The 64,911-nt window shown below is 31.4% G+C and overlaps 8 protein-coding genes across 17 annotated transcripts in view; 6 read left to right on the top strand and 2 right to left on the bottom strand.

The window, feature by feature from the left end:
• Positions 1-5,541: 5,541 nt before the first annotated feature.
• Positions 5,542-15,352, top strand: LOC101267960 (kinesin-like protein KIN-14E). 3 transcript variants are annotated; one of them, XM_004233227.5, is made up of 24 exons: positions 5,542-5,843; positions 6,324-6,562; positions 6,705-6,777; positions 6,946-7,077; positions 7,163-7,401; positions 7,520-7,847; positions 9,047-9,146; positions 9,223-9,404; positions 9,515-9,630; positions 9,807-9,909; positions 10,442-10,594; positions 10,679-10,825; positions 10,934-11,134; positions 11,410-11,574; positions 11,649-11,753; positions 11,856-11,996; positions 12,087-12,281; positions 12,580-12,706; positions 12,801-13,003; positions 13,098-13,280; positions 13,665-13,760; positions 13,910-14,107; positions 14,394-14,665; positions 14,813-15,352. In XM_004233227.5, exons 2-24 carry the CDS (start codon positions 6,417-6,419, stop codon positions 15,003-15,005), a joined length of 3,798 nt encoding a protein of 1,265 aa, XP_004233275.1. In that variant the 5' UTR covers positions 5,542-5,843; positions 6,324-6,416; the 3' UTR covers positions 15,006-15,352. The 3 variants fall into 3 exon arrangements, with proteins under 3 accessions (XP_004233275.1, XP_010317054.1, XP_010317053.1); XM_010318752.4 differs by having other exon boundaries at positions 5,552-5,665; XM_010318751.4 differs by having other exon boundaries at positions 5,572-5,865.
• A 495-nt stretch (positions 15,353-15,847) lies between these two features.
• LOC101249330 (2-oxoglutarate-dependent dioxygenase DAO-like) lies at positions 15,848-17,408 on the top strand. The gene is made up of 3 exons (XM_004233867.5): positions 15,848-16,222; positions 16,464-16,779; positions 16,868-17,408. Exons 1-3 carry the CDS (start codon positions 16,017-16,019, stop codon positions 17,117-17,119), a joined length of 774 nt encoding a protein of 257 aa, XP_004233915.2. The 5' UTR covers positions 15,848-16,016; the 3' UTR covers positions 17,120-17,408.
• Positions 17,409-19,306: 1,898 nt separating this feature from the next.
• LOC101268251 (2-oxoglutarate-dependent dioxygenase DAO) lies at positions 19,307-21,845 on the top strand. The gene is made up of 3 exons (XM_004233228.5): positions 19,307-19,878; positions 20,795-21,110; positions 21,288-21,845. Exons 1-3 carry the CDS (start codon positions 19,538-19,540, stop codon positions 21,534-21,536), a joined length of 906 nt encoding a protein of 301 aa, XP_004233276.1. The 5' UTR covers positions 19,307-19,537; the 3' UTR covers positions 21,537-21,845.
• A 3,278-nt stretch (positions 21,846-25,123) lies between these two features.
• LOC101268833 (2-oxoglutarate-dependent dioxygenase DAO) lies at positions 25,124-28,112 on the top strand. The gene is made up of 3 exons (XM_004233230.5): positions 25,124-25,971; positions 27,054-27,369; positions 27,547-28,112. Exons 1-3 carry the CDS (start codon positions 25,631-25,633, stop codon positions 27,793-27,795), a joined length of 906 nt encoding a protein of 301 aa, XP_004233278.1. The 5' UTR covers positions 25,124-25,630; the 3' UTR covers positions 27,796-28,112.
• A 105-nt stretch (positions 28,113-28,217) lies between these two features.
• Positions 28,218-32,769, bottom strand: LOC101268542 (clade XVI lectin receptor kinase). The gene is made up of 2 exons (NM_001320612.1): positions 31,169-32,769; positions 28,218-29,221 (listed from the first exon to the last, which is right to left on the bottom strand). Exons 1-2 carry the CDS (start codon positions 32,412-32,414, stop codon positions 28,401-28,403), a joined length of 2,067 nt encoding a protein of 688 aa, NP_001307541.1. The 5' UTR covers positions 32,415-32,769; the 3' UTR covers positions 28,218-28,400.
• An 11,397-nt stretch (positions 32,770-44,166) lies between these two features.
• Positions 44,167-48,190, top strand: LOC101243857 (uncharacterized). 2 transcript variants are annotated; one of them, XM_004233232.5, is made up of 3 exons: positions 44,167-44,515; positions 46,177-46,218; positions 47,511-48,190. In XM_004233232.5, the coding sequence occupies exon 3, from the start codon at positions 47,526-47,528 to the stop codon at positions 47,967-47,969; it is 444 nt and encodes a 147-aa protein (XP_004233280.1). In that variant the 5' UTR covers positions 44,167-44,515; positions 46,177-46,218; positions 47,511-47,525; the 3' UTR covers positions 47,970-48,190. The 2 variants fall into 2 exon arrangements, with proteins under 2 accessions (XP_004233280.1, NP_001305149.1); NM_001318220.1 differs by lacking the exon at positions 46,177-46,218 and having other exon boundaries at positions 44,339-44,515; positions 47,511-48,112.
• On the bottom strand, positions 48,180-54,953 carry LOC101244548 (subtilisin-like protease SBT3.5). Of its 2 annotated transcripts, none has more exons than XM_004233234.5 (11): positions 52,364-54,953; positions 52,176-52,273; positions 51,982-52,079; positions 51,732-51,890; positions 51,063-51,174; positions 50,455-50,977; positions 50,280-50,374; positions 49,943-50,185; positions 49,740-49,854; positions 49,305-49,491; positions 48,180-49,095 (listed from the first exon to the last, which is right to left on the bottom strand). In XM_004233234.5, the coding sequence occupies exons 1-11, from the start codon at positions 52,442-52,444 to the stop codon at positions 48,533-48,535; spliced, it is 2,274 nt and encodes a 757-aa protein (XP_004233282.1). In that variant the 5' UTR covers positions 52,445-54,953; the 3' UTR covers positions 48,180-48,532. The 2 variants fall into 2 exon arrangements, with proteins under 2 accessions (XP_004233282.1, NP_001304905.1); NM_001317976.1 differs by having other exon boundaries at positions 48,203-49,095; positions 49,931-50,185; positions 52,364-52,714.
• An 8,013-nt stretch (positions 54,954-62,966) lies between these two features.
• Positions 62,967-64,911, top strand: part of LOC101244833 (uncharacterized) — a 5,150-nt gene continuing 3,205 nt past the window's right edge. For 3 of the 6 annotated variants that reach the window (XR_011215019.1, XR_003245244.2, XM_010318754.2), the window contains exons 1-3: positions 62,967-63,634; positions 63,734-63,850; positions 64,786-64,911. The exon at positions 64,786-64,911 is cut by the window's right edge. Coding sequence is in view for 4 of the 6 variants with exons in the window: in XM_010318754.2 (XP_010317056.1) it covers positions 63,281-63,634; positions 63,734-63,850; positions 64,786-64,863 (549 nt within the window). In the remaining 2 variants the exon portion in view is untranslated. The remainder of the gene's footprint in view (positions 63,635-63,733; positions 63,851-64,785) is intronic. The other 3 variants (XM_069294442.1, XM_069294443.1, XM_069294444.1) reach the window with 2 other exon arrangements.

The raw sequence follows: 64,911 nt of genomic DNA, 5'->3' as shown, positions 1-64,911 counted from the left end.
CTTTCCGTCTCAATTTATCTGATATATACTTTTTAAAATCAATTTTTAAAAAAATAACATATTTTATTTATTTGACAAATATTCAACATGCTACCAACAATTAGCTTAGGTTCCAATTTATATCCATTTATTTGGCAAAAATTTACAAAAGTATACTTTTTAAGATCATTTTAAAACATTGAAAATTTCCTAAAATTACTAGACAGGAAAAGAAAAGCAAGGACTTAAATATTTGGAAATGATAGAAATGAAGATTATTAAAAAGAAAATTGGAGTAAAAGTTAAATAATCTATTTTAAGGGTTAGTTAGATTATACTCCTATAATCATCTATAATGAATATTTTTCTCTTTTTTTTTTCCAACTGCCAGTCTAACAATGACCTTGCCTGCATAATAACGAAAATTTTGGTTTTGTTGCTCTTTATAAATTTATATTTTTAATTTTATGTTTTTTTCATATGAAAAATTTCATTTTTACACCTACATAAAAGATTTGGAGATTATTTTTTTTTCTATTTAATTTATATAAGGTCATAATAGATTATTTCCTACAAAAACAATCACTAGCAAATAAACACAATACCAATTCTCATTCATGGTTAAAAAATAGGTACCTCAAGAATATTCCTAATCCATATAAATAAATAAATAAATATGATGAACTATATTTACTCTAATTTCCACGTATACTAAATTGAGGATCTTTTTTTATACCAAGTACAAGATATATATATATATATATAATTTAATGAAATAATTCCTCAATTTTTTTTTCTAAAACAAATAATAAGTTATATTCATGGAGTTTAGGCATCCATTACTTGCGAACATGTCTCTATTTTTTGTTTATTTTGAGATTGAAAATTTCAAATTCCTCCAACTCACTAGGCCATGGCATTATTGGATTGTTTGTTGGACCTACCAATTTCAATTTTCAGAAATTAAACCTACTTTAATTTTCACATTTCATGTTTAAAATGATCGACAGAATATATTGATTGAATTGCTATATCAAGTTATAAGTAAATATTCCGTAAAAAAAGGCAAAATAATCATTTTTTCCTGTCAACGTCTTTCCAGTCAACCCAATCGCATCAAATTTGTCCAACAAGTTTAATTTACGTCTCTTGAATGATTAGCAAAATATTGTCTTCAATTCAAAATATATTTTTTATTCTTCTTGGTACTCATTTTCAATTAAGAAGTAGAAGTGATTTCCAAAATACCCCTTTTAATGCCACTTGAGGGTAAAAATGATCATTTACGTTGATGCTACGTAAAAAATATATATATATTCATAAAACTTCTTTGAACACAAATAATGTAGATGGTTCTTTGTAGCATTATCCAACTTACCTTTCTAACTCTTCGTCGTTTTTATTCATTTTCTGGTTAAATTTCATGATCTTGTTAAATTTTATGATCTCATCTCGATACAAAATATTTTTTTTATCTCTATGAGATAATAATATTAAGATTTGTGTATATAATGGCGGAGTCACATTGTTATTAGTGAGTTCGGATGAACCCCAATTCGGAGGAAAATTGTATTATTCTTATCCCCTTCGCCTACTTCATGTGCCTATTTTTAAAAAATTTCAACCTCTTACTAATAATTCTAACTCCGTCACTATGCGTATATATATATATATATATATATATTCTTCCCTCCTCAGACCGCCACACATACAATTACATTTAGATACAATTAAAGGTATATTTATGAGAAAGACAATTATATGATACTAGAATATAACTGTAATATGGTAGGGGACATTGGTCCTAGCTAAGTAATACATGTTGCCAATTAGGCCACACCTAGGTACCAACTAAAGTTGCAAAGTCTCAATCCAATATGTTTATATTATAACCAATAGGATAGGTAAATAATCTTTTTTTATTTTTATTTACATTTGCCCACATAGATAATTATTTTTGTACTTTACTCTCAATTTTTCTTAGATTCTTTCTGTCACATCCAAATGCATATTGTTCTTGTACCATATAATTGTGCCTCTATTTTTATAAAGAAAAAGAAATCATCAATTATTATGTATTATTTAATTTGTACATGCAATAAGAGATGATTGATGAAAGACTAAGAAGTTGTAGATTTAAACCATTTGTGAAGTTCACAAATATTTATTCAATAATTTTTGTTTTTTCTTTCAATTTTCACTTGCAACTTAAGTTTAGTTTGCACGTATAATCATGATTTATTCTTTTGTAACTGATAATTAAGTACATATGTATAATTTATTGTTCGATATTTATATTGAAGTCAAATAATATAAGGTCGTTTGGTTTGGAATAAATTATTTTGAGATATGATAGGATAAACAATCAAGTGTAGGATTTTAGGGTTTTTACTTTATCCGAAGATTATTATACCTTATACCTCACATCAGATGACTCCTCAAGACTCAAACCCGATACTTTGATTAAAAAAATAAAAGAATTTTCTGAACAATTGTCCCACCACAAACTATGTTGTTAAAAGATCAATTACATAACAGTCTTTCTTGATAAAATTTTGAGTTTTAGTCCTATCTAATTTAATTCAACAAGATTATCTAATATCCTAAATTAGATTTGTTTTGTATTTTCCAAACAAACACCAACTTATAGAGTATAGATGATATATTTAATAGGTTTAAGAGTGTTAAAAGTGTTCCACATTTATTGAAGATAGGTCTATGTAACTATTATTTTGCATTTATATACTTGCAAAATAATAGGAAAATTTTAACTATTAACATTAAAAATCTCTTATTTTTTTTAATACGTTACTCAGTGAAAATTTAATTTACGCGTAGTTATTAATCTGAACAAGTGACATATTTATTATTGTGAGATTTTACCACTTCTAGAAGTGATACATTTTAGTTTTCCATATCCTTAAGTAAAAATGATTTACCTCTAAAAATTGGTTGATTGATTAACATAATGATATGTAATATTATTGGAACTATATGTAGATATATAATAACATATGTATGCTGTATTGTTACATAAGAATTGTTTATTCTAGAGTTACCCATTAAAATAAAAAAGTTAATCCACTTTTTTTAGCAAAAAATACCAATTTCAGAAAAAATGTGAAAAAACAGACATTTCTAATATTTAATAGTCTTATTAAGAATAATTAGCCAAATTTGTCCCCTATATATGAGTAGGGGTTTATTTTAGTCCTTTAACATATGACTTCGATCAATCAATTCAACTTAAAAATTAATGACAATTATTAAGAAATACTATTAAATTTTATTTTATTTTATTTTTATAAAAAAAAAACAGTCAATTTTTTCCACTGTTTGAACTACCTATCGATTGGATTGGTTTGATCGAAAAATATTTATTTTTTAATAAAATCAATCGAACACGGTTAATTTTATTTGATAAAAAAATTAAGAAGATGAAACACTGATCGAACTCAATCGTTTAAATATTTCACAATTTCTTTGTTATAATAATCTAATTTATCATTTGCTCGAAAGATTTTTTTGTATGCATGTTTAGTAGTGCTTTTTCGATAGTAATAATTAGTTTTTAAGTTTATTTGGTTAATTATCCTAATAAAAGACGACTCTATACTTGGGGTGACTTAAACTCGATACCTTCAAAACCCCTGTTGGTTCATTCATTCGATTAGTTAGATCAAAGGTAAATGTTTCTCTTTAGTAAAATGAAGTAATTAAAAATATTATTAATAAAAGTTGTGATAAGTATTATTTCGTTTTCATGAGTATAAATTCATCTTTGTTAAAAAAATGATTTATCCTAAAATGAGACTTTTCAACGTGAATTTAGATTTAGTGGGACTCTAATATACTTACCGAATACCTGATGAAAACAAAACAAAAGTAATTTAAAATATTTATAATTATATTTAAACAAGATAAAATAATTAACTTAATTATAAACTAAGGACTTAAAACATACGATACTAATTTGGACAAAGTTAATTTAATAAGGCGTTAAGTAAAACCCAAGATCTTTTTGAGATGATTTTCAAATGTTTCGTAAAAATAAACTAATCATATAGAGATTTACAAAAAAACAACTCCAATTACAACTTACCAAACAATAATTTAGTAAAACGTTAAGTAAAATTAAAATTTTGGCGAAGATTCTCGAATGTATATAAAAATAAAAATCAACTAATTATATAAAACACATATAAAAAAATTGTATCACTTAAAAATATTGAAAATCGGTTAAAGTTACTTTAAAACGATTCGAAAAACATTTAGAATTTTATAAAGTTAACTATTTCAAGCTTGTTTGAAATTCAAGAAACCTGTGAATTAATTTCTATCGGGGAGGGTCAAAATTAAGTGTAAACAGTTGACGACAACAACAAAAAGAAAAAAAAACTGACTTTTGGCAAGCAATAATATTTTGCAGTAGATTTGGAGTGTAAATAATACTTGATATAATAAGAAGAAAACCATTGTATAAAGAAAGAAGTTGAGAATAAAAGGTCTCCCATTGCACTTAGCCAATTACATAATTATCTATTCTCCAAAAATACATGTAGAGCTTTACTCAAAACAAATCACAAATATAATAAATTAAAAAGTATAGTTAGGACCTCAATTATTGAACTCATAAAACTTAAATTCTAAATCGAAGACCTCTATTCACGATAGAATGACTTCTAGATCTTGGATAAATGACGTCATTAACGTCCGATTCGTTAAAATCACAAGGCTTGTTTTCATCAATTCTTCCTAATCTTCCTACCCCAGTGCTATAACTTCTCCAAGTAGATTGATTCTTCAACTCTGTGCTCTTGGGTAGTTGTTGAGGTTTTCTATGAGAAATTGTACATGACATGACACTTCCCCCTTGACCAACTTGTTGAGCACAATCAAACATTGTTTTCATGTAGAATTCTCTAGCTTTGCCTAACACCTTAAATGGTGCCACAATATATTTGACTAATTTTTTCGTGGTTTTAGTTCCCATTTTTACACTCCCAAAATGATGAATTGTGTAGAATTTGTAATATATTTGTAGCTAATCTTGAATTAGACGGCAAAAGACGGTTTCAAATATTAAAAGTATTATTTTAACCGCTTCATGAGAGTAATGACACACATATTATGCCAAAGAGTAGGAGACAAATTGTCACACCGAACACACGTCTACCTTCTTTTAATTGTTCTACCAATGTTTTTAAGATGTGGCAATGGAAAAAAAAACTTGTTGACAAACAGTTGCACAAGAGCATGTCGTTAGTGCTCACGGTGGCGGATCTAGGATTGGATTATAAGTTTCTCTTTAGTAAATTGAAGTAATTAAAAATATTATTAATAAGAGTTGTGATGAAGTGATAAAGTAACTTTTTCATTTTTATGAATGTAAAGTCATCTTTGTTAGGAAATGATTTACCCTAAAATGAGACTTCTCGATGTGAATTTAAATTTAGTGGGACTCTAATATTGTTACCGAATACCTGATGAAAGCAAAACAAAAGTAATTAAAAATATTAATAATTATATTTAAATTATCAAAATAAACCTATCCTATTTTCCTTTTATATTTTGTCACCCAAAAAAAGAGGTATGAAATTGAAATTATTTAAAAAACTCTCGTGACCTTCACACCATCTTCTTTCTCCCTCCTTCACTCCACCATTAACATCTCTTTCTCTCTCTGGTACCGATCTTTCTTCTAAGTAAAGCTCCATTTTCAGCAGAAATTCAAAATGGGTTTCATCATATCCTCTTCGTATTCTCATATATTCTGAGATTTCCTATTTCTAATTTCTGAGCTTATGAACACCATTTTTGCTTAGCTACACGAAGCCCCAAAACAAGAGAACACAAACCCAGAGGTTTTTAGGCGTTTTATTATGAGTTACACCTCATACCATGCTGTTTTGTTAAATGGGGTTTTGCGTTTTTTCTGTTTTGTTACTGTGGTTTCTCGATCTACTGCACTGGGTTACGACTTATTGTCTTTTTTACCAATGTGAACTACCAAGTTCGAATTTTTAAAGTATTTTATACTGTTCTGTGCTTGTGGGTACATGGATCTTGGTGGGTAATTTCTTTGGTGCTTGATTAGTAGAAAACATTGCTGGTAATTAGGGAGCTTGCTAAGTTATCTGATTTTCATGAGTTTTCTGTGAGCTTTGTAGCATATCGTGCAATGTTGATCGTATTTTTGTGATTCTGTTTGGATTTTTAGTGTTGATTTTGGTTTGGGACTTCTGTTGACTATTTGTTGAAATTGGCTTCTTCTTTAATGCGGGGGTTATATGTTTTTGGACTTCTTTGATTTTTAGTAATCATGGTGTTACTAAATTGGTTAGGTAACTGCTGAAGTTATTGAAGATTACCGTTTAATTGAGGAGTTGGATGGTCTTTTTGAGAGCTGTATAGAGCGGAGATTATAATTTTGGAAAATGACTTCTGATATGCCACCAGTTAGTATGAGGTCAAGCAGGTCATCTTTTGGCTCAAGCAATGGATATGAAACACCTTCACACTATTCCTTTCCAACCTCAAATGGGGATGATTATGATAGTGATGGTTCTAATTTCGCTCCACCGTAAGCTTTCTTTGACCATTAGATTTACTTCTTTGATCTTATTTCATACTTTGATGAAAATGGGTGGTGTTATCTAATGCTATATCTCCTACCTTACAATTTATTGTTACCAACTGCTTTTTTGCGTTTATGTAATGTGCAGCACTCCGAACACCCTCTCATCAGTCCTGTCACCTGAACTTGCTGGTGCAATACCATATATTGACAGATTCCAGGTAAGAGATGACTTTGCAGAAAAAGAGAATCATTTCAGTCTGTATGCACACAACAAAGATTGGAGTGGCTTTTTTTCTTTTCTGAATTTTGTTAAGAACGACATGGTGGATCTCAATTATGCTTTGCTGCTACTTCAGAGAGGTAATATAGATTCTTTGTGGTTATAGGTTGAAGGTTTCTTGAAGGCTATGCAAAAACAGATTCATTCTGCTAGCAAACGTGGGTTCTTCCTGAAAAAATCTGTTGGGCCGCAAGTTCGAGAAAAATTTACATTTGAGGATATGCTATGTTTTCAAAGGGTGAGATTAAGCTATTTAGCTCTTTACACTTTTGAAAATGTATCTCTCGACACTTGCAGACTAAAAACAACTTGCATCTTGACAGGAACCCATTCCAACATCAATTTTGAAAATAAATGGTGATCTCATTAGCAGGGCAGTTAAATTATTTCAGTCTATTCTGAAGTATATGGGTATTGATTCCTATGATAGAGTGGCTCCAATTAGCTTTGATGAACGGATTGAACTCGTTGGCAAGCTATTTAAGCAGGCCCTGAAGCGATCTGAGCTTCGAGATGAAATGTTTGCACAAATTTCAAAACAAACAAGGAATAATCCAGAGAGGTACTTTGACCATCAAGTATATTGATTGAGAAATGGGAAGCTGATATTCACTTCTTTCTGTTTATTCTGTTGCTTTTAACTTGACAGTGTTCCTCACATGCTTGTTTCATACATATAGGCATTCTTTGATTAAAGCATGGGAGCTGATGTACTTGTGCGCATCTTGCATGCCTCCGAGCAAGGAAATTGGTGGATACTTGTCAGAATATATTCATACTGTAGCACATGGGACTAATACTGATTCCGAAGTTCAAGTTTTTGCTATAAATACTCTAAATGCACTGAAACGTTCGATTAAGGCTGGACCTAGGCACACGATTCCTGGTCGTGAGGAGATCGAAGCTCATTTAACTGGGAAAAAGCTTACTACAATAGTGTTTTTCTTGGATGAAACCTTCGAGGAAATTACCTATGACATGGCAACCACCGTTGCTGATGCTATTGAGGTATTGTTGAATTTCCATATAGTTTATATACAACAAACTTTTTTTCATAAATTAGATGCTAATGTTTGAGTTATACAAACAAGAAATACACATGGGATTTATAATTTGGTAGAACAAAACATAATTTAGGATATCCTTGTTTTTATTTTCCACTTATCTATCCAAGAGCTAATGGCATGTTTGACTCAGTATGAACTTAACATGAAAGTTGGAAAATCTCTAATTTATATGTGGACTATGTTGGGCTTATTAGTTTTTCTTTGGTATTCAGGTTTTTTAATGATAATGAGAAAAGTTGCATGGTAAAAAGTAGGATAACTGTAATTCTTGGTTATTTTATATATGACATATCTTTCCTTCGTTCATGAAAGTGAACACTGCTCTGAAGATACTATAAGAGGGAGGCGACAATGTGTGCAGGAGGGAGTAAGATAATGCTGCATCTCCAAATGTTTTCTTGAATGAAACATCCTTGTAAAATGATTCTCATAAAAATATATATCCTTGAAAAATAAACCTAATTGATAGATGATATGTAGTTTAAGATGTAATAGCAAGCCTTCATTTACAACAGCTTAAATAGTTTGGACTTACACAACTCAACACCTTAAGGCTCTGTTGAGTGCCCTAGGCCATTATAAACCATTTTTGCACTTACATGGCGCATGTGGGACTTGATATTTAACACTAAAATTTCCATTGACAGTTTCAGTCTTTGATCTTTTCCTTTCTTCTTTGTTCTATTCCTTAGATGGTTTCTTTATCAATCTTTGCTTCCTTCCAACATAAATCTCATGTCTGTTCTAAATCTATTATTCACTTGGCTTAGCGTTTAGTGGTAATTGACTTCTGATCAGTCAATGGACAGCTTCTTGTAGTTTTTCTGGAACTTTAACTTTTGTGCTATCTGTCGTTACTTCCTTTTCTCTTCTCTTTTCTTTCTCTTTCTTAGACTCATTTTCTTAAGAGTCAAGAATTTTAATGTTTTGACTTATTATTAGTCATAGATGGCTTAGTCTCTCTAACTTGAATTTCAGAAAGGGCTTTGAGGTCATTTGACATGGTTTATTATCACCTTTTTAATTAAGAAGTCCTCTTTAAGCATTCTTGTTTTCTTGGGAAGCAGATATATTTAACGTTGGATATGATGATAATGTTTTTCCCTTTATAAATTTTGTGTGACATACCTTCTCTTTCAGGAGGTTGCAGGGATAATCAAATTGTCTGCTCATGCTAGCTTCAGTTTGTTCGAGTGCCGTAAGGTTGTTACTGGTTCTAAATCTCCAGACCTTGGAAATGGTACTATTTCCATTCCACATTATTAATTCTTTTAAGGTTGAATATTCTGCATTTTAAACGTGTATATTTTCTGTAGAGGAGTATATCGGTTTGGATGAAAATAAGTATATTGGAGATCTTCTGGCGGACTTTAAGGCATCGAAAGATAGAAGTAAAGGGGAGATTTTGCATTGTAAATTGATTTTCAAGAAAAAGCTGTTTCGGGAGTCAGATGAAGCTGTTACAGAGCCAATGTTCGTGCAATTATCGTATGTTCAAGTATGTTAGTTTGCTTATAATTAATCGAGCTATGCTAAATGTTCAAGTCATTGGTATACCTTCAAATCAAAGTTGATTCTACTATGTAATAATATTTGTTGTGTTCACAGTTACAACATGATTACATAATGGGCAATTATCCTGTTGGCAAGGAAGATGCTGCACAGATGTCTGCTTTGCAGATCCTGGTTGACATTGGATATGTGGATGGCCCTGAATCTTGCACGTCAGTAGTTCATTTTTTAACTTTTGTTCCTTTTAGATTATGCCTCATACTTCCTCCCATATTTGACTGGTCTCCAGTTCCTTGTTCCTTCTCACTATTACTTCTCTTTTCAAAGCCTGAACTTGTTGTAGTGTTTATGCCTTCTCTATATGCTAAGTTGTTTAGTTTTTTTCTAGTGACTGGACATCACTGCTGGAGCGATTTTTACCCAGACAAATTGCAATGACACGGGCAAAGAGGGAATGGGAATTGGACATCCTTTCTCGTTACAAAGTGATGGTAAGAGCTTTATCTAGGCCTTCTTGGTCAATGGATAATGTTCTAAGAAATTGAATAGAAGTTCTTTTATTGACTTTTCCCTTAATGATGCTTTTTATGCTTAACTACATGTGTTTTCATTAATAATAAAAGGTGTTCCTCCAATCAATACTACAAACAAGAACTATGCCTCAGTCCCAAACAAATTGGGGTCGGCTGGATGAATCATTGCCATTCCATTTAAGCCCATGTCATCACCACACAAGTGTTCTCCAATCAATATTAGATTATCTATGTTTCCTGCATTTCTCAAAGTCATTTTTGTGAGCAGGAAAAGAGAATTACCAGCAGTTCTCAGCTGTTGTCCCTGAATTACTTTTTAACTGTTCACTTTGTTCTATTTGTTTATTTTTTTCTTTTCATTGTGGCTAGTATCTCTTCATTTATTTGAAAATCTGCTAGCCAGCTATCCCATGATTGATGTTTAAATTACTTGGATTCTTGTGTTTGTGAACTGCTACCAACATATGGTTCATTCTTTTCTTCTCTTCAGGAAAATCTGACAAAGGATGATGCCAAACAACAATTTTTGCGGATCCTGAGGACGCTTCCTTATGGGAATTCAGTTTTCTTTGCTGTTCGAAAGATTGATGATCCTATTGGACTTTTACCTGGGAAAATTGTATTGGGCATTAATAAGCGTGGGGTATGATATAATGTACAGTGTCGCTTAACTGTTTTAAAAGTGAGATGTGTGTTTACTTTAGGCATGATTTCTGTTTCTCCACAGGTTCATTTTTTCCGTCCAGTTCCAAAGGAATATTTGCATTCAGCTGAGCTTAGGGACATAATGCAATTTGGTAGCAGCAACACTGCTGTGTTCTTTAAGATGAGAGTTGCTGGGGTCTTGCATATATTTCAGTTTGAAACGAAACAGGTTCGAAGTGTTTCTATTACCAATGAACATGCTTATGTTATGAGTTCTTAGATTGTCATTTAATCTGACTCACGATTTTGCATAGCTTGACATCTCCATTCTATGCAGGGAGAAGAAATTTGTGTTGCTCTGCAAACACATATTAATGATGTGATGTTACGCCGTTACTCTAAAGCCCGCTCTTCGGCTAATGGTTCTGTTAACGGAGATGTTCCAAATAATCTCAAAACTACAAACACTGATATTAATGAAAGACGCATTCAGGATTTGTCTAGAGCCCTTGAAGAATCTCAGAAGAAAGTCAATGATGTGAGTGGTATTTGTTGTTGTAGAAGAAACTTATTTGCTTTTTGCGAAGTTAGAATTGAAATGTTTAACTTACAAGGTTTATGCTGCTGGTAATATGAAAACAGAGTTGACTTGTATATTAGAATATATTTCTCATCTCCTTCTGTCAGTTATCTCTCTGGCAAAATGTACATGACACTTATTTGCTCTACCCATTATGCATTCATCCATCTTTTCAATTACTATAGTCATATGCACATTTGCTTTGAGCTCATGATCTTTGTACTGATAAGCAGTTGGTGGAAGATTTACATGAAAGGCAAAAACAAGAATCAGAGATGCAAGAAGAATTGGACAGCTTAAAAGATAACTTGAGTTCTGAGAAGCAAAATTTAGCAGCGGCTGCTTATGATTGTGATAAATTCAGATCTTTATGCGATGAAAAAGATGCTGAGCTTCAGGTGTTTGTTAAATGTGCTTGAATTTGATTTATTGAGGTGACAATCATCTCATTGTATTAGCCCATTCCTTACAGGCTGCCCTAACGGAGAAGCGAAACTTGGAAATGCGTCTTTCAAAGTTAAGTTCTCAAGGTTTGGAGAAAAATATTACGAAAGAGTTGGTTGAAGCAAATAACCAGGTAGAGTTATAAGTTTGTGTCTGACTTTAAATTTTTGTTGAAATAAGTTGGTGAGTTTAATAAACCTACAAAAAACAAAACTTATGTGGCTTTCACTTGCAGGTCTTACAGAAGATCCAAGAAGAGTTGAAAGCTCGTACTATGGATTTGCGTACTGCAGAAGAAACAAAGAGGAGGCTTTTGAGTGAAAAAGCATCACTTGAGGAAAAAGTCATAGGACTAGAAAAGAAGAAATCAAATGAGGTATGTTGCCTCAATGTCTTTGTATTTAGCGTGCATTCTATATTTATATTGATATTTTTATTCGACTGCACTGATTTTTTTGGAGTACAGATGGAAAGCCTTCAGAAAGATTTTGAAAAAGAATGCAAGGGGCTGAAACTCCAAGTCTCTGAACTTCAAAGGAAACTAGAAGAGGCCAAACATGACTTGATTGGTGCACAGTCTGGTCTTGAAGCTAAAGACAAGGAACTAGAAATGCTGCAGAATAATTTGAAGGAGCTTGAGGAGCTGAGAGAAATGAAAGAGGTGAACATCTTGTACTAATATTTACAACAACTATGGTTCTATCCCAAGTCAGTTGCTTTCGCTTATGTGATCCTCAGTACCCATTGGTTTTGAATTGCAAGGGTTCATGATTCAAAACTAATTTATACTGGCAGTGCACTTACTATACCTCTTCCTTTTGATATTTTGGAACTGGCAATGTTAGCAAGCTCACACAGCCAAAGTTTATGCTTAGATATTTGTGTTATAATATATGCCCTATTTGTTATGGCATATCAAGCATCATATTTTCATTTTTAATTTGACAATTATTTAACAGGATATTGATCGAAAAAATGCACAAACTGCTGCCATCTTGAAAATGCAAGGGGCTCAATTGGCAGAAATGGAAGCACTTTACCGGGAAGAACAAGTTCTAAGGAAAAAGTATTTCAACATAATAGAAGGTAAAGTTACCGGCCTTTTTTTTTGCGCCACTGAACAAAAATTATTTGCTATTTCTATTGAAGTGTAATGTTATGGACCTTACTCATGTCTCAGATATGAAAGGCAAGATCAGAGTCTACTGTAGATTAAGACCACTTTGTGAAAAGGAAATTATAGCAAAGGAAAGAAATGCCATCAGAAGTGTTGATGAGTTTACTGTTGAACATTTATGGAAAGATGATAAAGCAAAACAGCACATGTATGATCGTGTCTTTGATGGAAATGCCACCCAAGATGATGTGTTCGAAGATACTAAGGTAAGCAAGAAGTCAATTGATTTCGCTGAGAACTCTGTTAGGATCTAATCTATATTGCCTACCATTTTCTAAGTTTGACATGTTGGTGGTGCAGTACTTGGTTCAATCAGCTGTTGATGGATATAATGTTTGCATATTTGCATATGGACAGACTGGATCTGGCAAGACATTCACAATCTATGGAGCTGATAGTAATCCAGGACTGACACCAAGAGCTATGTCCGAACTCTTTCGAATTATGAAAAAAGACAGTAATAAGTTCTCTTTCTCTTTAAAGGTAGACTCTTCCCATTCTTAAAAGATTATGATAGGTTTTTATTCCGGCTTTAATTAATTTAGGTAGTACATCAATTATGCTTCAAATTACCTTACCTTATAAAGAAGCCACATTAATTATGCTGTGCTTCAAGTTTTTAAATTTCCACTTCTTCAGTGACATTTATTACAAAAGTTGTCAAGACTATGAGTGTTTGAATGTTTTCACCTTTTGAGAATGAGTAAATAAAAACAAATCATTTTTTTTTCAAAAAAATCTTTTCAACTTGTTTTGTTTTCATAAGATTTCTCTCCTTATTCGGTGCTTGTAAGTGATACAGTACCTGAATAGATGGATTTCCAGAAGGCTCATTGTAAACTCACGAGTGTTTATGAACTTGTTCAGGCGTACATGGTAGAGTTGTATCAGGATACGTTGGTGGATCTTTTATTGCCAAAGCAAGCAAAGCGCTTGAAATTGGATATAAAAAAGGACGCAAAGGTGATTGTTATTTGGAGCTTCTTAAATTATCAATACTTAATATGTCAATAAGTCCTTTGCAGTTCTCTTTTCATTTTACTAAGCTTGGATAAGCTTATGTTTATCTTTTAATTTTGGCTGTAACAATTAGCAAAATTTGGCTCAAACAGGGCATGGTTTCTGTGGAGAATGTGACAGTGGTGTCTATTTCAACGTACGAGGAGCTTAAGACAATAATCCAAAGAGGATCTGAACAGCGTCATACGACTGGAACCTTGATGAATGAGCAGAGTTCAAGATCTCATCTTATTGTTTCAGTTATTATCGAGAGTACCAATCTTCAAACTCAGGCGATTGCCAGAGGGAAGGTAGGTGTATCACACCCTTCTGCTTAATTGCCACAATTTGAACTAGTGCGACTTATATGATGTGCATTCTTGGGAATTTCAAAGTGCATCTAGATAGAAGATAGTGATATTGGTCCCTCACTTTTGCTTTAGTTTGAATATTAAACCTCTTCGCATCCTTATAGTTTGATGGAGTAGCTCAAGTTTTATTTCTTAGCATCTTTAGGTAGATTTTAGAGCTAGTATATCTAAAAAGTTTAGCTTTGTATCTTTTGCTTATGCTTTATTCTTTTCTCTGTGTCTGCAGCTGAGTTTTGTGGATCTTGCTGGCTCAGAAAGAGTTAAAAAGTCTGGCTCAGCTGGCAATCAATTAAAAGAAGCTCAAAGCATTAACAAGTCCCTGTCAGCACTTGGTGATGTTATAAGTGCATTATCTTCAGGAAATCAACACATTCCTTATCGAAATCACAAGCTAACCATGTTGATGAGCGACTCGTTAGGTGGAAATGCTAAAACCCTGATGTTTGTAAACATCTCTCCAGCAGAATCAAACTTGGATGAGACTCACAATTCCTTGACGTATGTTCTTTATTGTTTCACTTCTTTATCATGTTATTCATATTTACATGAGCGAATAACTTTCCTCCTTCAATTGGTCATGTCAATCATACGACTTGTATTCAATGGTTACAACTTATCTAGGAATTTGGTTTCCATGCTTCACAGGTATGCATCAAGAGTTCGTTCTATTGTAAATGATCCCAGCAAAAATGTTTCCTCTAAGGAAGTCGCTCGTTTAAAGAAGCTGGTCTCATATTGGAAGGAACAAGCTGGTAGAAAAGGAGATGATGAGGAATTGGAGGAAATCCAAGACGAACGACCATCTAAAGACAAGAATGATGGTCGTTATTCCATGTAAAACCTCTCGAATTGAACACGCGGAACGAAAATCAAGTTATCTTGTTTAGCTGCCTCAAAAGTGATGAGGAAAATAGTGAACAATTGAACAGCTTGTTCAAGCTGTGTTACTAAGTGGTTTGAGATTTTCCTTCCCAGAATTTTGTTGTCTGATTGGGTGGCTTAAAGAAGTTAGTTTAGGGAGTCCTCAATCCTCATGTTGTATAGAGTTATATGTGTATATTATATCAATCAATGGTTAACTACATTCTTTCTCCCCAAATTTTTTGTGCTTTGTTTTGGATTTGGAAATCCTAATTATTGTTGATAATTATAATACATAATTAGGCTAAGCAGCCCTACTTACCAGATTGATTTGTTATAATAGTTGGTAATTGTTCTTGACGACTTCATATACTTTATCTGTAGAGTGATGGCACATATTCAATAATGAAAAATTATATGTTAAGACATAAATAAAAATATAATTATCCAAATTATTATTTTTAAAGAAACATATAAAAGAAACATGACAAATAATTTGATGCAAGGAAAATATAATAAATTACACTTTTATTTGATTTTTGTTTTTCTGATGTATGTATCAAATGTGTTTGTATGTCCAAAAGAAATGAGAGAATCATGCGGAGAGACAGACGTTGTGTCCCTCTCTAATTCAAAGCATCTGAATTCTTCACGTTTTTAGTCACATATATATCTATCTTAATTCATGTGACACATTAAAATTTACGCATCCAAAGTCTTCACGTTTTTAGTCACATCTACATCTATCTCAATTCATGTGATTTTCGAAAAAAAGGAGTTTTTTCATTTGATATATAAGAACAAACTCCAAGTTCAAAAAACAAAAACAAAGGTAAGAGCCAAAAAAACAAAATGGAGAGTGAAAATTCAGTGCCAGTAATTTGATTTAGATGATTTTCCAAGGCAATCATCCAAGTTGATTTGGGCCTGTGAAGAATGGGGTTGCTTCAGAATTTTAAACCATGATAAAATCCTTCCAGTTTCACTCATGGCAGAGATGAAGCAAGTGGTGAGGACATTGTTTGATCTTCCAACTGAAATCAAGAAACGCAACAAAGATGTACTACCAGTATCTGGATACAGGGGTCCTAGCGAAAAAAACCCTCTTTATGAAGCTTTTGGTCTCTATGATATGTCTTGTGTTGAAGATGTAGATGAGTTTTGTACTCAGTTGGATGCATCTCCACACCAAAGGTTTGATTTTTACTATTTTAAGTTTCTTGAAAATGAAAAAGTTAAGAGTTCATTGCTGTTTTGCTATGTCTGTGTAGAATGTTGGAATTGGAAAATGAAAATTTACTAAAAATATAGAAAAAGAATCTCTTTTTTTTTGGGACAGACCGAAAAAAGGGAAGTAAGACACTTAAATTGGGATAGACGAGTACTTATTTAGTTTCTTGATGATTAAAAGCAGTTTGATTGCTACTGTGAACAGAGAGACAATCAAGAAGTATGCTGCAGCGATTAATGGACTAATGATGGACATTCTGCGAAAGATGAGTGAAGGATTGGGACTGCGAAATGTTTCGTTTGAGGATTGGCCTTGTCAGTTTAGGATTAACAAGTACCACTTCACCCCAGAAGCAGTAGGTTCCTCTGGGGTTCAGATACACACAGACTCAGGATTCCTTACTATACTACAGGATGATGAACGCGTTGGTGGTCTCGAGGTCATGAAGAAGTCTGGTGAATTTGTAGCAGTTGATCCTTGGCCAAACACCCTCCTTGTGAACCTTGGAGACATAGGCACGGTAATTAACTATGTTTGTTTAGATAAGATTGAGAGAGAAAAAAAAAAAGTACATAATAATACTTTGCGTTTTGATTTGCTATGTGAAGGTATGGAGCAACGGAAGATTATACTCTGTCAAGCATAGAGTGATATGCAAGGAAGCAAAACTACGAGTGTCCATCGCGTCATTCCTCTTGGGACCAAGGGACACACCAGTGGAACCACCACCTGAGCTTGTGGATGCTGAACACCCCCGTATCTTGGTTCCTTTCGCTTTCAATGATTATAGAGAGCTCCGTCTATCAACAAATTTGCAGGCGGGGGAAACTCTTGATCTTATGATGCGTACTAACTTGTAAAACTTGACAAAGCATCTATGATCCATGTTTGCATTGTGTTCTTTCTGTTTATCTATTGCTTTTAAAAGAATTGATCTTTCATTACAATTATAAATCTTTAAGTAGTAGTACAATTGAGGAACAAACATTCTGTCTCCTCCAATTTGGCTCAACATGAGTTTCTTTTACATAATTTTGGTTGACATGACATAATGTAACACTACTGAGTTATGTGAATGTCCATGACTTCTTCCTTTTTTTTTTGGAAAACAACCTTATGTTATCAAATACCTCATCTTTTTTACTATCACTTCAATTGAAATACGTAATTATTTTTCGAACCTCACTTATAAAATTCATCGAATATATCAGTCATTTACGTCCTGTAAATGATCTCCTATGATAACTCTTACACATATTAAATATTCGATCTTTCTTTGTCTCAAATTATCTGTCGAGGTAATTTAAAATTATTTGATATTTTAGAAATTCAAAGTAAAATTAATTACGACATTATTTTTCATTTTACCTTTAAATAGTAATTGTTCTTAACAACTACGAGTATATTTTAATTGTGGAGTGATGGCATATCATCATATCGTATATTTATATAAAAGAGAACTCTAGGCTCGCCTACGCGGCGGCATCACAAGCAAGAATTTTCTTTTAAATCTATTTATTTTTAAAACTAGCCTTCCTCTTTCGTGAAAAGATGTGACTTTATGAGAAGTTGCGATTTTAATGAAGAGTTGCGACCTTTATCAAAATTTGTGAACTTTGATGAATAGTTGTGAACTTTAATGAAGAGTTGCGATTTTTTCCAAAAGTTATGACTTTTATGAAAAGTTGTAGCTTTACCGAAGAGTTGCAACTTGCGACTTCTTTCAAAAGTTTTGTTTTTTATGAAAAGTCGCGACCTTAATGAAGCTTTACAATTTTTATGAAAGGTTGTGAACTTTTCGAACGATTGCAACTTCTCAAAATAGTTGTAAATTTCTTATAAGACACGATAAAAATTTGATACTATCCTTTGTTGTCTATAAATATAGAGATTTCCTCTCATTTTAAAACAACAAAAATTATGATCTTCTTCTACTTCTCGAAAATTAATATTTGTGTGTTTGCTCCTATTGAGTGACTTACTGACACCACTATTTTTGTATCTATAAGTTGGTGAATAAAATCGTTCCATCCCTGAGGATGTAATTCTTTGAACCTCGGGTATTACAGGGGAATAATATTCTTAAGGGGACATTGTGCATTCAGTGAACTCAATTTTTTTCTTTTGATTTCATTCTATTTTTACACATTGTGGTATGTTTTTTATACTCATTAATTTATGTATATGATATTAATTGTTATTTTTGAGTACATGTTTTAAACTCTGTTGTTTATGTTTCTGCAAAGTTATTTTCTCTTGTTATATTTAGAATATATACACATATAGTACATATATTCATTGTGAAGAAAATAATTATTATACTCAGTTTCAAAAATTCATGTTTCGATATTTCAAATTAAATTCTATAACTTAAAAGTACTATATATAAGCTTACATATTATCTATTTTTACATATATATGAAATTTCCCACTTATCAATTGAAAAAATTCTTTATGCAAGTTCAAAAGTTATAATTGCTTACATGTTCAAGCGTATTTTTTTTAATACGTTAACAAACTTTTGAATTTTTCCTAAGACATATCACAATTGTATGATTTATGCAACTTAAATGTATATATATTCTTTTTAATGTTGATTAAAGAATCAATAAATTATTATTTCATGAATAAATCATTCATTTGAGGTTCTTGGGTTATTTGATAATGACAAATAATCAAATTCATGTTGAAATATTGCTAATATTTCTTTAAGAACCTATTTTCTCATTAGTTTTAACGTATGATGTATGAATATTAATAAAAAATATTTACAAGTTCAATGCAATTATTATTTATAACGCGCAATACGCAAACAAATTACTTTATATTCCATAAAAAGAAATTATATCTTAAAACATAAATAAAAATAAAATAGTCAAAACCCTTCCTAATTAATATTTCTTTAACAACCATGAGAAAATGTAATAGATTAAATTAATTACAATTAATTTTTGCTCTCTCTCATGAGAGTGATGTACGTTTCAAATGTGTTTGTATGTCCAAAAGAGTTGAGACAATTATGCGGAGAGACCGAAATTGTGTTCCCTCTCTAATTCAACACATCTAACTTCTTCACGTTTTTTTGATCGATATCTATCTCAATTTACTTGACATAATTTAAAATTTAATAAAAAATCTATGTATAAAAATTTAAATTTTATAAAATAAATTTATATAAAAAAGTAGGGACTATTTCATTTCATTATAAGAAGACCAACAAATAAACTCCAAGTTCCAAAAAAAAAAATCTAAGGTAAGAGCAAGAGCAAAAACACAAAATGGAGAGTGAAAATTCAGTGCCAGTAATTGATTTAGAGGATTTTCCAAGGCAATTATCTAAGTTAATTTGGGCATGTGAAGAATGGGGTTGTTTCAGAATTTTGAACCATGATAAAATCCTTCCAGTTTCACTCATGGCAGAGATGAAGGAAGTGGTGAGGGCATTGTTTGATCTTCCAACTGAAATCAAGAAACGCAACAAAGATGTAATTGCAGGATCTGGGTATATGGCTCCTAGTGAAAGAAACCCTCTTTATGAAGCTTTGGGTCTCTATGATATGTCTTGTGTTGAAGATGTAGATGAGTTTTGTACTCAGTTGGATGCATCTCCACATCAAAGGTTTGATTTTTACTTTTTCAGTTTCTTGAAAATGAAAAAGTTGAGTTCTTTGTTTAGCTCATTGGTGTAACCTTTGATCAATTTGATACGTCAGTGACTTCTCTGTGTGGAATGTTGGAATAGGAAAATTTAGTAAATATAGAAAAAGATAATCTTTTTGGGGCAATCTGAAAAAGGGAAGTAAGACACTTGAATTGGGATGGAGGGAGTACTTTTTTTAGTTTCTTGATAATGGAAAGTTGAGTTCTTTGTGCATTGATAGTTGGTGGTGTTGGAGTTCTGTAAATGAAAAGTAGAGTTCATTTGTTGCTGATATCCTTGATGAATTAGCTATGTGAGTGACTTGCTGATGGGATCTGGAATTGATTTGTTCATATTTGGAGTAAGTTTGGTACTTAATTTTGATACAATAGTTGAAGGAACTTAAATGATCAGTGAAGCTAATAGACACTTGAGAGCTTTTGTTTCTCTTGTTTTTCCTCTTTTTCATAATTGTAATTTGTGTTAAAACAATAACACAAGTGGGGTTTGGGGAGGGTAGTGTGTACACAAACCTTACTGTTACTTTGGGAGGTAGAGGTTGTTTTCTATAGAACCCCGGCTCAAGAAAATAACAAGAGTGAAGAAACAAGGCAAAATACTAAACAAAGCATGACAAAACAATCTGTAACTACAACAAAAATAATGTGATAACCGAAGTACAAGGAACAATAAATAGTAATAGACTATCCAAAAGGAAGTGCTCCTTACAAGCTGTAGTGGCTTAATGAAGAAATTGATATCTGAACATAGTTTAAGAACAATTGGGGCATGTTTGGGTAAAGTGTAAACTATACTTACTTTTCGTGTTGAAGAAATCTGAAAAAACTTTTCTACTATAATGGTTAAAAAGCATTTTGATTGCTACTGTGAACAGAGAGACAATCAAGAAGTATGCTGCAGCAATTAATGGACTAATGATGGACATTCTGCGAAAGATGAGTGAAGGATTGGGACTGCGAAATGTTTCGTTTGAGGATTGGCCTTGTCAGTTTAGGATTAACAAGTACCACTTCACCCCAGAAGCTGTAGGTTCCTATGGGGTTCAGATACACACAGACTCAGGATTCCTTACTATTCTACAGGATGATGAATGCGTTGGTGGTCTCGAGGTCATGAAGAAGTCTGGTGAATTTGTAGCAGTTGATCCTTGGCCAAACACCCTCCTTGTGAATCTTGGAGACATAGGCACGGTAACTATACTGCTACTCTACCTAGTTCATTTTCAAGATTTGACGTGTTCCAACAATCTGATGCTAGCCTCTGGCAGAGTTTGTTTAGCAGGAAGTTAGATAATTCCTACTCCCTCACCCCTGGTAAGATAGAGAAAAAAGAACTAGACAATGATACTTTCCTTTTGCTATGTGAAGGTATGGAGCAATGGAAGACTATACTCCGCCAAGCATAGAGTGATATGCAAGGAAGCAAAACTACGAGTGTCTATTGCTTCATTCCTCTTGGGACCAAGGGACACGGCAGTGGAACCACCACCTGAGCTGGTAAATGCTGAACACCCCCGTATCTATGTTCCTTTCACTTTCAATGATTATAGGAAGCTCCGTTTATCGACAAAGTTGCAGGCAGGGGAAGCTCTTGATCTTATGCGAACTAACCTGTAAAACTTTGGAAAGCATCTCAGGTCCTCCGTTATATTGATTTACAGAAATGATCTTGAAAGTAAGAAAGATAATATATCTTAGTGGGATTTCATCATCTATATATCGTCATATGTGTGGTGGAGCAATAAAATCATATGTGCACACATCGAATTTTTAGATGGAAATTATTTGGTTCTTGATCCCGAACCAATTGTGATAGGAGAACCTTGTTGGCTTGATGCATACATGTTAAATAAACTCATCTGATACCAAATTTTATTTGAGAGATTCGTTCTCATAATCAATGGTCTAGCTATTATTGGAGGCAAATAATTTCTGCTAAACTCATTAGTATTATCAACATAATTTTATAGTTTGAAACTATGTTCTTAATTTAACAATTTGAGCGAACAACCTTAGAAAAATCAATTTGTAAGTTGATACAAATGCACACGTGGTCATACCATAGATGCATCTATTAAATCATAATAGTAAGTGGTCCACATGGCAGGTGAACAAACCCATATTCACCTTTTTATATATTCACCTTTTTATATGTTGCAAATAATTTCGGGGGATACAATTTCAACCTTACCTGGTACAACGATCATTTTATCATGAGAACAAGCGACACATGAGAATTCTTGAAGAATCCTTTATTTCTTGAACATATAAAAACATGAATTCTTAATTCTTTTACATTACATTTGAACTGAAATGGTCAACCAATTATACCAACTGATATTTATTCTAGTAAACTCCTAGTTTACTTTTGTATGTAATTCCATCATCATGCTCATATTTGTATACAAGAAATAACGAGAAAAAATGAGTAGTATTATACGTAAATAATTATAGCCTACTATGGTTGTAGTAATTTGAAAATATTAAATTTTCTCATAAGTTAAAGTATCAATATAAAAAAAAAATTCTTTTCAATTCTTTCGATAGTTAAAAAGTTTGTCTTGAGACTTGCTACAACCCCAATATTATGAGCAGTTTCATTCCTCCGAATAGTGACAAATTAGTCATTTCAAGACTCTTAATTAATTTTGTTTACTATCACAAATTTTACAAAGCCATTCTTTTATGGTGACCATCTCCTACAAGAAGAAAATTATTATTATTGTCATGATTAAAATCATCACATGCAAGACATACTACTAGACAACCAATGACAAATTTGTGTTGTCACACAACACTAGTTATTATCGTCATGACCACAAGTCCACAACCTTTATAGGAAAGTCTTTTGTCCTTCTATAACTTAACATACCACAATATCTGTCTAGTACTTGATCATAGATTTTTCAAATAATATTTGAGAGAAAATTTGGCAAACAGCGTTTGTCCATACAATTTGTCATTATTTCATAAATATTTTTGGCAAATATCCCAAATTTTCAAATACTAGTTTTTTCTAGTATTTGGGTTTGATCTCATTATTTGGGATCTCTTGAAAATTGAAATTTACACCAAACTTTTATCTTGTACAAAAACAACCTCTATAGTAGTTGTTTGCGTTGTATTACATAATTTTTTACGTAAACACCAAAATAGTGATGAAATATTCGGTGCATATTAAATGATGATATATGCTTTGTCTACTTTATGATATATGAAATGATGCTTGTCCAAAATGTCACATTGCTCTAGTGTCGTGGACACTTTGTTATTTATTGCAACGAAGATTCTTGAGTTGTAATACAAACTTATGGTTAGTTATAATAGTTTTTAAAACTTATGGGTATAAATTATATTTTTCTAAAACGTGAAATATATTTTTCAAATACTATGGCCAAACACATGGTCCCGAAATTTTCATCCAAATAATATTTGCCAAGAATATTTGGAAATCAATGATCAAACGCTAGCGTAAGCTTTATGTTAGTGATCATCACATCATCACTATAGTGCATTAAGACTTACACCCAATGTATTACCCATATAAAAACGTCTTTGGTCATAAATCAGTGGGATTTCAACTGAACTTCTTATTATCATGGTGCACCGGGATTTTAACTGTGTCTTGCCCAATTGATGCGGTGAAATTTGAATTCAACGTCTTACCCTCAACTAATGTCTTGATAAATCAAATACATTACCAAAAAAATAATTATCGAAAACTATAAATATAATCTGAATTTGACTTAAAGTACAAAAAAAAATGAACAAAATCAATTAATTAGAACAACATGTTGAAATCATATAAAAGTCCCAAATTGAAATAAGTTAATACCTTTTAAAATTTCTTGTCAATATTGTTACGAAGATTTACATAATTTACAAACCATTTTAAAATAACCACAAAACAAATTTTGTTAGTACAAATAATATATTAATTACTCAACAAGTAAATATTTAGATAAAGAAAAATAAAGAGGTGTAAAAGCAACCAATAATGATAATCCAATCAATATGTATCGATGTTAATTCAATCAATATGTATATGCCACGTAACTCAATAACTTATCTTTTAATAAAACAAGATCATAAAGAACAATTTCTTTTACAAATTATTAACTTAAAAAACTAATTTTACTTTTTAAATAAAAAAATGATTAAAACTGCTGGACTCATATAATTTTGAGATGGTAAGAAAAACTACTGATGCATAGTCCAACGTAAAATATAAAATAGATTATATAGTAATTTATCTTATTTTCGAGAGAAAAATAAACAATAATATTTTTACCTTCTTTATATATACTTTGCTTCAATTCTTTTATAGTTGAACAATATAACATATTATAAAATTAAAGCAAAATAAAAAAAGAAGTATAGAAGATGAAAATAATATAAATATAGAGATAAGATATGAGAGTATTTTTTATTTTTCACAGTACTCACTAAAATTTTTAATTATTCCTTTTCTATTACTTTCACAATTACAAATTAATTGAATAATTATTGAGATGTTTTTTGTTTTCTAAATTAATTTAATTGTTTAATTTTTAATATTGCTTTTAGAATGTCCTCTCAAATTTATCCTTCACTAGTTAGTTTATTAATTAATATTAAATTATTTTAATCATAAACATGATAATAATTAATAAGGATAAAAATAAAATGGAGGGAGTACCTTTAACTACAATTATTCTTAGTGATAACATATATTCAATAAAGAAAAATTACATCTTAAGACATTAATACGAATAAAATAATCAAGAATTTCCAAATTAATATTGTTTTAAAAGTAATCTATAAAAGAAACGTAACAAATAATTTGTATAAAATGAAATTGTTATAAACAATTTGTATTATAATGAATGTCTAATTATGTGGAGTCCTTGTAAGATATGGTTAAAAATTTACTTGGGGACCAAGTAAGGTTTTCCTGTAAATAAAGAATTTTCCTTCGTTGTAAATAAGATTGGTGAAAGATGTATGATAACTAAATATACTTCAAAAGAAATAAAAAGTTTTTTCTCTTCTCCCTATTTTCTTCTTCTTCTAAATTTATATAGTTTCATGACAGAAATGAATTACTCTATTTGTTTGGTTTTTGAGACAATCGTGCAGAAAGACCCAAGTTGTGTTCCTTCGACGCATCCAAATTCTTCATGTCTTTCGTTCATATTTATCTCAATTTACGTGACTATCAAAATATCAATTATAAATTTTAACAAAAAAATTTTTAATTAAAATTTTAACAAATTTTTTTTTAATTTGATCAAAACGATAAAATAAATGTATTATTTTATTTTTTTAATATTTTATTCTTTTAAGTTTAACATCTTTCAATTAAAAAATAAAATAAATATCAATTTATTTTAAAACAAAAAAAATACTCTGGGTGAGAAAAGAATGACCTAGTTTGATTTGGAATCGAATTTAAGAGAAAAAAAAACTTTTTAATCTTGTGGTCATAAACTAAAGTTATGTCAAATGTACTAAAATATCCTTTAATCTTGTGATTTTAAACATGCCACGTGGAAAGTTAAAATTAAAGTATTGCAAACATTCTTTTTTAAATAAACTAAAAAAAAATAAAATATATTCATTTTAAAACAAAAAGAATAATTTTTCTGATCAGATTTTCTTACCTATTAACATTACATATAGAAACCGAAGTTCCAAAAAAAGAAGAAAAAAGTTAAGAGCAAAAACACAAAATGGAGAGTGAAAATTCAGTGCCAGTAATTGATTTAGATGATTTTCCAAGGCAATTGTCCAAGTTAATTTGGGCCTGTGAAGAATGGGGTTGTTTCAGAATTTTGAACCATGATAAAATCCTTCCAGTTTCACTCATGGCAGAGATGAAGGAAGTGGTGAGGGCATTGTTTTATCTTCCAACTGAAATCAAGAAACGCAACAAAGATGTACTTGTAGGATCTGGGTACATGGCTCCTAGTGAAAAAAACCCTCTTTATGAAGCTTTTGGTCTCTATAATATGTCTTGTCATGAAGATTTAGATGAGTTTTGTACTCAGTTGGATGCATCTCCACACCAAAGGTTCGATTTTTACTTTTTTAAGTTTCTTGAAAATGAATAAGTTGAGTTCATTGCTGTTTCCTTTGATCAATTAGCTATGTTCAGTGAAAAAATTAGTAGGTAAATATAGAAAAAGACAATCTTTTTGGTTTCTTGATGATGGAAAGTTTAGTTCTTTGTGCATTATAAGTTGTTTGATGAAGTTTTGAAATGAATAGTAGGATTCATTGTTGTTACCCTTGATCAATTAGCTTGTGACTTTTGTCATGTAGAGTGTCGAATTGGAAATTTACTAAGTGTAGAAAAAGACACTTTGTGGGACAGATAGGAAATGGAAAGTAAGACACTTGAATTGGGACAGAGGGAGTACTTATTTAGTGTTCTCGATAATGAAAAGTTGAGTTCTTTGTGCATCATTAATAGTTGGTATTGCTGTTTTGAAAATGAAAAGCAGGATTTATTTATTACGGATAATCCTTGATAAATTAGCTATGTCAGCGACTTGCTGGTGGGATCTGGAAGTGATTTGTTCGTATTGCTAGCAAATTTAGTACTTATGTTTAGCACAGTAGTTTAAGGAACTTCAATGATCAGTGAAGCTAATAATCACTTAATTTTCTCTTGTTTCTTACTTTAGTTTTTTTCATATTTGCAATATGAGTTAAACACCAACATACTCAGTTTAGTCCTGGGGTCTGGGGAAGTTAGTGTGTATGTAAACATTACCCTACTTTGGGAGGTTGATTCCGATAGACCCTCAGCTTAAGAAAATAAGAGTACTGAAGAAACAAGGCATGACCAAGCAATCTATAACTACAACAAAATAATTAGATTATTGAAGTACAAGGAATAATAAATAGTAACAGAAATCAAAGAAATAAGAAACTACAAGAGTAATACTACGACTATCCTAAAAGAAGTGCTTCTTACATGCTGGAGTGGCATCATAAAGAAATTAACAAGAAAAAGGAATCGGTATTTGGATATATTTTAAAAATTGTGGGAATCTTTGGGTAAATTATACTTACATTTCATATTGAAGAAATCTCAAAAGACTGCTCTCCAAGAATGCTTAATAGCAGTTTGATTGCTACTGTGAACAGAGAGACAATTAAGAAGTATGCTGCAGCAATTAATGGACTAATGATGGACATTCTGCGAAAGATGAGTGAAGGGTTGGGACTGCCAAATGTTTCTTTTGAGGATTGGCCTTGTCAGTTTAGGATTAACAAGTACAACTTCACGCCAGAAGTTGTAGGTTCCTCTGGGGTTCAGATACACACAGACTTGGCATTCCTTACTATTCTACAGGATGATGAAAGCGTTGGTGGTCTTGAGGTAATGAAGAAGTCTGGTGAATTTGTAGCAGTTGATCGTTGGCCAAACACCCTCCTTGTGAATCTTGGAGACATAGGCACGGTAACTATGCTGCTACTCTACCTAGTTCGTTTTCAAGATTTGACGTGTTCCAACAATCTGATGCCAGCCTCTGGCAGGGTTTGTTTAGCAGGAACTTAGATAATTCCTACTCCCTTACCCCTTGTAAAATTGAGATAAAAGAAGTAGACAGTGATACTTGCCTTTTGCAATGTGAAGGTATGGAGCAATGGAAGATTACACTCTGTCAAGCATAGAGTGATATGCAAGGAAGCAAAACTACGGGTATCTATTGCTTCATTCATCTTGGGACCAAGGGACACAGCAGTGGAACCACCATCTGAGCTGGTAGATGCTGAACACCCCCGTATGTATGTTCCTTTCACTTTCACTGATTATAGAAAGCTCCGTTACTCAACAAAGTTGCAGGCAGGGGAAACTCTTGAACTTATGCGTACTAACTTGTAAAACTTTGGCAAGCATCTAAGATCCTCCGTTATATTGATTTACAGAAATGATCTTGAAAGTAAGAAAGACAATATATCTTAGTGGGATTTCATCATCTATATATCGTCAATGATCTAAGCTACAATAGCCTATAAAATGGCAGAGCATTTATGCATATCAGCAAAGCTTCTATTATCCATCTTTGTATTGTGTGTTCTTCTGTTATCTATTGCTTTTTAAAGAATAGAACAGGTCTTATCTTTCATTACAATTTGAGATCTTGGAATTCTTTAAGTTGTATGTAGTAGTACAGTTGAGGCAACAAAGATACTTCGCCACCGTTTGTTTCCTTTTACATAATTTTGGTTGACAAAGACAGGAAAACAGTAAATATGACATAATGTAACACTACTGAGTTATATGAATGTACATAGGCTGCCTGATCTTTTCATCATGCTCCATTAACAAATTGAAAAGAAGAAAAATAACATCAAACAAAAAGTGAAAAACTGAAGGAAATTTTTAACCTCCTCCCAGGAAAACATAATTACAGGAAATATTTTTAAAAAATTGAAGGCCAAAAAAATCAATTTTCCTTTTGGTAATAGTTGTTTACCATCAAGTAACTACACCAAAGAGTGATCTGCATATGTTGGGGTCTCCCTGCTTTGATAGTCTAGACTCCATCCTGAATTGAAGTGAGAAGTAGTAATGGATGTTGTGTCCATAACACTTGAGTCTATGTCAATTGGCACCATTGATGGCCACACAAATGCTGGCTTGAATGGTGGAACTTCTGGTGCTGGTGCTGACCCTGATATAATCTGAACTATTGCCTGTGTTTTAGGCCTGTCAGTAGCTATAGGATGTGCACAAGCCAAACCAAGTAGTAAAAGTTTCTTTGCTTCATCAGCAACATAGTCATCTCCAAGCCTTGGATCAACAGCTTCCAAGATACGGCCATCGCGGTGCAAGTACCAAACCCAATCAACAAAGAATTGAAAGCCATTAATCTTGGTTCCAGGTCTCTGGCCACATACAACTTCCAATAACACTGCCCCAAACGCGTACACATCAGATTGCTGTGTGGCTTTCCCTGTGTGGAAACACTCTGGTGCAATGTATCCCATTGTACCAAGCACTCCTTCTGCCTCAGCATACGAGGTCCTTTCGTTGTCAAGTGCTCGCGCAAGGCCAAAGTCCCCAAGGCGCGCATTGAACTTTGAGTCAAGCATGATGTTACTCGCCTTCAGGTCGCGATGGACCACCCTCTGCTCATACTCATTGTGCAGATAATGTAATGCTGAGGCCACACCTTGCACAATCTTGTAGCGGACGTGCCAGCTCAGCGGCTCTTTATCTGGGCCCGCAAAGAGGTGCATATCTAGACTGCCATTAGGCATGTATTCATATACAAGCAGTAGCTTTCCATTCTTGTGACACCATCCTGTCACCATAACATGCAATCTTGTAAGATGCTTATGTTTGTTTTTTAATCAGTAAAAATAACTAGATACAGAAGTTGCACACTACCCAAATTGTCAACTTTTTGTTGTATTTTACAAACCTTATCTCTTTGTAGGGCCAGATGACAAGAGTAGGTGACACAAAGATTAGGTGTTTGAAGATATGAATGTATACTAAAATACAGAATTAATGTCCTTTTCATTGGATTTAATTTATCATCATTCAACTAACATCCAAAACTTGTGTTAATCATTGACAATGAATGAAAGGGATGTTAGGACAAGAAGGAAGCTTCACAAAATTTTGACATAAAAAAATTGTATTGAACTTTGACGAATGGCTGCTTTATTCCATGGTCAACAAAGGATGATCATCTTCTTTTAAGCAAATCAAAATGAAGCACTTCAAGATAGTGCCTTGTTCTTCTAAATTGGAGGGACCATAGCAACAAGTTGGTTCTTGGTCAAAACTTTTAAGGCATTCCATTAGTTTTTCTAACTTCCTTGATATTTTTGGCTTGAACTCTTACGTACCATCAACTATTAAAACATTTACTGTAGTAGAGTGTGGTTCATTAACTAGAGGTTTCGACTTCAAACATTAAAAAAAATTGGAGACACTCTTGATATATTGTGTTTCTCACTTTGATAGACCCTATGCGACGCAAATCTAGTTAGTCAGGTAACAAAAACTTAGACAAATCCTTGGGATGACTTGAGAATTCTAAGAATGGAAAAGGAGATTGAAGACAAAAAGGAGGACCAAGTTATTATAAATGTTCAAGAAAACTTTGATTCTTCAAAAGAGGAAATTTGCTTGTCAGAAGATGATCCAACTTAGTAAATTCCTAGCATGCTAAATGTCAGACTAGAAAGACTAGTACCATGCCAAAATTACACAAATTAGTTGAAGAAGCATGTAAGATCATGGATCACTTACTAGTAGTTACTAGGAAAAGAAAAGCATAAAAAGATAAGGGCATGTCCTCATGCATTTAATGAGTCTATTGTAATAGTGTTGCTCACTCTCTAAAAATGTCGATGAATACATATCAGATCCTTAAAAAAAAAGTATTTTTTTCTAAAAAGAATCCAATGCATGTGCAACAACACTGCTGGAGAGTCTGAAAAACAGATCACATAAATTCCTTCCGTTTCAATTTATATGTCGATTTACACGAAGTTTAAGATATAAAGAGAATTTTAGATTTTTATGATTTTAAAGTAAAAAAATATGTCAAATACAAAATATTCTATAATATTAGTCTCTTAAACATATTACGTATAAAGTTGAAAAGATGGAGTTTGAAATAAAAAAGGTAAAAAATCATTCTTTTTTATAATAAAAAAAGAAAGAAGAAAAAAAGCCATATAAATTGAAACAAAAGGAGTATTAAATTTGATGTCCCACCAATCTTTGGCTTTAAATTGTCAGCAACTTTTACAAGGTTTTTGGCACCATTATTTCAAGTCACATCAATGAATCCTGGTAATAAATTCTCTCTTTCATTGAGAATCAAAAAACATAAGAGGACAATTTCTATTTCTGATTGCTGAATTCAAGAAAATGCAACTAATTTTGAGCAAAATTTACCCTACATTTGAAACTTCCTTTGCCTTAAAGGTTATTCACATATTTCATGTACATACTCAAAAAAAACTAATCTTTACCCTATTTGTTTAATTTTCAATTGAAATATTGGAGATAAGGCCTTATTTGAGACTCAAAACTTGTAGTTATACTGAGAAAGATTGGATCACAAGAGTCTTAATAACTTTGGATCACATGACATCAACTTTATCAGTTATCAGTACCATTTCCCTAACGTTATTAAAGATCATAAACAAAACATGCACAATATAACTCTAATACTCTACTCAAACAAATGCACAAAATCTATGTTTGAAGAAAAACTAAGAACACTTACCAAGCAATTTGACAAGATGTTTATGTCGAAGACGATTGATAATAGTAAGCTCAGCCAAGAAATCATCTTGCCCTTTGATGCTTTCCCTAGAAAACCATTTGACAGCAATATCTTTGTTCTCCTCACCAGCTAAAAATCCTCTGTAAACAACTCCATATCCTCCTTGCCCAAGCTTATTCTTTTCATCAAAATTGTTTGTAGCTTTCTTCAAAGCCTTGAACTGAAACTCTTGTGGAGTTCCAGGCAAACTCTTGAGTGCACCCAATATGTTAGACTGTGACCTATCAATCCTTTTCTTATGATAACAATACCCTAAACACGCCGCGCCAAGAATCAAAAGAGACACTACAGGAATCCCAACACCTAAAACAATCTTCAACCAAGGATTTTTCTTTTCAGGGAAATACTCAACTGTTAAGTTCCATCTCAATACGCAGTTGAGTTGGTAGTTAGTCCCAGTTGATGCAGAAAACCCAAAATATGATTCTTGATTTACATGTTCTTTCAAATCAAGATCATATGTTAAAATGGGGGTTTTTGGTATAGGTGGGGTAGACCCATTTTTCAGTGCTTGTTCAACAATATAAACATCAAGAACTTTCTTGATTCCATCATACTGTACCCAAACATTATAGAATCTTGCACCAATAGGAGCAAGTTCTATACCATGGGGTGTTAAAGATTCGACCTTTACAGATCTAACACTATGAACATCAATACCTATATGATTATCATCAGGGTCAAAGCTTTGTTTAGAAGTATCAAGCTCAACAGCAACAACTTTGTTACTAGAAATCCCATCTGTAGAACCATTTGTTAACCCTAAATACTGGCCCTGGCTATTATCTGGCTTCTCCAAATCTGGTGAAATCAAGAATGCTAACCCTTCGGCAGCTGTTTCATTATTTGGTCTGTAAATATTGACAAGAAAAGAAGAGTTGAAAGATGCAACCCTTGTTGTATTGTCGAAAACATCACCATCCCAGAGCTTAAATGGTTGCTTAAAGAGGATTCTTCCTGAGTTATTGTAGCGATTGAAATCTGAAGAAGCAGAATCAGGGGTTACTTGAAGAGCAGCGTTACTAATTGTTGCAGGCTTTTCAACTTCAAAGATGTCAAAGAAAGTTTCATCAAAAGATGCATATTTTAAGTTGAGATGTTCCATTTTCTGAGCTTGAAGCTTGAGTTGAAGTAAAGAGAAGAGCATGATGAAAATGGTGAGTGTTGTTGGTGTTAACAACCCCATTTTTCATCAGCAGTGAGTTTCTTCTTGGCTTACAGAGGAAGTAGATTTGGTGATGGACAAGAAAACAGGGGAAGAAGAAAAAATCAATGAGCAGAAACTTTGAAGCACGTTGAGTTTCTCTTGCTTTTTTGTAGATACAAATAAAATAATTGATCAATGAGTGAAGAAAATGAGATATACTACTCAAATAATTAGAGACATTTTTTGTTAAAGAAGTTTGAATAGGTTTTTGGCTTAGTCTCACACTCTTTCATACCATTGCCTAGAACTTGCCCCTTCTTTTTAAATTTTTATGATTATGGTCTCCGGACATGTTTTCGCGTATCTCGACTTATTTTACGATATCATCAATATGCTTTCGCATATCTCAACTTATTTCGTAAAATTATCGATATATACCTAATAGAACTTGCATGTTCTCTAACTCTTCACTCCTTATTTTTTGAGTTAAAGTTTTATCAACACTGACAAAGCCAGAAATTATACTAATGACTAATGAGAGTTGAAATATAAGAAAGTAGACGCACATATCAATATATAGTATTTACACGTAAGTTAAAATTTTAATCTATCTAAACAATATAAATTTTGGAAATATAAGTCGACATTGTTTAACATAAGGTATTTCATTACTATTCTATTAGTAATGAAAAAATTACTAGATAATTATAGGCAAACTAAAAATATTAGATTTTATTTTTGAGACAACTAATCAAGGACAATGAAATTATTATTTTATTATCGACCTTATTTGGTAATAGATATTAATACGTTTGATAAAAATAATAACTTGCATTATACCATATGCTTAAAATTTATTGATTGTGTAACATGGAGTAATATTTATATGTAAATCATTTTAGTTGTGCATTTTTTTATAATTATTTGCATGAGTATTCTATTAATTTAAATTTTAAAATTAAAAGGAGAGTAAAGAGACAAGAGGGGATAAAGTTTGGGTTGTACAGCACATGCCCTTCCAGGTCAGTATCTTTCTAGTTGGATTAAATAATTTTGTGGGGACCTTTTGGTCTTTTCCTCCCATTTTTATATATTTGTTAATAGTTAATACCCACTTGAACGATTCATATTAAAATTCGGTGCACGCTTTATTCTCCTTTATCTATAATTAATAAATTAATATTAATATTTGTTATTCCATATGCCATTTTATGCTATGATTTTATGTCGCAAAAGAAAAATATAAACAAGGATTTAATTTTAATGAGGGGTCGTTTACTAGACAACTATAAATAGTTTTGAGATTAAAAAAAAATTATAGTATTGTCTTATCTTTTATTTGGTTAGTGTAATTATGTACTTAATTAAGTTGTCATTGTTAGCACAAATTTGTAATTTTTCCATAAATCATGTATTTGTATAATAAAATTAATTAAATATATATATGTATATTAATTGTGAATACCTAACAAAATTGACTGATCATTTTTAAAAAAATATAAAACTCCTAACTCTTAATCCTGATTTTGCTTCTGAATTTGTTAGATGATGAAATGACAGTATCGAAATTATTTATTCTAAGATAAACAATAAAAATAACAAAAATACCCGTGAAACCTCCCAAACTTTTTTTTACAAAATATGGTGGTGGATATTTTCATAAACAATCAACTTTCATTTTAAAAAAAATGTCATGTATATTGTTTTTTTAATACAATTAATTTTGACATCAAACTTGTAATGACGACGTGCGTTCTAATTTGTTAATATATGTTATTGACTATTATGATGGCTGGAAACTTTAGTAAACGTTTTAAATATTTTATAACAAAAAAAAAATGATGCGACTAAACTCAATTATTGCTGTTTTCGTTTTAAAAAAGGTGGCTGATAAATGAGAGAATTCTTATTGTAGTACGACTGGTAGTATTGTAATTTAAGAAATTGAAGATTTGCAGTGTACTTCAATGCAAATGTAAATGTAATATTTGAGTCAATTTACGTGTATTATAAAATTATTTTTTTGTATAAATATATTATTTTATTATCTCAATGTAAATATCGTCTTAATTTATCTTTTTTATGAAGAAAAATAACAAATATTATAAGATATTATTTACTAAGTTTGTTCTAGCTAGTAGATATTTTTTGAGAAGTGAGTACTTGTAATTATTTAATATAAGGTATAGTTAGAAAATAATTATTATACTAATTATCATCTGAAACTTTTAAAGCGATAATTATTTTGAATTAATTATTTTCTGCTAAATAAACCATTATATTACTTAAGAAATATGTTTTTTTTTTCTTTGTGGAATTTGATAGGCTTAGACCAATTTGCGTACTACGAACAGAATGATCAAATATAATACTGAATGGTTATGGATAATATTAATATTATTGTGTGTTTCAGTTTTGTATATTGGTTTGACCGGTTAAAAAGGATATTTCATTAATTACAATTATTCTCTTTATATAAAGTTTGGAGTTAAAAAGGATTATATTTTTCATCTAAAATGAACAAAGAGTCACTTTTTTTATGCATTTTTAGCTTTTTATGGCAGTGTGCTTATTTGCTTTATTTTTCCTTTGATATAGTAAATTCATTACTCATCACCGTTTGATTGAATAAATATAGCTTAGCGTTTGATTATAGATTTTAATATTTTATTTTTAAATATTTATTTAATCGTGAAATTTGATTTTGAAGTTTGAATTCTTGATATTTTTATTCACAATTTTTTCTTCCGATCTTTCCTTTAATAGGCTAGCTAATCGTTAATGAAATATCCGAGACATTTTCTGCTTTGTGAAGTCAACTCGTCATCCTCGAAGAGGAACTCACATATAAATTAGTGAATACATATGCACTTACAGTTACAGATACAGAAGGCACAATCGAAGCACTAAGATCATAGGGTAAAGGCACACTGTCATTACACGATGAGTAAGATGCGGAGCTATACTTTAAAAACAAATTCACTAGATTCCGACATTTTCACTGCTCTATATAATCCTATGGAAAGAAAACAAAATACATATGCAAACACAACTTCAAATAATTTTAATTTCAAGATCTATGACGGAAAAAAGCTATAGAAAATAACTTAACTGTCATATCTATCGATTATCAAAAAGTTAAGCTACCTACCTTAAGATAGACTGTTCCCGCCCTCTAATTCACAAATAAATCGCTAACTGCATTAAATAAAATAGCAATTTCTTATTCAAATCGTGAACCTAATTCACGCTTTAAAATATATATATTTTTTTGTCCTTTAAAGAGATAAAAGAAAATTCATCATTTGACCAAGTAAATAGTCAACGAACTTATCACATTAAATTATAAAAATAAATATATTAATGGCGTGATACAGTTCCTGCGTAGGAAGGATAACATAATGGGAAAATTGTAACCCATTTTGGTATTTGTTAACACCAACTCTCTTTTTAATATTGTGTTTAATTAAGTCAAATAATTAGGATTTAAGTTTTTGTTGCTTCTATAAAATATATAAGTTCAATTAACTATAAAACGTCAAATTGCATCGCTTTTGACTCCGCTTAGTAAAATCTTTAAAAATTGACCTTAAATTAAAACAATAACTACTTGGGTAAAACTTTTGTTGCTTAATTTAACAACGTAATCTATGTTTTCAGTTAAAGAATGTACAATATTAAAATGTGGATTATAAGAAAAATACTTATAAAGTGGATGAAAAAGATGGTGGACTGTTAAACAATATAATACATATTGATCACAATTTGTGCCTAACTTAACACTATACGTAGCACGCATGTTATATTAACTTAGTGTAAATATTTGATGTGAATAAACTTTTTTCGTGTTACTGTTAATTATAATGCAAGTTTTTTTTTATAAGACGGAACTTATAATCAATTAGGAAAGTTTTAAAGACTTTTCTGTTAAAAGTTTTAGAAGATAAGGCAAAAATACCACTAATAAGTTGGGTCCAACCCAATATTAAAAAGGACATTTCCATAATACAACAAACTAAGTGTTTGACTTTCATTTGATTAGTGTAAAGTCAAGTATATAGAAAATATCTATCAAGATAAAATATATCTAAAAAAAAAAGGTTCTAATTTATTATAGTATGTTTTTAGTTCTTTTTATAAAAAAAAAATCAATACTTACCATGAACGAACATTCTAAAGGAAATAAATTAATAATAAAAGATTGTACAGTTATATTCAAGATTTATACGTTATTTATTATGAATTTTTTGACGATTTCAACTTAATTTTATAATAATAACTGAATTCTATATCAAATATTTATGAATACTTAATGAACATTGAGTCTAAACAAAACTTATTAAGTTTATATGCATTTATACAGCTCTCATGCAACTTCCAGAAATAATTAGTCTAATGATTGAAGAGAGAAAAAAAATCCATTTTTCTTAAAAAGAAAGAATTTTTTTTTAAATGAGTAAATCTACATTATTATTATTTTCTCTTTTGACAGCAAGTGTCCACACATCTTTTTGATTTATTGTATTGATTGGAGAGAAATCTTCATTAATTGATTATAGTGTCTAGTAAATGATTAAAAAGGAGATCCAATAAAGTCTTTCTTTAATAAAAGAACCTTTTATTATTTATTATTCAAAGATGAGGCAAAATTAATGACATATGATTCCATTACATAAAAAATGAGATAAAATAAGTAGCTTTCAGCTGTATAATGTGCTGTGTGTTGGGAGGATTTTATTGGACTATATATACATATTGACATTTAAAAAAATGACATGAATGCAATTTTATGATGTAAATTCATATATATTAGCAGATCTAATTATTGATAGGTATTTTTATGTAAAGAATTCCAAATTGGCCACATGAAAAGCATATTATAAAATTAAGTGGAAGTTATAACTTAAAACTTTATATTGAAGATTGTCACAAAGGCTTAGTGTGTTCATTGCTTTTTAAAAGAAGTTGTTATATTCCATTATTGTTAATGTCAAATTTTAGTATAATATGAGAATAATCACTTTTTTTCATGTTTCTGTTATTCTCTTTATTCATAAGTTTCTATTATTTGGGATGAGAATATGATTTAGTATTTCTTTTGAAATATATATATATACCGTTTGTTTTGTTATAATGTCTGGCACTCGTTAATTAATATTGAAAATTAGTTAACTTAGTTGGTTATTATATTCATTTAGTTAGTTAGTTTGTAAAAGTTAGTTACATGATAAATGTATAGTAACTAAATTCAGTTTTGGGATTAGTGTGTATATATATACACAGAATATACTCTGCAATATTATAATGAATATTAAGCCTTGAATAAAATTTTCTTTTCCTCTCAACTCTTCTTCCCCAAAGCTCTTCTTCCTCACAAATCTTCTTCCAAATTCAAACATGGTATCAGAGTCGTGAGTCTACAACATCAGATTCATGTTTTTTCTCCTTTCCTCTTTCCGCCATTGTTAAAATTGATAGACATTGATTGAATTACAGAGCCATGGTATCAGAAGTTATCGCAAGTTCAAGTTCAAGTGTTTCAGCAGATACTCTTGAAGGAATTGAGAAGAATCGCAATCATCCTCTATACTTACATCCCTCAGACACTCCAGGCAGTGTATTAACTTCAATCCAACTCACAGGAACTGAAAACTACTCGTTATGGAGCAGGTCGTTGATGATCAATTTGCGTGCAAAGAGCAAATTAGGCTTTGTACTTGGATCTTGTCGAAAGTCGGATTATAAACCTGAATTAGGGGAACAATGGGAGAAGTGTAATGCGTTTGTATTGGCTTGGATTATGAACACAGTTTCTAAGGAGTTGTTGAGTGGGATTGTGTATGCATCAGATGTAGCCATGGTTTGGGCAGATTTGAATGAAAGATTTAACAAGGTTGATGGTTCGAGAAGCTATCAACTTCATCGAGAAATATGTACTCTTCATCAAGGTAATCTTACAGTATCAGCTTATTTCACAAAATTGAGACTGCTGTGGGACGAATTTGATGCATTGGTGCCTCCTCCTACCTGCGATTGTGACAAATCAAAGATGTATATAGACCATTTACAGTTTCTGCGATTGTTTGCTTTTCTGATGGGGTTAAATGAAATATACAGCCATGCAAGAAGCCAAATCTTGATGATGAATCCTCTTCCAAATGTAAATAAAGCATATGCTATGATAACTTCTGATGAAAGCCAGCGTATGACTGCTGTGAATAGAGTTAGTGGAGATATTCATGAGTCGATGGCATTGTATTCAAAAAAGGTTGATGATTCTGTAATGCAATACAATAAAGGAAAGAATGTTAGTGGTAGTTATGATCCTATGGCAATGTATGTTGGACGAGGAAGCTATGGAAATACAGGAAATAGTAGCAATTTTAAACAAAAGAAGAATTGGCATTTGGTATGTGATTACTGTAAGTTGCATGGTCATACAAAGGATATATGCTTTAGATTGATTGGATATCCACCAGATTGGAAATTCAAGAAGAAGTTTGGCCCTGGTCAAGATGTGCAAAATGCAGGGAAAGCAAATCATGCATATGTTGATAATCAGACCAGAGATGAGTTTGAGTCTGTGAAGGGATTGAATAACAATTCAGGAAGTTTAGAACAAGCTGTAAAGGTGGGGCAGAATGGACATGAGAGTCAGCTCACAACACAGCCAACTTTTACTCCAAATCAATATAACAAGATTCTGCAGATGATAAGTAAAAAGGATTCACACGAGTATATGGCAAATACTGCAGGTACTTATAAACCTTTATCTGTATCTAATACCAATGTTGAAAGAAAAGATAATGCAGATTGGATAATTGATTCTGGAGCCACTCGTCATATGACCTCTAAAGAAACAAAATTAGATTATTCTGTTTCTGTAAAAGATCTAGATAAACAGGTTCATCTACCTAATGGACAAGCAACTTCAGTAACTCAAATTGGTAGCTGTAAAGTGTCAAATGGTGACACATTGACGAATGTGTTAGTTATTCTTGATTTTAAGTATGATTTGTTATCAGTCTCACAACTAACTAGACAGTTGAATTGTTCTGTGAATTTTTTCCCTGAGTTCTGTGTATTTCAGGACCTCTTAAATGGAAAGGTGAAGGGGATTGGTAAAGAGAGGAATGGTCTATACTACTTACCCAGCCAAATTCCAAAAAGAGATGCACATGATGAACAAAATACATTGATAAGCAGTATGGTTTTTAATTCAGAAGGCTTCAAGTGGCATAATAGGCTGGGACATCCCTCCATGAAGGTGTTGAAAAGTTTGTCTTTGATTAAAAGAGGTGAAGATATAAATGAGTGTAACAATTGTCCAGTTTGTCCACTTGCAAAACAAACTAGACATCCTTTTCCTTTAAGCATATCAAAGACCTTTGTCATTTTTGAATTACTTCATTTGGATGTATGGGGACCATATAAGAATCTTACACATGCTGGTTATAGATATTTCCTAACAATTGTTGATGACTATTCTAGGATGACTTGGTTATTTCTGATGAAATTCAAAAGTGATGTTTTCCAGATATTACAGTGTTTTTTTGTCATGGTTCAGACTCAATTCAATAAAACTGTTAAGAAGATCAGGTCGGATAATGGGACTGAATTCTTTAATAGTGAATGTAAAGCATTGTTTGAAAAATTGGGAGTCATTCATGAGAGTAGTTGTCCTCACACTCCACAACAAAATGGGGTAGTAGAGAGGAAACATAGGCACATTCTTGAAGTAGCAAGAGCTATGAGATTTCAAGGTTCTTTACCAATAAGATTTTGGGGAGAATGTGTCTTGGCAGCTGTATATCTAATTAATAGAATGCCAACTAGTGTTCTAAATGGACAGTCACCTTTTGAAATGTTTCATGGAATACAGCTTGATCTAAGTCACTTAAGAACAATTGGTTGTCTTTGTTATGCAACTAAACTTGTCAAGGATGACAAATTTTCAACCAGAGTTGATGCATGTGTGTTTATGGGATATTCTTCTACTAAGAAGGGTTATGTTGTTTACAGTTTGAACCACCAGAAAATGTTGGTAAGTAGGGATGTTGTTTTTAAGGAGGATGTGTTTCCATTTGCAACAAAGAAAATGGACAAAGATGTGCCATTATTCAATCATCAACATATTACTACAGATTCTCAAAGTGTGGAGGATGTTATAACAATCCAAGAACCAGCAGTGAATGATGATACTTTGGAGTTTACTGAAACCAAAAATCCTAACAATGTTGAAGATGTTGAGTTAGAGGATAATATGGTACCTAATATTCCAGTGGTTGCACCTATATCAACCAGACATTCAGAGGTGTCAAGTAATCCTCCAGTTTGGTTAAAGGACTATGTAAAAAATGTTTCTGATCATCCTTATTCCATATCAAAATATGTAACATATGATCATTTGTCTACTGGATATCAATCTTTCCTTGGTCAATTTTCTGAAGAAGTAGAACCTAGAACTTATGAAGAAGTAGTGAAAAATCCTAGGTGGGTGGAAGCAATGGAACAAGAGATTAAAGCATTAGAAAATAATGGTACATGGCAGATCATGAAACTACCTGAAAGAAAATCTGTTATTGGTTGTAAGTGGGTATTCAAAATTAAATATAAAGCAGATGGGATGGTTGATAGATACAAAGCAAGATTAGTTGCTAAAGGGTATAATCAAATAGAAGGGATTGATTATCAGGAGACCTTTGCTCCTGTTGTGAAGATGGTCACTGTAAGAGCCATTATTGCTTTGGCTTCCATAGAGGTCTGGCCAATATTTCAAATGGATGTGTTTAATGCTTTTTTACAAGGAGATTTATATGAAGAAGTCTATATAGAATTACCTAAAGGATTCAAGAGTGCAGAGCAAAATTGTGTGTGCAAGCTAGTCAAGTCATTATATGGTCTAAAGCAGGCCTCAAGACAATGGAATGCTAAGCTTACTGAGGCATTATGTAAATCTGGATATACACAGAGTTTTTTGGATTACTCATTGTTTACTAAGAGAAGTGATACAGGGATGGTAATAGTTTTGGTTTATGTTGATGACTTGCTAATCACAGGTAGTGATCCTGTGTTAATTAAGGCTACTAAACAAGTGCTGCATAATCACTTCAAGATGAAGGATCTAGGAGAGTTGAAATATTTCTTAGGAATTGAATTTTGCAGATCTGAAAGTGGTATAGTGATGAATCAGGAAGTATGCATTGGAATTAATTTTTGAGGCTGGCCTTGCAGGAGCACAACCTGTTTTTACTCCTTTGGAATGTAATATAAAGCTCACTTCAGTTACATATAACACAAGCAGTGATGATCCTATTTTCCTTGATATAAGCAGGTACCAAAGAATGATTGGTAAACTACTTTACTTGACTAATACTAGACCAGATATTGCTTTTGCAGTCCAGAATTTAAGTCAGTTTATGCAGCAACCCAAACATTCACACTGGAATGCTGCTTTGAGAGTGATTAAATACATTAAAGGAAGTCCAGGTTTGGGTTTACTTATGAGTTCACGTAAAGATACAAAACTAACTGGATTTCGTGATGCTGATTGGGCAGCTTGTCTGAGTACTAGAAGATCTGTGACAGGTTATTTGTTGAAGTTTGGTGACTCTCTTATCTCTTGGAAGTCTAAGAAACAGAATACAGTATCTCGAAGTTCTGCTGAGGCAGAATATAGGAGTCTAGCAATCTTAACTGCTAAAGTGGTTTGGGTAACTAGTTTGTTCAAGGAGTTATGTGTAAAGTTGGAATCCTCAACCATAATACATTGTGATAGCAAAGCAGCTCTTCAGATTGTTGCTAATCCTGTGTTTCATGAGAGAACGAAACACATCGAAATAGACTGCCACTTCATTCGTGAGAAGATACTACAAGGGCTAATACGAACCAATTACATAATTTCCAAAGAGCAACAGGTAGATGTTTTAACAAAAGCTCTTGGAAGGACTCAGCATGATTTTCTGTTATCCAAGCTTGGATTATTGAATATCTTCAATACATCCAGCTTGAGGGGGAGTATTGGAAATTAGTTAACTTAGTTGGTTATTATATGCATTTAGTTAGTTAGTTTGTAAAAGTTAGTTACATGATAAATGTATAGTAACTAAATTCAGTTTTGGGATTAGTGTGTATATATATACACAGAATGTACTCTGCAATATTATAATGAATATTAAGCCTTGAATAAAATTTTCTTTTCCTCTCAACTCTTCTTCCCCAAAGCTCTTCTTCCTCACAAATCTTCTTCCAAATTCAAACAATTAATCTGAACAATTTAGATTCGTTTTACATTAAACTTTATTAAAGAAGAAGTTCTCTCAATTTGGAGTTTCTCGTTCTCTAAATTTGAACTCGAAAACTTTAATTAAAAATGAAAAAAAGAAATACACCTCTTGGTGTTTCTTTTTTTCCCTTATATACAATGGTCAATGTAAACATTTTCAAAAACTCTTATTAAGAATAATGAAAAAATCTCATTCATTTGACTACATTCTTTCATATTTCTTTTTCTTCATTGTATAAATAAACTCAACCTTTAATCAAATACACTTTTAATTTTTTTAAATATAAAGCGAGTATTATTATATCAGGTATATAAAATACAAGAGAAATTATGGATTCACATCCTCCAATTTTTGCTTGTTAATTCACCTATTTAGAAGAAACTCATGATTCGTGAATACTTTTTATCTTTAATAATTTTTCCTAATGTGATTGTAAAACATTCAAGTAACTTTTTAGTATTTACCCAATTTATTTATGGTATTTTTGCATGATAATTTAACTAATTTTCAAATTAAAAGGGATATTGATCTATTATATTGTTCATAAATAAAAATTGGAACAATTGGAAGTAGAATATAATTAAGGATCGTCTGTACAATAGACAATTATAGATAGTTTTAGAACAAAAATATTGTTTCTTATTTATTTTGAGTTATTGAATTTCAAGATAAATTATATCGAAAGTATTAATAAGTATTGAAATAAATTATTCGTGTTAATTAGTTATTTATAGATAAAATAATAAAATAACCTAAACCATCCCTAAAATTTGTCAAACATTTTCATCACTGAGAGTACTTTTATAATTAAAACATTTTCAAAATTATATAATACATATTATCTTTTAATATAAATCAGATATGAAAAAAATAACACGTAAATAATTAGTTCTAGCATAATTTTTTTCTCCTTCAAAAGGTAAAATTTATCAAATTGACTCTAAAAAGTGAAATTAAATATGTTAACTATTTTAAAATAGTTAGAATATATCTTTTAAGTGGATAAAGAATTCAAAACGGCCAAAGGACATTGGAAATTTAAATTGATCGAAAAATAAGTCTATGGTAGTTACATTTCACATAAAATAAATTAAAACATAAATAAAAAATTACATTTTGAAGAAGTGGTGTGCATAGTTGATACATACTATCAAATTAAATACTCAATTCTTAGTATTTATAAGTAGTTCTAATTAAAACATAATTGTCATTTTATAAAATCGACGTATAAATGATGTCGCGCTTACTATTTTATTCTTGAGACACATATTTTTCATTTACAATTGTTTAACAAATATACCAATAATAGATGTTCAAAATTAATTGTCAATTTAAACAATTTAAAAGTAATTAATCATTTCTTTTTTTTAATTTTATCCTTACTAGTCACTCTATTTTGTTAAATTGAAAAGTTATATAGAATTTTGATATTTTTAGTATACTACAAGTATATTAGTTAAATTACACTTTTTATTAAATTTTGAATTGTATGATAAATAATTGTTGACGAAGAGAGTATTAATCTTGAAAGTATGAGTTTGATTACCATAAAAAAAATTAAATAAAATTTTGATTTCCTAATCGACGTCCATATTAAAGTTCTGTTAATTTGATTGATGCCATTTATAATTTGGATTATAACAAAAATAAATTTATAGCAAAATTCGAACCCTAAACACCGGATTAACCCTGGTGGTAGCTCGTCCAAAATCGGAATTTGGAGGACAGCAAAAAGCCCGTTCTTCTTTGCTGTAAAGCTCAGAGAAGTTGCCTCCGCCGATTTGCACAGAGAATTCAGCCGCCAAATTGACAGCCGTTCAATTTTGCCGGTAAATTTTGGGGCAAGAAAAGGAGGTGATTTTTATAATCTAGGTCTAATTGCTTAATGTTAAAATCATAAATATTCTATTACTGATGTGTTCATAGGTCCAGGGTTTATTTACGCAGTTGAATTTCATCTTCTTCGTTTACTATAATTTAAGAGGATTATTATTAGAGTTTGAACTCGATTTAGCTTTATGAAGTCTGAAAGATTTCATCTTTTTCCCCATTCAATGAATATGACTATGACTTGATGATTTAGCTATTGTTAATCAGGAATTTGTTAGGTTGCCTTTTTCCTAAGTCCAATTTATGTTACTCTGGTTTCGAGTTTTGCCTGGATATGGAGGGCAAGAAGGAACACTAGTCTGCTGTGTTTTGATTATCCTGGTAAAATATGATAAGCATCTGCTAAGCTTCCCAGATTAGGGATGAATTGGTTAAGGATTATTATAAAGGTTTTCTAATTTAATATATTTGTGATGAATAAGCGTGTTTTAGAAACGTTTGTGTCAAAGTAATGATGGCTATTGGAGGAAGAAGATTGATTGCTAATGTTTTCTTCAAAAAAAATGGAGAGAAATTACTTAAATAGCGGCAATGGTTCTTCCATACAAAAGAATGGATGTATCATGTGTGAAATGTATTCTTAATTAGAATACATGTATTCGGTGCTTGTGTTGTTCCAACTCTTCAGATATATAACTATTGGGGTTTAAATTTTCTAAGGGCCCGTTTGGATGGGCTTAATAAAAGCAGCTTTAAAAAAGTACTTTTAAAAGTGCTGAAACTTATTTTTAAAATAAGCAGTTATGCGTTTGGATAAAAGTGCTGAAGTTGTTATGTCAAACGTGAAAAAGGGAAAAATGGAAGAGAGAAATGTTAGGGTTATATGGGTAATTTGGAGATTGTATAAAAATATTAAGCACAAAAAGATAAAAATGTGGTCAACTTAAAACAGCTTATAAGCTAAAAAAAAAGCACCCCTACCCCAGCTTTTAACTTTTGGCTTAAAATAAGTTTTTTTTAACTTAAAATAAGCTGTTTTGAGTATTGCCAAACAGCTAAATAAGTCAAAAACCAGCTTTTAAGTCAGTTTGACCAGCTTTTAAGCTGAGCCAAACAAGCTCTAAGTCTCTGTCTAGCTTCGAAACCTTAGAGTTCAATTCCTTTTTTTTTTCTTTTGAGGACAAGGGAAATCCGCAGCCGCTACCCTTTGGGTGCGCACTGGGTAAAATCCCGCTCCTATTCAATAGCTCGCAAACCACAGAGGTAACCCGCACTAGATAAGCCTGGTGCGACGAGCTCGACCCAGAAGGAAAACCCCTTGCTTTCGCTGGTAAGGGGTTTCGAACTTGAGACCTCCAACATGGAGGTCCCAAGCTCAAACCACTGGGCCACCCCGAAGGGTAACCAAGCTCAATTCCTTTTTGGTTTTTGATTTTTGTAATCTGGAGTCATTCAAGGCTAAGTTTGCACAAAAAAATTGAAGTCGTTTCTTTGAAATGTTTGCTGTTCAGACTGTGAAATGTTTTCTTAGATTTGTTAAATTTGAGTAGAGAGCTTGTGAAAAGGACAATGTCTTTGGAGGAGATTTCCTTGTAAAATGACCATTCAATTTCGTTAATCCCCCACTAGACTCTAGAGACAGTTTGGTCAAAGATTGACTTTAACTTGCAGTGTTGTTAATGTAGGCTCATTCAATTTGGAACTTTGAAGCCTTCAAGTCTGGCATTGTAAGCAATTCTAGTCTTTGGATTGACAAATGAATTTTCCTTGCTCAACTTTGAGAATACTAAAACCTGTGTCTATTGTAGTTTGACTTTGAATGCAGAACATTGACTTTCTTATCACGAAGATTTCACTGAAATTACTGATGGAAAGGATCTAATTGAAACATCCCTCCATTATTGACTCAATACTTATTTACTCAAATCATAATAGGTCATTGTTTTTAAGTAAACAAAGGGATATATCTGTTAAATTTCGAAGGATATTAGTTGCTTGGACGTAGGAATCATATGACTTTGTGGATGTTTTAGTAAGAAACTGTGGTAACCTATGGAACCTATCTTCTTTTCTACATCCAATCCCCTAAATATGATAATAGTGGTGTGAAATATCAACTCTAATGACTTACAAATTTACTTGTAATTCTTTTGTCCTATGTTCTTCTGGTTATGTTAGGAGACTTATTGTTTGGCTGGGCATCATAAGGCCCATCATTTTGATGGTCATACATTAAGTGTTATTCTTTGAGTCTAAAGTCAAAACTGCCAATACCAGCCAAAATTGATGATAAGATATTCTTGTTAGAAAAAAAGCCTCAAAAACAGTCACCTTGGTATAGTGCTCTCATCTTGAATTAGAGTATAATGTAATCGTTTTGCTTAATTAGAACTGTAAAATGTATGGAGAAGGTAGAACAAATGAAGGTCAAAGCTTTTGACAAGGACAGAGATTCTTCACCATGACCCTCTATCCAGTCTTTCAAATCGTTTTATAGAATGGGAAAAAACTGATGTTTTTGGTGTCCAATTTAGTTTAAAATAAATTATGTGCCATGCTATGTCGGTGCTCTGTATATTGAGTTGTCTGGAACAGTATTCTCTATATTATTCAGTGGGTTCTTGTTGATAGAACTCATCTTTTCCCTCTATATTTTCCTTGAGAGTGTTAAGAAATTGATAATGTTGGTAAGTGGTTTTCATGTTACCTGGGACTCATACTTTACAGTAGTAATCTGACGTTTTTATTAATTCCTGAGTGGATCCTCTCCCGCTGCCCCACCAACACCCCAAAGATATTGTGGATGATGATCAGAACATAATGGGATATTACCTTGGACTGCATGCATGAATTACCAATTATCTTTTCAGGGTTCTTTAGTTTTTATGTGTGAGATTGGTGAGAAAGATTGCATAAGTTAGAATCTAGAAGTTGGATTCTATTATTCTTGTGGATTATACAACTGTAGCTTTCTTTCAGACTCCAGCCTTTTGATATCAATAGCTGTTTATCCTTGTAGATCAATTTTAGAGATATGCAAGACCAGAGAGGACTTGAGGAAGCTTCAGCTCCTAAAATGCGGAAAAAGAAAACATCACAACCGAAGGCTACAGTATTGCAAAAAGAAGGGAATAAGGCAAAAAGGATACAAGATGTGCATGCAATGCCAATTCAAAATGGGTTAAAACACACCAAGAGAGTCCCACCAAACGAAGTTTCCCCATTATTCCAATATGCTGAGAAATCAACACCTGAATTCTCGCCAGATACTTCCACTTCTGGAAAAGAATATCGGGCATTAAGGAGAAAGTATCTATTGCTGGAAGAAGAAAGTTTTGGTCTTAATAAAGAATTGAGAGAAACCGATGATGAGATCAAGGCCCTTGAAGACGAGAAGCTAACACTCCTTGATGATCTTGTTGTGTTAGAAGGCCTGGTTGATCCTTCAGATATTCAATCCCAAGGCCAGCGATTATGATGGTTTATTTATAATGTGTTTTTTCGGTAAACTGGGGATATATACAGAATTGTGTACAATAATCCAACTTCTGTTAGCATAAAGTTGAGATTGTAACGATGCATTATATAACATCGACTGATTGTTTATTGCACAATTACCAAACTGCATGTTGGATCAGTTGGAAGTCACAAGACATTGTACTTACCAAAGTGTGTGAAGAGAACTGCATTTTGTTTGTTTCTTGGGTTTTATAATACCAACATGATAAGATATTCCATTAAAGAATGAACTACTAGTACATATAGAAGCAAAGATGCCAATACATAATGCAATTACTAGACAAGTAAAAGAATTTGCAGTATCCCTATTAGTAAAACCTGACTAGGTAGCAAGAACCAAAACTCAAAACTAAAGGACAAATAGAATAAAGAATTACTAATTATTTGTATTCTGCTACTAATTACATGTATTCTTCTAAGAATTTTGTGTTGGCTTCTTCATGCAACCATTTTCAGCAGCTACTGGTTGCAATATCTTGTTACTTACCTTATATAACACAAATAAATAGCACTGCAGCTGAACTATACCACAGTACCCATATTGGAATGTGCCACTCTGACAACAAGTGGAGATGTTACCCATGTTCTTTTGTTCCTCCATGACAAGGACCCAAAGACATATCCCTGTGTAGGTGCAGCCACTTTGAAAGTCACTGTGAAATTCATCTTCTGGTAATATCTAGTGAAGGCTAATCTTCGCGGCACCACAGTAACATTGATACCCTTTGGTGCAAATATAACTGCCTTGTAAGTACTCCTTGACTTTCCCACATTTGTGACAGTTCGAGATACTGAGTAATTGTTTCTGAGGTTTGGTACTGTGATGGAGGGATAATTTAGTTCATTTGGCGATGCAAAGGTTTGATCACACGTTCTGTTGTCCCTTGTAATTAGATGCAGAGATTTCTCGTCATAACCAATTGAACAAAGAAATGCTCTGTAATCTTCTGGTTGTGCATCATATATCAGACCAGGATTGAGGACTTTCGTGGGGTTAACAAATCCAGAACCAAAATCAAATGGATTAGCCTTCTTCCCTTCAGGATCTACTATTATGGGTTTGTGATGCATATCTGATAGTTTGGCTGCATTAACATTCATGACATTAGATTATTCTGTAATAGTTAAATTCACTTTATACATTAACATACAATGCTCAAATAAAACCATAAGTATTTTTAAGATAATATGCTCAAACAAAACCAAATCTTGATCCCCTCACCCTTTTCCTTCTTTAAAGCAAACCTCAGAATCAAGAGTTGCATAGTTAGACTATGTAAGGCATCTAGTTTACCTGTTGTCATGATGGCTGATTTGATTGCAGAGGGAGACCATGATGGATGCACGGCTTTTAACAAGGCAACAACTCCTGATATGTGAGGGCAAGCCATGGAGGTTCCAGAGAGTATGTTGAACTTCAACCTAGACATTGCTGGGGACCATGCTGCCAGGATATTTAAACCGGGAGCAGTAATATCAGGCTACAAGGAAAATCAGCAGGTATATTACTTGCAAGAAAAAAAGTAAATCCTCATATAAAGTAGGAACAAAGAGATGCAAAGTTAAAAGAAAGAATCTAAAACCACATTGAAGATCCTGGAAGGAAATCTCAGGATGCAACATAAGACTTTGTTGGTCTAAATGATAAATGCAAAGAGGGATCGATGTAGAAAACAAAGGAGCAGTTGAAAGACTTTTAATTCGGTACTATTTTAAGCAAATAAATTACCTTCAAAATTTCTGGTGTTAGAGAATTAGGACCTCTTGAAGAAAATGCTGTTACTCGAGGAGCAGGTTGAGCTCCCAAAACAGTTTTAGCAGAGAGAATTCTTGCAGTAGGGAGGCTGTAAATATAAAAGAGATGAGATGATTGCTAACAACATCAAAGAACAATAAAAACAAATATCAACAGCCACTAACAAAGAAGTGAACCGTGTATTATTAATGTAAGCTAGGATCTTTTTTCCAATCTTTTGCCCAACAGTTGCTGCTGGAATGGAGAAGGGAATAGCCACACCCTTGTCTGCTTCATCAATAAGGATCATCCCAACTCCACCAGCTTGTTTAACTATATTGCTTTTCTCCAGCTTTGACTCACTTGAGCTTCCAGCATGTCGACACACAAGAACCTTCCCTTTGGCCTTAGTTCTATTCAAAGAACTATCTAAGCAATAACTAGTGGAAAAGATAGGAACGAAAAGTACTTTAATATAATTGTCAATGCATACATATCTACAATTAACAAACAGTTAAGTACCTTCTGCTTCACCTGGATTGATAAGGAGTGAAGTATCCAGCATAAGCTTCAGAAGCAGGTATGATTTTTGCAGATGTATGCATTTGAGATAAGCTAAGACTTTCACCCTTCCAAATATCCAGAACATAATGAGGAGATAGAAACTGGATATAACTTCACATATGAACTATTCGAAAAGTGGGATTACCGTGAGTTGAACTCTATTTCCTAGTAAAACATCAGATGTAAAATCTCTATCGGTTGAACTGGCTGCAACTGTGATCATCCAAGGAGCTAAATTTGTGGCTGAACCAGAGGTTCCTTCATTTCCAACGGAGGCCACTACAAGTATCCCACGGCTAACAGCATGAAATGACCCCACAGAAATTGCATCACTAAAATAATCTCCTTGGGGAGCATCTGGGCCCAAAGATATAGAAATGACATGAACCCCATCTCTAATTGCATCATCAAATGCAGCCAACAAATCAACATCATAGCAACCAGAACTCCAGCAGGTTTTGTACACTGCTATCCTGGCCATTGGGGCACCACCTCTGGCTCCTCCAGATGCCAAACCTTTGTAATTCATATCAGCTACATAACGCCCAGCAGCAGTTGAAGCTGTATGACTTCCATGACCAGAACTGTCCCTGGCAGACTTGAACATGATCTTTTCATCTTCTTCAGCTGCATAGCCACTCATATAATATCTTGCCCCAATTATTTTCCTATACAAGACAAAATTCTTATTAGACTTGTCATCTATAAAACAATACATTAAACTGCAAGAAATGGTTGATAATTAAAAGAAACCTGTTGCATATTGAGGCATTGAATGCTTCCCCTGATTGGCATTGTCCTTTCCATCCAGCAGGCACTGGAGGCATGTGGGTGTCCCTAAAACTTGGAGACTCAGGCCAAATTCCTGTTTCAGTAAATGTCTCAAGATCTTAACCTCAAAATCTAATTAGTTCGAAAAAAACAAGGAAGCTGGGGACCAGGCTAATGATAAACTGATAAGGTTATGAACAGAGAGATGACTTTACTCTATTTACATTCACAAGCAGTACAACAAATGCAAAGAAGAAACTGGGAAGTTGAAAAATTGAATAAACTTGGGCTAAAGAAAATCTAAGCAAACATATCCCATCATTCTCAAATGATTGAAACAAGAATTGATTGATGCGCAGTAAAACTTATCCTACATGCCTACAGAGATGAAAAGGGAACAACGTACTAAAGGAACTACTTTCCCCAGGTTCAACCATATGTACCTAAATGACAAACTCAGCACTTTTTCAGAGTCATGTTATTGTACTCTTCTTAAGAAAAGTAACTAGTGATTACGTGACAACACAATCAGTGAAGGGACCGACTTTGTTTGTGCCATCGATCACCTAAACAATCATATCTTTCACCTAACTGGAACAAGATTGCAGCAATTAAGACAACTTTGAGCTAGTTGAACAGAGAAATGATCACCTGTATCAATGAAACCAATGATTACATTAACTTGGTTCTTGGTGGAAAAACCTGGGATTTCCATTGTTTCATCTTCACTGAGCCCCATAAAATCCCATGAATGAGTTGTATGCAGGTTTCTCTTAGTATTTGGAAATACAGATACCACACCAGGCATTTCTGTTTTGTTTCAACATCAAACAGTGGACTGAGTACAAACCATCAAATTAGGTAATCAACAGTAACATAAAACATTAGGTAAAAGACTCACTAGATATTTCAGAAGCCTGTTTCTCAGTCAACTTGGCTGCAAAGCCTTTAAAACCATGTCTATAACTGTATACATGAGAACTCTTGGCTTGTTCAACACTGTAAAGATTATTAACCACTTCAGTTTTTTATTTTTGCCAAAAACAGACAAAAAGGGGGAAAACAAACTCATAGCTAAAAGTACCAACAACTTACTTTCCTCCATGAATATCAGTAAGCATTTGATGGTTTTGCCTCAAAATCTCATCTTGATGCTCATCACTATCTTTGCTTCCCATGTACACCACATATAACTAAACACAGAAAAAACACAACTTTACTAACTATTCATCATTCAAAGAAAACCCCATATGTCCCCATAGTTCACACAGAGCCAAATTTACCTTGGTAGAAGAGCAGAGACTAATTTCTCCAAGAAAAACACTAACAAATAGTAAAAAAAGAGTCTTTTTTGAAACACCCATCTCCTATCTTGATGTATAAGGCTAGTAAAAGAATGTATTATCAACTACAAGATGAAAAAAAAAAAGATGAGGTTTTTTATAGCAGAACAAGACACACAGAGAGAGAGAATGATTTGAAAATAAAGAGGAGAGGGAGAGAGAAAGAGAAAGAGATTATTCAGTCACAGGTATACTGTGTAATAGTAGTAGACAAAATATATTTCCATTAACGTACTGCGTCGGATAAAATTAAGAGATATTTCATATAATCATATTCGATCTCTTAAATAATTTTTTTCGCGATTGCTTAGACAAAAGAAAATGGAAACGTGAAGACTGGAGAAAAGTTGTGAAAAAATGGTTTCTTTGCTTTTAACTGAACCAAGCACGAGGGAGGCCACTAAGAGCAACAGTTTAGTGAGTATTCAGTAGACCGTTAAAAAGGGTAATTATTCGATTCTTGTGTTATGTGGAGTAATTATATTTTAGTGGTACGTGTTATTATTGGAAAAGAAAACGTTATTTCTATTCGATACTCAGTATATTTATATTAGATTTAAAGTAAACTTGATTCCAGCAGAAGAGCCCTATATTAAGGTATAAAACATTCTAAAATAATAAAAATATTCTTATATTAAAAAATTTAAATTTAAAATTTCTAATTAAAATAAATGATTATTTACCGTTTCAACGAAAAATATGTGATGTGGATGGTGAAAAAAGGAATATTTTAGGAAAGTACTGCTACTACTAGGATATGGTCACTAGAATATTTAGCCTCCAAAATTTCTTTTCATCATTTTGCCCATTCACCACCCATGTGAATTCTCTCACATATGCTAGGAGGGGAAATTACTGGCTAGCTCCGTTTCAATTTATTTAATACCGTTTAACTTTATAATATACGTAGAAGGAGGAAAAATTTAATTTATTTAATATGTTTAACTTTATCGTATATATATAAAAGGAGCCTTTTGAAAAAATCATACTCCATAAAGTACTTCCTCACCTATTTATATGTCTAAAATAAGTAGTATCACTTGTAAAAATTTAAGAAATTAATAAATACAATGCATAGTTTACGAAATAACTCTTTGATAGAAATCTTTTAAGTTTAAACATTATTAAGAAAGATAAAAGATTGCTTAGATAATAAACTATCTTCCATTTTCATTATGAGGTTAATACTTATTTTGGATTATGTGATACATTTCATCGATGCTAATATAATCACTAAATTGTTTTTAATTATCGGAAGAAGTAAAGTTTAGATTAATTAAAAGGAAAAGTGGATCAGACAAATCGAGACAAAGGATAGAGGAGTAATTATTTTGGGTATTTTTCTTTTAGAAAAAAGAGTCTCAAATATATTTAAATTTTGATCGAAATTGCTGTAGTGACGCTAAATTTTGGAAAAGACCTTGTATGCTCTACATTATTTAATGTATATTTTAAAGGTATATTATATGTCCACGTGGATATAAAAAATATTACATAATTATAAATAATAACGTGTCCACATGAGCATATATATATATATATATATCTTCAAAAACTATTAAATAATGCAGGTGTAAAAGCTTCTCAAATTGATATTGTAACAATAATTTTATTTTAAAGTTGAAATAATTTCCAAACCATTTTTCCTATTTTTTTAGTTACATTTTTCTGTGTTTGACTGACCAGATATATACATAGTAAATTCATTTTTTTTATTGGACTATACTTTACATGGGGAAAAAACCAAAAAGGAAACAAAAAGGCATATTTTCTTATGTTTAACCCTTCATATTTGAATTTCTAAGGTTACCTGCCTTATTTTTGTCTACTTAATTTAAATAAATACCTTTATGGTTCGTTTAATTTAAAGATAAATTAATATGAATTAATTCTTTTGATTTTTTTTATCAACAGTTTATTTATTGGGTAAAATATAAGTAAAACAAGCCGCAGATTTTATTCAGAAAACTAGGAGTAAAAAACATTTTGTGTCACGGTAAATGGTAAGTATTTTGATACATTTATTGGTCAATGGTCAACTTGCCAAAAATAAAATCTTTGAATATAATTCAAACTAATTTTATTCTTATTTCAGGTCTTCGCCGTAGATTTTGGTAATAATTTTTATTTTTTTTAAAAAAAATATTATTTATTTATGAAATTTGTTTAGTTTTTAAAAATCTAATTTCAAAAAGATTTCAAATTTCAAAAAACCGATCTAGGCCAAGTTTGGATGAAACTTCATTTCCATTCATCACAAAGTTTCATTATTTTTTTAAAAAAATAAGTTGTTACATCCAAAATACACTTTAAGTTTTAAAAACTATTTTTGACATTTTAAATTATTATTATTATTATTATTATTATTCTCAAGTTTTAATTAAATCTATTAGCCAAATACTAACGTAAATGATATAATTTATCATCCAAATGATCAAAGAGTTCCTAGCAAGCTAAGCAAAGATGTTTCCCAATTAGGGTAGTGTTTCAAGTTTTATACCAAAAAACTTGCTTAGGAAGAACAAGAAAAAAAGAATGAAAAAATTGTTCTTTACACTTTTTGACTTTGATTGAACAAAATCACAAGGGACAGCAAAATTTTTGAGTGCGTTGAAAATTATGAGGTCGAATTTAAATTTTTAAATATTTATCTCTAAAATTAATTGAGATATGTGCAAACTGACCTGAACATTAAGAAAAAGTGAGAGCTCTGTAAGGATATGGTAATAATTGTTGATGATGAAAAGTTGAGGTTATTCATTATCATATATATATTACCAAAAATGTCATAATTATTCACCATTAACACCAATTATAGCAGTCATCAAAATTTGGTAGTTAATTCTATATGAGCTTTAGTTAGTATTATTGGTACAACTTTTTCATCATCTTTTAAAGGAAGAAAAGCTTGGGTGCAAGCAATTATAATTTATATTCAACTATAGGAAACTGTTAAGATATATAATTTTCCATATATATTCAGTACAATTAATGATGAGATATAAATAAATAATCATAGGTGCCTTGTGAATTATGATAAAAAGTAGTTCAAGACTCATGTGTTAGTCCATTTTTTTCCTTTTTTTTCTTTTAAACACTTTTTTGTTAAAGAAAAATGATCAAATTTGTCCCTTTATAATGGGAAAAAGATCTCTCTTTTTTTTTAATATTTAGTATCATCCGTATATATATCACATTCTTATCAAATTAAATGATCATTTATTCTTGTAATAAAATTGTAATCATTATGGCATGTTTTTTTTCCCGCTATTCCCATTTTATATAGAAATATCTCCTAATTATAATTAAAAATAATTTCTTTTTAAAATTTTTGTTTTTATTCTTAAGAAAATGATTTATAACCACACAAATATCTGAGAATTGTTAGATCAAAAAATAATTTTTTTACTTAAATAAATAATGTCACATAAACTACTACGCCTCAAATTATTACTATTTATTACCTTGACGTTTGATAATATGAAAAAAACTTAGGATGTTTTATTCCTTAGTATGGATGAGAAGTACTATATTACAGATGAAAAATGACATTTTATTTTGAGTATACCCTTTCTTTCTTAGGGCAGTGGCGGAGACAGAAATTTTACTGAGGATATCTAAGAATAATGATGTGTGACTGTCAAAATAAAATAAAAAATATTATGCTATTTGAGGTACAAACCCAAAACTCCTTCATTGAACACCTATTAGCACTAGGTAACTTTTAGACATTATATACAACGTAAATTTTTTACGAAGAACATAAACTGAAGTAAATATCAGGTGGCATACCACCCCAACCCATTTCACCTCCTCTCCTCCGCTGATAATTATGATTTATGAATTATGAATTATATAACCAATCATATTCAACTCTATTTCAAATAAATAATTAGTCAAATTATTATTTTTCATGTTATAAGTTAATAATTAACCTAATATTTGCTCATTTCACGGGGGAATGTAGGAAACATGCATGAAATAAAATAGTACAAGAAACAATTTTAAGTACCATTATTTTTAGTGATTTGGCTCTAACCTTTGCTTAGAATATTTAAAGACAAACTTAGTACGCTAATCATGGACCGCAAGAGAGATAATTAATAAAATATTTCTCAAATTTTTCTCCCAGAGAGACAAAATAATGTTTTTTTGTACATTTATTACTTAAAATGTGAAGAAACCCCAAAATATAGGACAAATTAACCAAACAAAACATAAAGAATCCTATGAAAGATATTCTTGTTCAACTCTCAATTATAATCTTCATTCTTTCCCCATTGATCTAGTTATTTACATCGATAAATTCAAGATATGAACATTATAGATATAAATATCACGTTTCATCTAATTTACGTGATCCATCTATTAACATATGTGTAGGGTATATTTTATTTATTAATTCCAATATACCCATATTTCATGTATCTCCAAAAAGAAATGTTTCCAACTCCGATATAGTAAAAAGAAAGAAGAAGAAGAAGAAGAAGATGTTATCGTTCCTTAGACAGAAGCATCGGGAGATTTATCATCTATTATATATACATGTATAAAAAAGTCGATGTAGTGACGCAATCATATACAGTTTGAGATTGTTAATCAGATACCCTTCATCAAAAAATTATATTATGTAATATGAAAGTGTAAATTCCATTTATTATTGTTTTAATTAGTATTTATTGGAGTTGTTGATGATAGAGAAATTAAATAGATGAAAAAATATTATAAAGGGATACACGAAATACGTGAATGTATATACCTAAATTAATTAAATGGCAGACACAAACACATTCCTCATGAGCTGCGTCCTTTTGTTTTGTTTTTTTTATTTCATCTCTTTTTGTCTCTCTCTAGCAAATTCTTGTGTGTGTGGTCCATTAATAAATTAATGTCTTCTCCTGATGCATGGTTTAAAGTATTAGTAAAAAAATAATTTTAACCGTTTGAAGAAAGCTTTGAAGTAACTGACAAAATTATTATCATGTCATTAGGATGTTACATGTTATAGAATTTTTGCAAAAATGTAAGGTAAGATTCTATACAATAAACATTTATAATAGATTCTTCCTCGAGTCCTGCGCATAAAGAGTCTTAGTATATCGAATTGCCTTTTAATTTTCACAATTTCCATTCTTTCAATAAAAGAAAAATATTTGTAACATCGATAGTTTGAACAAATTCTTGGATGAGTTTAGTGGATTGGACAGTAATCGAACAAAATTGAATAGGAATCCTTTGTCCAAAAAAAATATATATATATTTAAGGCGTCAAGAGATTGTATTTTCACGTTATAAAGATACAAACAACGAAAAATTAAAAAGACTGTACATTTGTATTCAATATTGCTTTAACATTCGTTTGCTCTAATTTCACTTACATTCATCCGCTCTAATTTTACTTGTATTAAATTGAGTTTTCTGATTATAATTAAAAGATAAAGCGTACTTATATATCACTATATCGAAAATTTGAGAGAAAAAGTTGAGGCACTTTTGAGCATTATAACTTTTCCAAAAAGAAAAAAGGGAACTTAATTAAATATGTTTTACTATGCTAATTATTTATTTAAAACATAAAAAAAAATCCAAAAACAATTAATGGTGAAAACTTGAAAAACAAGTATATTTTCCCAAAGAGTAGTGAGCAAGATTTATAGGGGAAAAAAAATAGGTAAGGTAATTGCTTGAATTTGGATTCACGTTTCCAAGTAATATGTAATCCAAACAGCACATCAATCCATGTTTACAAGTTACCAATTGTCAATTGAGTATTAGTATGTTACGTAAAGAAAAAAAATATTATCTATGGACTCATTATAAAATAATTATGAAAACTTTAGAGATGATAAATATGGCGTGTAAGTAACTCTTTGCCTAATTAACATGCACAATATGATATGGACGTTACATTAATTCAATACAATCAATATCATGATAATCTAACTTAATTAGTTGTCCATATGTAAGATTTGAAGAAATATTTTGATATAGTAGTTTCAATTACTTGTATTTATATGTTTTATATAATTATAGAATAATAATGCCTTTTTTAACTATTCTTCCTCATATCCTAATACCGTTTACGAGTGAGGGTTGATATATGTTCGTGAGATATTTTTAAGAAAGGAAGTTTCGAATATTTAATTCAACATCTAAGTATATGTGATGTGAGATTCGTGATACTATTACACGGTATAATAGAGTGAGGTGAAACAAATGAAGGGTAACATTTGGTATATTATGTGATAGGAATTAATGTGTCACCACAATAAATGATAAGTTTTTATGAAATGTTGTTTAAATCAAATATGTTGAGTTATCAAATATGTTGAGTTGGATGTGTGGATATACTATTCGAGAGATATGATCAAACGAGTATACTCAAAAAAAGGTGAGAGTAATTTCTGCGATGAACAAGACGGGAAAGCGAGACCAATGTGATTCAATTCGGACATGGGTAAAGGAGATTCTTTGATTCCTCGTGCGAAGGTGTGATAGATTATTTATGGTGAATATGGGAGAAGTAGAGCCTAGAGGTTGATCGAAGAAGTATCAATGAGAGTTTAAGAGGTGATTAGACTACACATGACATCAACCACACCTACGTACAGAGAACATGACTCTAAACAATAAATCGTATGAAGGTTGGAGAATTGGACCGAAGTTCAGTAAGTAGTAAAGTGATGTCTAAATTTTCTTACTATTAGTATTGTTACTATCCTATTATCTTGTTCAACAATTCTATGTTACCACCTCTTGTTTTCTTTGCTTTAATTATATATTATATTTTCTATTGTTGCTATTGTTCATTTCTCTATTATTATTATTATTAACATAGTTTATTTATGAATGTATTTTCTTTTTATACTTGATTAAAATTATTTTACTTAAGATAAAAGTTTTTTGAAAATAGCTTCTTTTTTTTTTGTCTTAATAAGATAAAGAATAAAATATGAGTATACACCACAACGCACCAAATTTGATCACCTCGTGGAAAGATCGATGACTTGGGAACAAGAGACGGTCTAGCTAGTCTGATTATTTTATTTTACATTAATGGTGTATTTGGTATGAAAGAAAATATTTTTTAATTTTATTCGTGTTTGGTTAGGATAAAAATTTTGGAAAATATTTTTCAAAAATCAATTAATTTTCCTCAAAATTAAGGAAAATGACTTCTCTTCAAAAATTATGAAAAAAACATTTTCCAAAACTTTCATCCAACTTCAAATGACATTATTTTATTTTTTTTAAAAAAAAACATCAATTTTTAGAAGATATTTTCAATTTCAAGTTTTTTTTATTTTTTCACCCACCCCACCCCCGATCAGCCCCCTACCGCCCTCCAAAAAAAATTAATTTTTTCTTAGAGAAATATTTTCAAATTCAATTTTTTATTTTTTACCTCATTCACCCCTACCTCCCTCTCCACTCCCCCCACCCCATAAAAAATTTAAGTGTATTTTTTAAATATACTTTCAATATACAAACATTTGTTTATTCACTACGATCCCCGACCCAGCCCCGGACCAGCCGGACACCTTCCCCCCATCCACCCCAAAAAAATAAAAAATAATAAAAATTGAAGTTTTTTTTAAAAAAATATTTTCAACTTCAAAAATTCATGTTTTTCACCCTTCTACCCTCGACCCGCCCGCCCACCCCTTACCAAGCCCCCCACCCCCAAAAAACATTTTTAAATTTGTTTTTAAAAAATATTTTCAATTCAACTTTCTCATCCCTGACTTTGACCCCCCCCCCCCCCCCCACCTGAAATAAATTTTAAATTTATTTTAAAAAAATATTTTCAACTTCAAATTTTTATTTTTTTCATACCCCAGAAAGCCCCCCTACCACCCCCACACCACACCCCGAAAATAATTAATTTTGTTTTTCAAAAATATTTTCAACTTTAGATTATTATTTTTTTCACCCCCACCCCCAAAAAAATTAATTTTGTTTTAAAAAATATTTTCAATTTCAAAAATTATTTTCTACTCTAGCACAAATAAAAGAAAAAAAACATTTTTCATTCATAAATTAAAAACTAAAAATCATTTTTTAAAAGTATTTTCTATTCACCAACCAAACAAGAAAAAATATGTCCAAAATCTATTTGTTTTTCACGAAAACATTTTCCTTTCATATCAAACATACCCTAGATCCAATAATTCAACGAATTAACGGTCATTTAATTAATAATGATTAGCACATGTATATATACACCTTTAACATAGTGGATGTTTGCTTCAAAGGATAAGTAGATAAGTGCTACTTTGGTATTAATAATTACAATTAAGATTTAAGTGGGACTCTAATATCTTAGAAGATTAAGAACTATTGAGTGGTTTTTATGGAGTACTTACTTAACATGGTAGGTACTTTAATTGTCTAGATTCAATGATGGCTTGTTTTTTTCTCATTGTTGTGTCTCAAAAATTAAATTAAACGATAGAAAATTATTTTATTGAGATTGTCACATATATCGGAAGTATATATACATGCATCCAAATATTAGTGAATAATTGATATATGTCAATCTATAATAAAGAAATATTAGACCATTACTACGGAGGAAATGAGATTTCTTAGCTATTTATAGATTGAATAGAAAAAAAAATAAACGTATAAAACTGAAACTCTCTTATAAAAGAAAATCATACAGTAAAAACATAAATTATAAACAACCTACAAAATCAATTCGTCCACCTCCAACCATTTAATTTCTTTTTATTTTTTTACTTCAAAAATATTAGGATATATTTCTTTATATATATATATATATATATATATATATATTTTATTAAAAAAAACAATTATGGTTGTTGCTTAGTGGTAATAGCATCAAGTATAGAATTGACTAGAGTACATGCTTTTCGGTGCAAGCTCCTATTTTTCATTCTTGTAAATACAGTCAATTGATAGAAATAAATAGTATAAATTTATAATTGTAATAATAATTATAAATGACAAGATGTAATCCATTAACAATTAAACTAATATAAATAAATAATTGTTAGTTACATAATTTACCCAAAGAAACTCCATGGGGTCTTCATAATTGGACTCCATTTCCCATCATCACTTTACTTATCTTCCTTTCTTAATCATTTTTACTCAATACCATGATTTTGTTCTCTTAATATGAATCATTATTATTACACTTTTATTTGTGTCCGTTACTAAAGAATGTTCACTTATAGCTTTATGGACATTTAGATTATAGACAATATAAAATTTAAGGGTCTGACATTGAAAATAATAAATTGAGATAATTATAATTTTTGATTATCGTATAAAGAAATGGATTTCAGTTAGCATAAGAAAGGATAATTACTTGAAAGTTTAAAGAATACATCCATATCCGATATAGGATTTCAGTTCTCAGCCTTGCACGCCCTGACATTTTCCATGACGTGAACAATCTATTCAGGGGCTTAATATGAGGGTCTAACTTTGATGCTATGCCAAATGAACCTTGAGTCCGACCCAATCCAAAAGTCAGATTCATGAGAGGAGAATTATCCAAGATCATATAAAGAGTTCATGTTTCATAAACGATATGACATAAAGTATTGAGACTCCGAGATATGGTATCATAAAATATTTAAATGTTATAAATCTAATTACCATGATGCAAGTAGTGGGATAGTTTATGTCATTATAAACTCATCATACATGTAGATTAATAATCTAATTAGCTTATGGTTGATGGTCTCTTGCAGTAGTGTGACATAATAATTTGTTGTATCACTTATCTATTGTTGTATCACTGATATACAGAGTGAATTATATCACTGATACAGGACAAGTTTTTGAAAATTCTCACCACAATTTCGAAAGTATTCAAACTTGTGTTTGATAATTAGGTCTCAAATTATCATTACAAGTAGATTTATTATTTTTTCTTATTAAAGAGCCATAATTATAGTAGATGTTGTTTAGCAATTACAAGGCCTGTGGACAATTAAATTAGTATGGGCTCATCGAAGAATGGGCCGGTTAGGAAATGCCAAGTCATAGACTTTCCACACTTGAGAAGTCTGTAAATCAAATTTATTTGTATAAAAATAATAAAAAAAGAAGAAGCAAATTTTAGGAATAATAGATAAAAATTATATTATTGCTCTATAACTACATTTTTATTAGATGTGCTTCATGAATTATCTGATTTATATAAATCACGGTAACTATGTATGTATATTGGTTAGATAATTGTACATATGTAATTACTATGTATATGTATCAATGATTGTGTTTGTATATTTGCATAAAATATAAATGTTTATACGATTGAATCGAGTTAAAATATTTGTATTTATAATCAAATTCCTCTCTCTTTCGTTTATACAAATTCAAATTATACAATGTATAATTTGTATTTGTATAAAACAAGAAAGAAAGAAAGACAAAAAATGACTTGGAAGACTTGAATTGTATACTTATAAGTGTATAGAATGAGATGTTATTATATTTGCATTTGTATATACGATTCTCTCTCGATTTATACAAACACAACACAATTTATACATTTGTATTTATATAAAGTGAAAAAGACGATCCAGAAAGTAACAAGTGAGATTTAAAGCAAAGTGGCAAATGATAAAAAGTTTATTGCGAATTGAATTAAATAAAACTTGGTTATAACATTTATTTTAGAAATTAATATTGTCTTGCAATAATGCACAATTTTTAGTTTATAATAATTTGAAGATATATTAATTTTTTTTTGGTAAATGTTTTCGAAAGAAAAAAAAAGGAGATATTTTTTTTTTGAGTGAACCTCTTTATCTCTTATTCACAATTGATTGCCATATTCCACCATGAAAATATACAGTGCAAAAAACATCAACAAAAATGGTGGCATTAGCTTCTTCATCTCTCTGCAATTCCCCTTCTTCAATTATCCATTCCTCAAAAACATCTATACCCAATTTCATTACATTCTCTTCCTTAAGTTATTACAAGAAAAGGGGAAAATCGCTTGCAAGTCGTAGCCTTGGAATTGTTGCTGCTACTGAAGGTTCTGTTAACAAATCTAGTGGAAAAGATGAGGAAAAACAAGAAGACCCATCAGTTCCTACATGGGCTAAACCCGGTACGGATGAGCCTCCACCATGGGCTAGAAATGAAGCACAGAAAGATTCTTCAAGCATTCAAGTTCCATTCGTTGTTTATTTGCTTGCTTCTGCTGTCACAGCAATTGCAGCGGTGAGTTTTTTTCTTTTAAATCAGGAATTTCATTTTCTAGTGGAGAAGTTTTTTGGGGTCATTATAAAGATTGATTCTTGATTGGGTTTTTGAGTGCAGATTGGTTCTATTTTCGAGTACACGAATCAGAAACCTGTGTTTGGAGTTTTGGGTTCAGATAGTGTTTTTTATGCTCCATTGCTTGGGTTCTTTGTGTTCACTGGCATTCCCACTTCTGTAAGTTGATTTATTTTTTTCTCTGTTCATGTCTTTCTGCTGTTTACGTTATGTTGAATTGTTTTGAATGATGAAACTAAGTTAGCGTTTGACCATAAATTTTGGACTAAATTTTGGTAATTTATATTTTGAATATCCGTTTGGCCGTGAAATTTGATTAGTTTTTGAAAATATGATCCTCAAAATACTTTTCAAGTTCCCAAAAGGGGCTTTTTTAGTTTTTGGGACTTCCACTCACGAGACATCAAATGTATGGCCAAATACAACTTTAAGTTCTAAAACTAACAACTTCAAAGAGTTTCTACCTCCGTCTTCAAATCTATGGCCAAACGGGAGCTTAAGACTATACAAATTTGGTCTTTTTGCAAGTTCTGTTTTCAACCCACTTGTAGGTGATTTACTGCCTGTATTTCCATATTTTAAGATAATGGTAGCTACTTCTGTTATTTAAATTATAAGGTAACAATTTCATTAATTGGAAAGAGGAACCAATGAAGAAGTTCCTTAATAGATCTTTGTTTTGTTAGTTACATTTCGGTTCAAAAATATTCCCTTGTTTCAATTTGTTTGTTCTAATTTCCATTTTAGTCCGTTTAAGAAAGAACAGGTTTTTCCTTTTCTAGAAATTCGGTAATTCTAACTTTCTATATGATATGTTTAAGACTACAAAATTCAAAAGATATTTTTACTTTCTTGAATTCCGTGCCAAGTTAATACTAGACAAACAAATTGGCTAAATATGCCAGTCTTGCCTGCATGGTGAGTACTGTATGGCTGGCATAATTTGTGGAACCTAACAGGGTTGGCTCCTCGGCCGACCCTCCATTTAAAAATAATAATAATAATAAAATCAGGGGAGTACTACTTTTGGCAAAAAGAAAAAGGAAAAGTTGATGTTTCTATATTCATTTGAGCTGATTAGAACATATATCCAGGCATTCCTTTGGTTCAAATCAGTACAAGTTGCTAACAAGGAGGCTGAGGAACAAGACCGCAGGGATGGATATATGTAACATCTAATATGCAATCTTTAGGTGATATCTGCAGCATCTTATATGCAT

Source organism: Solanum lycopersicum, chromosome 2 (assembly GCF_036512215.1).
Source record: "Solanum lycopersicum chromosome 2, SLM_r2.1".
NCBI classification, from domain to species: Eukaryota; Viridiplantae; Streptophyta; class Magnoliopsida; order Solanales; family Solanaceae; genus Solanum; species Solanum lycopersicum.
This window is presented reverse-complemented; position numbering and strand designations above follow the sequence as displayed.

Coding starts and splice junctions, on each gene's coding strand:
- LOC101249330 (XM_004233867.5), top strand. CDS start 16,017: ATGGCAGAGATGAAGCAAGTGGTGAGGACATTGTTTGATCTTCCAACT. Junction 16,223..16,463: donor GATGCATCTCCACACCAAAG/GTTTGATTTTTA, acceptor TACTGTGAACAG/AGAGACAATCAAGAAGTATG. Junction 16,780..16,867: donor ACCTTGGAGACATAGGCACG/GTAATTAACTAT, acceptor TGCTATGTGAAG/GTATGGAGCAACGGAAGATT.
- LOC101268542 (NM_001320612.1), bottom strand. CDS start 32,414: ATGGGGTTGTTAACACCAACAACACTCACCATTTTCATCATGCTCTTC. Junction 29,222..31,168: donor ACATCTTGTCAAATTGCTTG/GTAAGTGTTCTT, acceptor TTATGGTGACAG/GATGGTGTCACAAGAATGGA.
- LOC101267960 (XM_004233227.5), top strand. CDS start 6,417: ATGACTTCTGATATGCCACCAGTTAGTATGAGGTCAAGCAGGTCATCT. Junction 11,997..12,086: donor AAAAGAAGAAATCAAATGAG/GTATGTTGCCTC, acceptor TTTGGAGTACAG/ATGGAAAGCCTTCAGAAAGA. Junction 13,761..13,909: donor ATATAAAAAAGGACGCAAAG/GTGATTGTTATT, acceptor TGGCTCAAACAG/GGCATGGTTTCTGTGGAGAA.
- LOC101243857 (XM_004233232.5), top strand. CDS start 47,526: ATGCAAGACCAGAGAGGACTTGAGGAAGCTTCAGCTCCTAAAATGCGG.
- LOC101268251 (XM_004233228.5), top strand. CDS start 19,538: ATGGAGAGTGAAAATTCAGTGCCAGTAATTGATTTAGAGGATTTTCCA. Junction 19,879..20,794: donor GATGCATCTCCACATCAAAG/GTTTGATTTTTA, acceptor TACTGTGAACAG/AGAGACAATCAAGAAGTATG. Junction 21,111..21,287: donor ATCTTGGAGACATAGGCACG/GTAACTATACTG, acceptor TGCTATGTGAAG/GTATGGAGCAATGGAAGACT.
- LOC101244548 (NM_001317976.1), bottom strand. CDS start 52,444: ATGGGTGTTTCAAAAAAGACTCTTTTTTTACTATTTGTTAGTGTTTTT. Junction 52,274..52,363: donor GTCTCTGCTCTTCTACCAAG/GTAAATTTGGCT, acceptor TTCTGTGTTTAG/TTATATGTGGTGTACATGGG. Junction 52,080..52,175: donor ACTGATATTCATGGAGGAAA/GTAAGTTGTTGG, acceptor TAATCTTTACAG/TGTTGAACAAGCCAAGAGTT.
- LOC101268833 (XM_004233230.5), top strand. CDS start 25,631: ATGGAGAGTGAAAATTCAGTGCCAGTAATTGATTTAGATGATTTTCCA. Junction 25,972..27,053: donor GATGCATCTCCACACCAAAG/GTTCGATTTTTA, acceptor TACTGTGAACAG/AGAGACAATTAAGAAGTATG. Junction 27,370..27,546: donor ATCTTGGAGACATAGGCACG/GTAACTATGCTG, acceptor TGCAATGTGAAG/GTATGGAGCAATGGAAGATT.